The following is a 72,089-nucleotide window of genomic DNA, read 5'->3' on the forward strand; positions in this document are numbered from 1 at the left end:
ATTTTAAAAGGGAGAAATAGTTAATACATCATTTACAATCCACATTGCAATAAAAATAGAAATTTGTTCAGGGACTACAAACTAAAAATATAAGCCCAAATGGAACCATAAAAATAAACTCATAGGTAATTATTGGGTCAAACAACAATTCATAGAAACAATAATTATTTGAAAGAAAATGATAATGATATGACAGTATATCAAAATTTCTAGGAGGCAGTAAAAGCATTCTCAGGGGAAAATTATTTCTATAAACACATACATTAACAAAATAGAAAAAAGAGAGAATAATGAATTGTATATGCATAAAAAACCCTAGGAAGCCAACCAGAAAACAAAAATAGCCATAAAGGAAGTATTAAAATTAGAGAAAAAATAGTTGAATGAGAAACAAAAACAAACCATACAAATACTTATTAAAACTAAAAGTTCAGTTCTTGAAAAAATGAATAAAATTGAAAAGTCTCTAGATAATCTGATTTAAAAGGAAGAGGGTAGAAAAACAAATACAAATGGCAAATGAACAAGGTGAAATCACAACAAAACTAGAATGAAAAGAATAATCAGAAAACATTATACACAGTTATATGTTAACAAAACTGAAAAATAAAAGAAATAGAAAAAATCTTCAAAAATATAAAACACCAAAACTATCAGAAGTTCAGAGAAAGGTCTTAAATAACCCAATCTCAAGAGAAGAAATGAATCCAGCTCTAAAATAACTACCCAAGACAAAAACAAACAAACCTTCTGGTACTGATGGATTTACAGGAGAATTCTGTTAACTTTTAAAGAACAATTAATACTAATACTTCATGAATTATTTTCAAAAATTGAGAAATCGTTCTACCAGAATCTTTTTATGAAACAAGTATACTTCTAATACCTAAACCAGGGAAAAACAAAACATAAAAGGAAAACTACAGACCAATATCACTAATGAATATAAACTTTAAAATTTTAAACAAAATCCTCTCAGAGATGGCAATGAGTTATCCAAGAAATCATTCATTATGATCAGGTGAGATTTATGCCAAGGATCCAAAAATGTCTCAACATTAGAAACAATCAGAATGATTAATCATATTTAAAGCAAAACATCTATATGGTCTATACAGTTCAACAAATGCAGGCTGTAACAAAATGCAACTGTATTTTATGTTAAAAATCCTATGAACTATAGATATAGAAGTACCTTTTAAAATATAATTAAAAAACTTCATCTAAAACCAAAAGCAACCATCATATGCAATGGAGAGAAATTAGAACCTTTTCCAATAAATACTAAGGCAAAGCAATGATTGCTACTTATCCATATTGTTGTTAATTATAGTTCTGAAAGGTTATCAATAGCACCGAGAAGAGAAAGGAATTAAAAATATAAAAATGGGTAAAGAGGAGATACAGGGGTGCAGAGCCAAGATGGTGGCTAGAAAGCAGGAACTTGCCTAAAGCTCTACCCCAGGACCCTCCAAATACCTATAAAAATGGCTCTGAACAAATTCTAGAACTGCAGAACCCATGAAATAGCAGAGGGAAGCAGGACTCCAGCCCAGGACAGCCTGGATGGTTCCTGGGTAAAGTCTATCATACTGTGCTGGAAGCAGAGCAGAGCCCAGCGTGGGCCCCAGCATGGACCAACCAGACTTGGAGCTGGGCAGGAACAGGCCTTAGTGCCCTGAATCAGTGAGCTGTGGCAGTTACCACACTTCTCAACCCACAAAACACCAAAGACAACAGAGAAGGTTAGTGGGAAAAAACTTCAGGGACAGAAAGGAGTTCACAGTTGGCCACCACCCAAGGAGGCGGTGGTGGTGCAGCTCTGGGGCTGCTTACAGAGCTACAGCTGCAGTTGCTCCCAGTCCCAGGCCCACCTGGTAGGAGGAATTAAGTGGCAGATCAGAGCAGGAGTGCAGAGCCTACTCAGATCTGAGTTGTGGTCATGGTTGGAGGTTCTTTGTGGAGGAGGAGCGCTGGTGTGGCACAGCTTGTTGTGTAGAAATAGCTCTGAAAACAACAGTGCAGCCCCTCATGCTTGGGACAAAGTAGTCTCTACAAGCGGTCATACCCCAACAAAAAGCTCAAGGGTCAAGTAGTTGGCTGGGAACATGGCCAGGCAGCAAAAATGCTCTCAGATTCAGTCTCAGACTTTGAAATCTTTCCTTGGTGACAAAGAAGACCAAAACATAGTCAGAAGAAATCAACAAAGTCAAAGAGCCTACATCAAAATCCTCCAAGAAAAACATGAACTGGTCTCAGGCCATGGAAGCATTCAAAAAGGATTTGGAAAAGCAAGTAAGAGAAGTAGAGGAACAACTGGGAAGAGAAATGAGAATGATGCAAGAAAACCATGAAAAACAAGTCAATGAATTGCTAAAGGAGACCCAAAAATTACTGAAGAAAACACCTTAAAAAATAGACTAACTCCAATGGCAAAAGAGTTCCAAAAAGCCAATGAGGAGAAGAATGCCTTGAAAGGCAGAATTAGCCAAATGGAAAAGGAGGTCCAAAAGACTGCAGAAGAAAATAATAACTTAAAAATTAAATTGGAGCAAGTGGAAGCTACTGACTTTATGAGGAAATCAAGATATTATAAAACAGAACCAAAGGAATGAAAAAATGGAAGACAATGTGAACTATCTCACTGGAAAAACCACTGACCTGGAAAATAGTTCCAGGAGAGATAATTTAAAAATTATTGAACTACCTGAAAGCCATGATCAAAAAAAGATATCATCTTTCAAGAAATTATCAAGGAGAACTGCCCTGATATTCTAGAGGCAGAGGGTAAAATAGAAATTGAAAGAATCCACCAAATGCCTCCTGACAAAGATCCCAAAAAGAAAACTCCTAGAAATATTGTCGCCAAATTTCAGAGCTCCCAGATCAAGGAGAAAATACTGCAAGCAGCCAGAAAGAAACAATTTGAGTATTGTGGAAATGCAATCAGGATAACACAAGATCTAGCAGCTTCTACATTAAGGGACTGAAGGGCTTGGAATGTGATACTCTGGAGGTCAATTGAGCTAGGATTAAAACCAAGAATCACTTGCTCCAAAGCAAAATATGGATTTTCAATAAAATAGAGGACTTTCTCAGTGAAAAGACCAGAGCTGAATAGAAAATTTGACTTTCAAAAACAATAATCAAGAGAAGCATGAAAAGGTAAACAAGAAAGAGAAATCATAAGGGACTTACTAAAGTTGAACTGTTTTGTTTACATCCCTACATGCAAAGATGATGTATATAATTCATGAGATCTCAGTATTAGGGTAGCTGAAGGGAATACACACACACACACACACACACACACACACACACACACACACATATATATATATATATATACATATATATATATATACACAGAGAGAGAGAGAGAGGACACAGAGTAAGTTGAGTATGAAGGGATGATATCTAAAAAATAAAATCAAATTAAAGGATGAGAGAGGGAGAAAGGGAGAGATAGAATGGGGTAAATTATCTCACATAAAAGTGGCAAGACAGAGCAGTTCTGATGGAAGGGAAGAGGGGGCAGGTGAGGGGGAATGACTGAATCTTGCTCTCATTGGATTTGGCCTGAGGAGGGAATAACATACACACTCAATTGGGTATTTTGCCCCACAGGAAAGAAGGAGGAAGGAGACAAAAAAAGGGGGGGGGGATGATAGAAGGGAGGGCAGATGGGGGAGGAGGTAATCAAAAGCAAACACTTTGAAAAGGGAGAGGGTCAAGGAAGAAAACTGAATAAAGGGGGATAGGATAAGAAGGAGCAAAATATAGTTAGTCTTTCACAACACGAGTATTATGGAAGGGTTTTGCATAATGACACAAATGTGGCCTATGTTGAATTGCTTGCCTTCTTCGGGAGGGTGGGTGGGGAGGGAAGAGGGGAGAGAATTTGGCACTTAAAATTTTAAAAACAGGTGTTCAAAAAAAAACCTTTTACACACAACTAGGAAATAAGATATACAGGCAATGGGGCATAAACATCTATCTTGCCCTACAAGAAAGTAAGGGCAAAGGGGATGGGGAGAAGTGGGGTGACAGAAGGGAGGGCTGACTGGAAAATGGGGTAATCAGAATATATGCCATCTTGGAGTGAGGGGGAGGATAGAAAAGGGGAGAACATTTGTAATTCAAACTTTTGTGGAAATCAATGCTGAAAACTAAAAATATTAAATAAGTAAAAAAAGAAAAGAAGGAAAAAATAAATAAATAAAAAGAGGAGATACAACTTATTTGCTAATTATAATATGATCTGCTTGGAAAATTCCAGTGAATCAGCAGAATGCTAATCAAGGCAATTATTAGTTTCAGCTGCTTTTTGTTACAGCCTGCATTTATTGAAATGTATAGATGATATGGATATTTTGCTTTTAACATGATTAATTATTCTGATGGTTTCTAATGTTGAGACATCTTTGGATACCTTACAGCTGGGCCATGCCAAAATAATAAAAAATTACAATACCTTCAACGTTAGTTTATACTTTTAATGCTATACCAATCAAATTACCAACGACAAATTGTTTATTTTTTAAAATTTTTAATCTTGAAATTTTCTCCCTGAATCTAGGTACTCCTCCACCCATTATGAATGCAAAACATGCGATACTTTTATGTGTGAATTCATACAAAATATATTTCCACATTGGTGATACTGCAAAAAAGAAAAAGCAAGGAAAATAAAGACTGAAAAAAATGCTTCAATCTTCACTTAGAATTCATCAATTCTTTCTCTAGAAATGGGTAGCATTTTCCATTAAGAGTCCTTTGAAACTGTCATGGATCTCTGTATTGATCAGTGTAGCTAAGTCTTTTAGAGTTGATTGTTGAAAAATTGCTGTTGCTGTGTACAGTACTCTCCTGGTTCTGATCACTTTAATTCACATGTAAGTCTTTCAAGGGTTTTCTCAAACTATTCCACTCCTAAGTTCTTATAGCACAATAATATTCCATGAAAATCATCACAACTTAATCAGTCATTCCCCAGTTGATGTGCATCCCCTCAGTTCCAAATTCTTTGCCACCACCAAAAAAAAGATCTGCTGTAAATATTTTTCTACAACTCCATCCTTTTCTTTTTACGTGAATATCTTTGGCACATAGATCCAATAGAGGTAATGCTATGTCAAAGTCAATGCACAGTTTTATAGCACTTTGGGCATAGTACCAAATTGTATTCCAGAATGGTCCAGTTCACAACTCCATCAAAAATGCATTAGTGTCCCCATTTTTGCACATCTGCTCCAGTATTTGTCATTTCCTCTTCTATCATGTCAAATATGATGGGTATGAAGTGGTACCTTAGAGTTATTTTAATTTATGTTTCTGTAATTATTAGTGATTTTGAGCATTTTATTATATCACTATTGATAGCTTTGATTTCTTCTGAAAACTGCCTATTCATATTCTTCCAGCATTTATCAATTGGCGAATGGCTTTATTTTATATGTAAATAAATTTGGCTCAATACTCTCTATATTTGAGAAATGACATCATTGTCTGAAAAACTTTCTAAATGCCCCACACCACCAGTTTCCTGCTTTCCTTCTAATTTTGGCTGCACTGTTATTATCTGTGTAAAACCTTTTTAATTCAATGTAACCAAAATTATCCATTGTTACCTCCTGTGATCCTCTGCATCTCTGGTCATAAATTCTTCCCTTATCCATAGATGTGACATTTAATTTTTTCCATGGTTCCCCATTTGCTTGTGATATCACCGTTTATATTTAAATTGTGTGCCAATTTTGATCTTAACAGCATATGTACTGTTTGAGACACTGGTTTATGCTTTGTTTCTGCAAGATTGCTTTTCAATTTTCTGGGTAGTTTTTGTCAAATAGTAAGTTTTTGCCCCTGAAGCTTGGATCTTTGGATTTATCAAACACTATATTATGTCCCTAATCTATTCCAGTAATCAATCACTCTATTTCTTACTATCTGATTGTTTTTGATGATTACCACTTCATAGTAATGTTAGGCTACCTTCCTTCCCATCTTTTTTTCATTATTTCCCTTGATATTCTTGACTTTTCATTCTTCCAGGTTAATTTTGTTATTATTTTATCTAGTTCCACAGGGGAAAAAAAAATCTTTGGTAATTTGATTGGTTTGGCACAAAATAGGCAATTAAATTTAGGTGATACCATCATTTATACTACATTGGCTCAGCCTACCTTTAAACAATTAATCTTTCTCCAGTTGTTTAGATCTGTCTTTATTTGTGTGAAACTTGTTTTGATATTGTGTTCATAGAAATCCTCTACGTGTCTTGGCAAGTAAGCTCTGAGATATTTGATAATGTACTCAGTTAATTAAAATGGAATTTCTTTTTCTATCTCTTCCCTCTGGGTTTGCTAAAGTTGTTGTTTGTTTCAATTAATTTTTAGTTGATTTTCTGGGGTTCTCTATGAATGACACCATATCATTTGCCAAAAGTAAGAGTTTCATTTCCTCAGCAGCCATTTTTATTCCTTCTTGTTTTTTTTTTCTTGTCTTATTGCTATAGCTACCATTTGTAGTGCAATGTTGAATAATAGTTGTGATAATTAATGGACACTCTTGATCTTATTGGGAAAGTTTCTAGTGTATCCCCCTTGCATACAAGGCTTATTCTTGGTTTAAGATAGACACTACTTATCATTTCAAGAAAAGCTCCTAAATATTGTAAGATGTTCATCTGTGAATGGCTTGGCTATTCTCAGCGATACAATGATCCAAGACAACTCTGAAGGGCTTATGATGAAAAATGCTATCCATCCCCAGAGAAAGAACTGATGGTGTCTGAATTCAAATTGAAGAATACTTTTTTTGCTTTATTTTTCTTGATTTTTTTTGGTCTTTGTTTTCTTTCACAAGATGACTATTATTGAAATGCTTTGCATGACTATACATGTATAACCTATATTGAATTGCTTCACTTCTCAATGAGGTAGGGTGGGAAGGGAGAAAGGGAGAGAATTTGGATCTCAAAGTTTTGAAAATGAATGTTAAAATTGTTTTTACATGTAACTGGGGAAAAGTAATAATAATAATAACCAAAAGAAAAACTCCATTTATTCCTATGCTTTATAGTGCTTTTAGTAGGAATGAGTGTTGTATTTTGTCAAGGGCTTTGTCTACATTTATTGATATTATCATATAATCTTTGTCATTTTGATGTTTTTCTTATTAATATAGCCAATTGTGCTTATAATTTTCTTAATATTGAACCAGCTCTGCATAGGTGGTATAAATTCCACCTGGTCATACTCAAATCTTTTTGATATATTGCTGTAGAACACTTGATAGTATTTCATTTTAAAATTTTCATCAGTATTCATTAGGGAGATTGATGAATAGATTTTGGGGTTTTTTTGGTCTTCCAGGTTTAGGTAGCAAAACATTGCCATTGAAGGAATTTTATAGGCCTCCTTTTTCAAGTAGTTTATATAGTATTGGAATTAATTGTTCTTTAAATGTGTGGTAGAATTTGCTATTAAATACACCTGTCCTGAGATTTTTTCTTAGGGATTTCATGGATGGCTTGTTCATTTACTTTTTCTAAGATACAGTTGTCTAAGTATTCTATTTCCTCTTCTGTTAATCTGAGCAATTTGTAATTTTATAAATATTCATCCCTTTCATTTAGAGCATCAGTTTTAATGGCATTTAATTAGGAAAAGTAACCTAAAAATTGATATTATTTTCATTGGTGATGCATTTGGGTATTTATAATAGTAAAAATGATTTAGTCACTTAAAGCCATTCTTAAAATGATACTGCTGTTCCTGTAAACGATGTTCTCTTGGTTTTGCTAACTTTATTCTTCACCATTTCATGCAAGTCTTTCCGTGCCTTTCCAAGATCATTACAGTCATCATTTCCTTTTTTCATGGTTTTTAATAAAATTTAATATTTTGAAACAAATTAGTACTTTTTTGAATGGTTCAATAGTCTCTCCTTCTCTTCCACTTCCAATTACCAGTCCTCTATCCCATTTCAACCATCAAAAGTTACTTATAGTAAATCTAAATTCAAGTACAGAGGTCAAAGTAGTCGAATATTTTTTAAACAACTGATAGAACTCATAATCCATAAATAGTTATTTGTCTTTTTCTTTGTTTAATATTTACCTCTTTTATTACCATTTTACAGATGAAGAAACAGACTGAGAGGGGCAGTTACAAAGTTAGCAAGTCTGGGAAGTGAAAATTTTTTTAAAGATGTCATTGATATGTATTGTTTTTACACTACAAATATTTCTAGATTACCCTCTTCTCCCTGAGAGCTCTGTTGTGACAAAATAAAGTGGTTTAGCAAAACTAACAATAGAGATTTCATCTCAGAGTTCATGCCATAATCCACATCTGTAGCATCCCCTAACCTTTCTGTTTAAAGCACTTAAAATGAACAAAAAATTATTTTCTCTTGCTCCCACTCTCTATACCATTGGGAAAAAGGAGAAAACTAATTCTTTGTAAAAACAATTCATAAAAAGAAAACAGATTCTCTCATTAACTGTATATGAATAAATGTGTGTAAATATGTATGTATATGTGTATATGCACGTATAGTTTTATATAGCCATTTGTATATATCTCATTTTGTACCCTAAATCTATAAACATTACTAAATGCCTATTAAGTGCTAAGCACTGGGGATACAATTAATACAAAAAAGACTACCCTCAAGGAATTTACAGTTTAAAAAGGGGGAGACAATGATAAAAGGTGGCAGGAAAAGAGGTAGACACCAGGGGGCACTCAGTAGGGGGCATCTTGTTCCATAGAAATGAAACCATGAAGAGTAGCAGATGCAAAGTGGAGGGAGCTGAGAGTCCAATTTCTTCCCTCTATAAAAGAAGGCATTGGAAAGGAATTTGTTAATACCATGGGGAAGAGGGATGAGTCTTACTTTGCCTTGCCCCAGAGGAAAGAACTAGAAGTATTAGGGAAAAGAAGCTAGACAAAGCAGATTTCAGTTCCATGTAATATAATTAGAATTAGATATTAGGTTTATTAGAATTATAATTAGAATTGACTAAAAATGTAAAGGATGTCTCTTGAAGATAGTGAGTTTCTCATATCTAGGGGCTCACATACTGGGATGACCATTTGTTGCGTAAGAGATTCCTCTTCAGGTATGGCCTCTGAAGTCCCTTCTAGCTTTGAAGTCTTTGTGATGTGGAACACTTTGTCACCCTGCAGTGATATAGCCATATGATGAATTTTATGACCTTCACTCTGGGAACATCCTGTTTCAGTTCCAAGTTCACATTTCACTTATCCTGGGACAATCCTACTCCTTACTACACAGTACAGAGCATCTTTTCTGTATCTATGCTGGAAGACCCAGATTTCCCTGATGTGGTCACTGAAGAAGCTGATAGTTTGGGGTCCATGAATGGAGGTAGAATACACAAGGGAAGAAGGTGAGAGTCCTGCTATGCTTCTCCAGGACTGGTCTACTTCTGGGACTGTTGTGTTCAGCCTTGGATACCATCATACAGGGAGGACATTGATCAGCTTCATCCAGATGAAAGTGACCAAGATTACTCATTGGACATTTATTAGGTACCTAATATGTAAAGTACCTCATGATTGGCACTGAGAGAAGGGCAAAGTTTAGAAAAAATGTAATCCCTTCCTTTATGGATATTATAGTCTCCAGGGGAAATACTACAAAACCTTTACATAAGGACTATTTGAGAAAATGGGTGAAGGTTAATCTGGAGAAGAGAAGACTTAGGAGGGAGACATATATGATATCTGCTTTATATTATGTCAAGAGGGATTAAATTTCTTCAACTTAACTCCGTTTGGTGGGCAGCACCAAGATGGGGAAAAGCTATAAGGAAAGAGATTACAGCTTCATATAATGGAGAACTTCTTAATCATGAGACCTGTCCAGCAATGGAAAGAGCTGCTTTTGGAGGCAGTGGGTTCTTTCCAGCTAAAAGGATCCAAACAGATGCTGGAACTATTGAGAGATAGTACTGTACAATGACAATCTTCATCAGCCAGAGGGTAGGAGGAGATGACCTCTGAGGTCCCTTCTAGCTCAGAGATTTGATGTTCAGTGAGATAATAAGGAAGCCTCCATTTAGAAGTACAGCAGGATGCACAGCTGGGAAATTTTGACAGTTTTAGTTCTCTTTCATGCTTGCCTTTCTATCTTTGTCTCTTTCTCTATTGCAAATGTATGGGAGTAATAAGCCAGTATTCTCTGTGAAGCACAGCAAATGCTTCATATAGAGGACGCATTTAAACATTGTGTGAGAGTAATTGGTGCATAAATGTAACTAATCACAATATTATTCTGCCTACAGAAGTGTGAAAAGTTTGGAATTATTTTTAAAAAAATATTTTAGTTCCATGTCATTTTAATTCAGCGTCTCAGAAGCAAACGAGTCAATCCGTTAAATGTTAGGAGCAGTTTCAGAGCTGAAAGCTTTAACCCAAACTCTGTGGGTTCCTTTTCCCATTAACCTGATGGAAGTTTGAAAACTTCACAAGAACCACTCATCTTTTCCTGTCTCCCTCAGTGCCCAGCCCAGATGGCCAATGCCAAGACATTTTCTTAGCTTCCAACAGTCATGTGTCCTGGAGCATAGAAAGGAGGATGGGTTGGCTTGTTGAAGAGGAAGGATGGCAGGGTGGATAGGTAGGGTAGTGGACCTAGAGTCAGGAAGACCCCAGCTCAAATCCCAACTCACCTACTATTTCCATAAGCCTGGGTAAGTCACTTACCCTCAATGGACTTCAGTTACCTCATCCATAAAATTGGTGCAGTTAGATTTGATGGCTGACAAGGTGACAGACATAGGATCTGTGTTCCTATGCATGTTTTCATGCTTCTCTTGATTCTTGTGTCTGAAAGTCAAATTTTCTGTTCAGCTCTGGTCTTTTCACTGAGAAAGCTTGAAAGTCCTCTATTTTGTTGAAAATCCATATTTTGCCTTGGAGCATGATACTCAGTTTTGCTGGGCAGGTGATTCTTGGTTTTAATCCTAGCTCCGTTGACCTCTGGTATATCTTATTCCAAGCCCTTTGGTCCCTTAATGTGGAAGTTGCTAGATCTTGTATTATCCTGATTATTTTTCCACAATACACAAATTGTTTCTTTCTGGCGGCTTGTAGTATTTTCTCCTTGATCTGGGAGCTCTGGAATTTGGTGACAATATTCCTAGGAGTTTTCTTTTTGGGATCTTTTTGAGGAGGCAATCTATGGATTCTTTCAATTTCTATTTTACTCTCTGGCTCTAGAATATCAGGGAAGCTCTCCTTGATAATTTCTTGAAAGATGATATCTAGGATCTTTTTTTGATCATGGCTTTCAGGTAGTCCAATAATTTTTAAATTATCTCTCCTGGATCTATTTTCCAGGTCAGTGGTTTTTCCAATGAGATATTTCATATTGTCTTCCATTTTTTCATTCCTTTGGTTCTGTATGATAGCATCTTGATTTCTCATAAAGTCACTAGCTTCCACTTGCTCCAATCTCATTTTTAAGGTAGTATTTTCTTCAGCAGTCTTTTGGACCTCCTTTTCCATTTGGCTAACTCTGCCTTTCAAGGCATTCTTCTCCTCATTGGCTTTTTGGAGCTCTTTTGCCATTGGAGTTAGTCTATTTTTTAAGGTGTTGTTTTCTTCAATATTTTTTTCGGTATTTTTTTGGGTCTCCTTTAGCAATTCATTGACTTGTTTTTCATGGTTTTCTTGCATCATTCTCGTTTCTCATCCCAATTTTTCCTCTACTTCTCTAACTTGCTTTTTCAAATCCTTTTTGAGCTCTTCTATGGCCTGAGACCAGTTCATGTTTTTCTTGGAGGCTTTTGATGTAGGGTATTTGACTTTGTTGACTTCTTCTGGTTGTATGTTTTGGTCTTCTTTGTTACCAAAGAAAGATTCCAAAGTCTAAGACTAAATTTGAGTGCATTTTCGCTGCCCGGCCATGTTCCCAGCCAACTTACTTGACCCTTGAGTTTTTCAGCAGGGTGTGACTGCTTGTAGAGTAAAGAGTACTTTGTTCCAAGCTTGAGGGGATGCGCCGTTGATTTCAGAGCTATTTCTATGCAGCCAGCTCTGTCACACCAGCACTCCTCTTTCCTCAAGAACTGCCAACCCAGACCTGATGCAAATCTTAAGTAGGCTCTGCACTCCTGCTCTGATCCACCACTTAATTCCTCCCACCAGGTGGGCCTGGAGCCAGAAGCAACTGCAGGTGTAGGTCTGTAGCTGCACCACCCCCGCTTCCCCTGGAGTGGTGGCTGAACCATGAACTCTTTTCACTCTGTCCCCTGCAGCTTTTCCCACTAACCTTCTCTGTTGTCTTTGGTGTTTGTGGGTTGAGAAGTCTGGTAACTGCCACAGCTCACTGATTTAGGGTGCTAGAGCCTGTTCCACTCAGCTCCTGGTCTGTTTGGTCCTGCTGCCGGCCACGCTGGGCTCCGCTACCCTCTGGTCTGTGCATGATAGACCTCATCCAGTGACCATCCAGGCTGTCCTGGGCTGGATCTCTGCTTCCCTCCACCATTTTGTGTGTTCTGCATTTCTAGAATTTGTTCAGAGCCATTTTTTATAGGTTTTTGGAGGGACCTGGAGGGGTCCGTGCTTTTCAGCTGCCATCTTGGCTCTGCCCCTTATTTATCTTTTTCTAAAATGATTTCCTTAGTAGTTGAAATTATCTTCTATTAATCAAATACAGTCAACAATTAAGAAGCTTTTTAAAAAGCATAGTTCTTTCCTGGCGTACTTAGACTAAGGTTTTATGAGATTGTTTTTGTCCATGGCTGTGAAAAATGTACAAATGGTAGCTGTGAGTAACAGACGTATTCCTTCGTAGAGAAGCTTTGGAGAAAACACACTTGATATAAACAAATAGTAGCCTAGGGACGTCACCAGGATTATGTACACAGACACAGAGATGGAAACATATCAACACATAGCAAAAGCAGGTGTGGCTTATTGCTGAGTTCCTGCTGTTGTTTTCTGAACTCAAAACACTCAGTAAGTGAATGGCCCAAAGGGCAGTTCCTATATATGTTGCAAAGACTGTGAGGAACATAAATGGTATTTCTATACAGTAGTCTAGGCCAAGAAACCCTGCTGAAATACCCAGTGTGGCAAAGTTATTGGAATAACCCTGAAAATAAAAGAATGCTTGGCCAAACCAATAATGCATTATGGTAATCTAAGCTATTTCATGTTTTAAGGGCTCCCAAATGTGTTTTGTCATCATAGCCTAAGTCAACTGACTAAATGCCAAAATAGGAAGATTGTGAAGTTGGAGCAACAAGGCTACTAGAAGAAATAATCTGCTATGTATTTCCCCACAAACCTCAACTGTTAAAAAAAATTTTATTTATTTTTAATTTTCAACATTCATCCTTGTAAGATTTTGAGTTCTAAATTTTCCCCCTTCCCTTGTCTACCCCTTTCCCAACGCAGAATGTGATCTGATAAAGGCCATACATGTATAATCATATTAAACATATTTCCACATTAGTCATGTTGTGAAAGAAGAATCAAAACAAAAGGGAAAAAACACAAGAAAGGAAAAACAAAAAAACAACAACAAAAGAGAAAATAGTATGCTTTGATCTACATGCAGACTCCATAGTTCTTTCTTTAGATATGAATAGCACTTTCCTTCATGAGTCTTTTGGAATTGTCTTAGGTCATTGCACTGCTTAGAAGACCTAAATCTTACAAAGTTGATCATCACACATTGTTGCTGTCACTGTGCACAGTATACTCCTGATTCTACTCACTTCACTTGTCATTACTTCATGCAAGTCCTTACAGATTTTTCTGAAGTCAGCCTGCTTACCATTTCTTATAGTACAATAGTATTCCATTATATTCATGTACCACAACTTGTTCAGCAGTACCTCAATTGATGGGCATCTACCCAATTTCCAACTTTTGACCACCACCAAAAAAGCTGCTATAAATATTTTTGTATATGTAAAACCTTTTCCATTTTTATGATCTCTTTGGGATACAGACCTAGTAGAGATTACTGGATCAAAGGGTATGCACAATCTTTTTTTTTTAATTTATTTATTTAACATATTTAGTTTTCAGCATTGGTTTTCACAAGAGTTTGAATTACAAATTTTCTCCCCATTTCTACCCTCCCACCCACTCCAAGATGGCATATATTCTGGTTGCCCTATTCCCCAGTCAGCCCTCCCTTCTGTCACCCCACCCCCCCATCCCCTTTTCCCTTCCTTTCTTGTAGGGCAAGATAAATTTCTATGCCCCATTGCCTGTGTATCTTATTTTCTAGTTGCATGCAAAAATCTTTTTTGTTTTTGAACATCTGTTTTTAAAACTTTGAGTTCCAAATTCTCCTCCCTCCTCCCTTCCCACCCACCCTTCCTAAGAAGTCAAGCAATTCAACACAGGCCACATGTGTATCATTGTGTATAACCCTTCCACAATACTCATGTTGTGAAAGACTCACTGTATTTTGCTCCTTCCCAACCCATCCCCCTTTACTGAATTTTCTCCCTTGACCCTGTCCCCTTTCAAAAGTGTTTGTTTTTGATTACCTCCACCCCCATCTGCCCTCCCCTCCATCATCCCCTCCCCCTTTTTTTATCTTCTTCCCTCTTTCCTGTGGGGTAAGATACTCAATTGAGTATGTATGGTATGCCCTCCTCAGGTCAAATGTGATGAGAGCAAGATTCACTCATTCCCCCCTCACCTGCCCTCTCCCCTCCTCCCCCAGAACTGCTTCCTCTTGCCACCTTTATGCGAGATAATCCACCCCATTCTATCTCTCCCTATCTCTGTCTCTCAATATATTCCTCTCTCATCCCTTAATTTGATTTTGTTTCTTTTAGGTATCTTCCCTTTATCTTCAACTCACCCTGTGTCCGCTCTCTCTCTCTCTCTCTCTCTCTCTCTCTCTCTCTGCATACATATATATATATATATATATATATATATATATATATATATATATATATATACCCATACATATACATACATACATACACATTCACTTATATATATATACACATAAACATATACATATATATATATATATATATGTATGTATGTATATTCCCTTCAGCTACCCTAATATTGAGGTCTCATGAATCATACACGTCATCTTTCCATGTAGGAATGTAAACAAAACAGTTCAACTTTAGTAAGTCCCTTGCAATTTCCGTTTCTTGATTACCTTTTCATGCTTCTCTTGATTCTTGTGTTTGAAAGTCAAATTTTCTATTCAGCTCTGGTCTTTTCACTGAGAAAGCTTGAAAGTCCTCTATTTTAATGAAAATCCATATTTTGCCTTGGAGCATGACACTCAGTTTTGCTGGGTAGGTGATTCTAGGTTTTAATCCTAGCTCCATTGACCTCTGGAATATCATATTCCAAGCCCTTCGATCTCTTAATGTAGAAGCTGCCAGATCTCTGGTTATTCTGATTGTGTTTCCACAATACTCAAATTGTCTCTTTCTGGCTGCTTGTAGTATTTTCTCCTTGATCTGAGAGCTCTGGAATTTGGCGACAGTATTCCTAGGAGATTTCTTTTTGGGATCTATTTGAGGAGGTGATCGATAGATTCTTTCAATTTCTATTTTGCCATGTTGCTCTAGAATATCAGGGCAGTTCTCCTTGATTATTTATTGAAAGATGATATCGAGGCTCTTTTTCTGATCATGGCTTTCAGGTAGTCCAATAATTTTTAAATTATCTCTCCTGGATCTATTTTCCAGGTCAGTGGTTTTTCCAATGAGATATTTCATATTGTCTTCCATTTTTTCATTCCTTTGGTTCTGTTTTATAATATCCTCATTTCTCATAAAGTCACTAGCTTCCACTTGCTCCAATCTCATTTTTAAGGTAATATTTTCTTCAGCAGTCTTTTGGACCTCCTTTTCCATTTGGCTAACTCTGCCTTTCAAGGCATTCTTCTCCTCATTGGCTTTTTGGAGCAATTTTGCCATTTGAGTTAGTCTATTTTTTAAGGTGTTGTTTCCTTCAGTGTATTTTTCAGTATTTTTTGGGTCTCCTTTAGCAATTCATTGACTTGTTTTTCATGGTTTTCTCACATCCATCTCATTTCTCTTCCCAATTTTTCCTCTACTTCTCTAACTTGCTTTTTCAAATACTTTTTGAGCTCTTCCATGGCCTGGGATCAGTTCATGTTTTTCTTGGAGGCTTCTGTTGTAAGCTCTTTGACTTTGTTGACTTCTTCTGGCTGTATGTTTTGGTCTTCTTTGTCACTAAAGAAAGAATCCAAAGTCTGAGACTGAATCTGGGTGCGTTTTCACTGCCTGGCCATATTTCCAACCAACTAACTTGACCCTTGAGTTTTTCAGCAGGGTATGACTGCTTGTAGACTAGAGAGTTCTATGTTCCACATTTGGTGGGGAGGTGCCAGCTTTGTCACACCAGCACTACTCCTTCCCCAAGAACCCCCAACTCGGACTGGGCTTAAATCTTCAGCAGGCTGTGCACTCCTGTTCTGATCTGCCACTTAATTCCTCCCACCAGATGGGCCTGGGGCCGGAAGCAACTGCAGCTGTACTTCTGTAGCTGCCCCCACCTCCGCTGCCCCCCGGGGTCGTAGCCGAACCGCAAACCCCTTCCACTCCCGCAGCTTTTCCCGCTAACCTTCTCTGTTGTCTTTGGTGTTTGTGGGTTGAGAAGTCTGGTAACTGCTGCAGCTCACTGATTCAGGGCGCTAGGGCCTGCTCAGCCCAGCTCCTGGTGTGGTTGTTCCGCACTGCTCACGCTGGGCTCTGCTCTGCTCTGCTCCCAGCTCCCAGCATCCCAGCTCTGTGTGAGATAGACCTCACCCAGAGACCATCCAGGCTGTCCTCGGCTGGAGACCTGCTTCCTTCTTCTGTTTTTGTGGGTTCTGCTGTTCTAGAATTGGTTCAGAGCCATTTTTATAGGTTTTTGGAGGGACTCGGCAGAGAGCTCATGCTAATCTCTGGTTTCCTGCTGCCATCTTGGTTCCCCCCCCCCATGGTCCGGGTATGCACAATCTTATAGCCCTTTGGGCATAGCTCCAAATTGTTCTCCAGAATGGTTGGATCAGTTCACAACTCCACCAACAATGCATTAGAGTTCCAATTTTTCCCATGTCTTCTCCAACATTTAACATTTTCCTGTTTTGTCATGTTAGTCAATGTGTGCTATGGTACCTCAGAGATATTTTGATTTGCATTTCTCTAATCAATAGCAATTCAGAGTATTTTTACATGACTATAGATAGCTTTAATTTCTTCCTCTGAAAACTGCCTGTTCATATCCCTTGACCATTTATCAATTGGGGAATGGCTTATATTCATATAGATTCAATTCAGTTCTCTATATAGTTTAGAAATGAGGCCTTTATCAGAGATACTGGCTATAAAAGTTGTTTCCTAGCTTTCTGTTTCCTTTCTAATCTTGGTTGCATTGGCTTTGTTTGTGCAAAAAACTTTAAATTGAATGTAATCAAAATTATCCATTTTGCATTTCATAATGTTCTCTATCTCTTGTTTGGCCATAAATTCTTCCCTTCTCCTTTGGTATGACAGGTAAACTATTTCTTGCTCTCCGAATTTGCTTATATTTTCACTCTTTATGTCTGAATCTTGTATGCATTTTGACCTTATCTTGCTATGTGGTGTAAGATGTTGCTCTGTACCTAGTTTCTGCCAAACTGTTTTCCAGTTTTCCCTGCAGTTTTTGTCAAATAGTGAGTCCTTATCCCAGAAACCGGAGTCTTTGGGTTTACCAAATAGTACATTACTATACTCATTGACTACTGTGTCTTGTATACCTAACCTATTCCACTGATCAACCACTCTATTTCTTAGCTAGTACCAAGTAGTTTTGATGATTTCTTGCTTTGTAATAGAGTATTAGATCTGGTATGGCTAGGCCACCTTCTCTTTCATTTCTTTTCATTAATTCTTTTGACATTCTGGATCTTTTCTTCTTCCAGATGAATTATGTTATAATTTTTTTCTAGGTCTATTAAATAAATTTTTGGTGGTGTGACTGGTATGGCACTGAATAAATTAATTTAGGTAGAATTGTCACTTTTATTATATTAGTTCATCCTATCCATGAGCAACTAAATTTTTCCCAATTACTTAGATATGACTTTGTATGAAAAGTGTTTTGTAATCGTGTTCATATAGTTCCTGGGCTTATCTTGGCAGAGAGACTCCCAAATATTTTATGTTGTCTATAGTTACTTTAAGTGGATTCTTTTTCTGTCTCTTGCTGTTGGGATTTGTTAGTAATATATAGAAATGCTGATGATTTATGTGATGTTTTTTTGTATCCTGCAACTTTACTAAAGTTGTTAATTATTTCAAACAGTTCTTTGTTGATTCTCTAGGACTCTAAGTATAACAAGATATCATCTTCAAAGAGTGATAGTTTTGTTTCCTCATTGCCTATTCTAATTCCTTAAATTTCTTTTTCTTCTGTTATAGCTAAAGCTAACATTTCTAGTAATATATTGAATAACAATGGTGATAATGGACATCCTTGTTTCACCCCTGATTTTATTGAAAATGCTTCTAGCTTATCCCTATTACATATAATGCTTGCTGATGGTTTTAGGTAGATGCTACTTATCATTATAAGGAAAGCTCCATTGATTCCTATGCTCTCCAGTGTTTTTTAATAGGAATGGGTATTGTATTTTGTCAAAAGCTTTTTCTTCATCTATTGTGATCAATCATATGGTTTCTGTTAATTTTGTTATTGTTATGGTCAATTATACTGATAGTTTTCCTAATATTGAACCAGTCCTATATTCCTGGTATAATATCACTTGGTCATATTGTATTATCTTCATGATAAGTTGCCGTAATCTCTTTGCTAATATTGTATCTTAAAAATTTGCATATATATAATTAAGGCAAAGTTCATGACCTCAAAGAGGACCATGACCATGCCTGAATTATTCAGAATCACAGGATATAAGTTATTCTCTAAGTAGAAGACAGAGGAATTAAAGCATTTATTTAAATTCCAGAGGACCAGACCCAAGAACCAATGCCCCCAATTCAATATTGTGGCAAGAACCTTTCAAAACCAATGCTCCCATCTCACAGTAGTGACCAGAAAGTTACAGAAAAAATATTATGACAGCAAGCCAAGCCATAGTTGTTCTTCCCCCAATGCTAGGGCCCTCCTGTAAGAAGATTACCCATGAGTCCAAAGCCCTTGTTCATCACCCTCAGCAGTCCTCAGTTTCTCCACCCTCGGCTGCTCCTTCAACTTCTCTACTTCTTCAGGGTCTGCTGCTTCAGCTTTTTCTGCTGCTCAACTTCTGCGCCTCCAGCTTCTACTGCTCCACCTTCTGCTAGTTCTGTTTCCTCTGCTCCTCCTTCTCCTGCTTCCACCATGTCTGTTTCTCCAAGCTCTGTTCTCTCTTTTTACACAGTCCTTAGACCTCATCTGATTCACTAGAATGTCATCTGATTGACTAGAATGTCATCTGATTGACCAGAACTTAGGCACATACCATTGGCTCTGGTCTTAGCAACTCCCTTTAGGGCCCTCAGTACTTCACACCCACATTGGTTTAGCACCTAGTAAGTAGGGTTTTGGGGCCTACTTAGGAGTAAAGATCTAATCAGACCTCCCTTTGTTGGCCCAACCAGGAACCCCACCTGAAGCCTATTCAATGACTGGGAAAGATCTTTTCACTTACTGATTGGCTTTACAATATATTAGAGAAATTGTTCTATAATTTTCTTTCTCTGTTTTGGCTTTTCTTGGTTTAGGTATCAGTACTATATTTGCATCATAAAAAGAATTTGGTATGACTCCTTCTTTGACTATTTTCCCAAATAGTTTATATTAGTATTTAAATTAAACATTCTTTAAAAGTTTTGTAAAATTCACTTGTAAATCCCTCTAGCCCTAAAGATTTTTTTCTTAATGAGTTCATTGGTGGCTTGTTCAATTTTTTCTTCTGAGATGGGGGTATTTAAGTGTTTTATTTCCTCTTCTGTTAATCTGGGCAATTTACATTTTTGTAAATATTCATCCATTTCCCAAAGATTGTCAAATTTATTGGCATACACTTGGGCACAATAGTTCCTAATTATTGTTTTAATTTCCTCTTCATTGGTGGTAAATTCATCCTTTATATTTTGGATACTGGTAATTTGGTTTTCTTCTTTCTTTTTTTTAATCAATTTAACCAAAGGTTTAGCTATTTTATTGTTTTTTTTTTCTGTAAAACCAGCTCTTAGTTTTATATATTAGTTTGATACTTTTTCTTAATTACAATTTTGTTAATCACTCCTTTAGTTTTCTGTATTTCTAATTTTATATTTTATTGGGGATTTTCAATTTGTTCTTTTTCTAGCCTTTTTGCTTGCATGCCCAATTCATTAATCTTTTCATTTTATCCATATAAGAATTTAGAGATACAAGGTTTCCCCTAAGAACCACTTTGGCTGCATTTCATAAGTTTTGATATATTATCTCATTATTGTCATTCTCTTGGATGAAATTATTGATTATTTCTATGATTTGTTGTTTGACTCACTCATTATTTGGGATTAGATCATTTAGTTTCCAATAAATTTTCATTCTATCTTCCCACGGTCATTTATTACATGTAATTTTTATCTGAAAAGGGTACATTTATTGTTTCTGCCTTTCTGCATTAGATTGTGAGGTTTTTATGGCCAGCAATTTTTGTGTAGGTGCCATGTACTGCTATCCATGTACTTTATATCTCCATTCAATTTTCTCCAGAGGTCTACCATATCTAACTATTCTAAAATTCTATTCACCTCCTTAACTTCTTTCCTATTTATTTTGAGATTTGATGTATCTGGTTCTGAGGTTGAGGTCCTCTACTAGTATAGTTTTACTATTTCTTCCTGTAACTCACTTAACTTCTCCTCTAATTATTTGGATACTATACCACTTGGTGCATGTATGATTAGTACTAATATTATTTCATTGTCTATGGTACCTTTTAGCAAGACATAGTTTCCATCTTTATCTCTTTTAATTAACTGTATTTTTGCTTTTACTTTGTCTGAGAGCAGGACTAGTGCTCCTGCTTTTTTTGTTTTTACTTCAGCTGATGCATAATATATTCTGTTCCAGTCTTTTGCTGTTACTCTGTGTGTATCTCTGGTTCAAAAGTGTTTGTTGTAATCAACATATTGTAGGATTCTGGTTTTTAATCCACTCTACTATCTGCTTCTGTTTTATGGGAGAGTTTGTCCCATTCACATTCACAGTTATGATTACTAACTGTGTCTTTCTCTCTTTTCTATTTTGCCCCCAGTTTGTTCCTTTCTTTCTCATTTCACCCTCTCCTTCCTCACCAATGTTTTGCTTCTGACACTGCCTCTCTTAATGTCCCTTGCCTTTTATCAGCCCCCTTTCCTTTTCTTTCTTACTTTTCCTCCTACTTCAACATAGAGTGTGATAGGTTTCTATAACCAACTGAATGTGCATGTTATTCCCTCTTTGAGCCAGATCCAATGAGAGTAAGGTTCAAACAATGATCGCCACCCCCCCCTTATTACCTCTACTGTACTAGATCTTTGTGCTTCTTCCTGTCATGTAATTTAACCTATTTTGCCTCATCCTTTCCTTTTCTCCTAGCACAATCCTTTTTATAACTCCTTAATTAATTAATTTTATCATCACATAAAATTCAACTTATTCTCCTACTCTACATGTATATATATATATGTATATATACATATATATACACCTTCTAAATGCCATAATAAACATACAATTCTCAAGAATTATAAGTATCATTTTCCCCTATAGGGATATAAAAAGTTTAACCTTATTAAATAACATCTTTTTCTTTTCTTTCCTATTTACCTTTTTGTTCTTCTCTTGAGTCTTTTATTTAGAGATCAAATTTTCTGTTCAGTTCTGGGTTTTTTATCAGAAATGATTGAGAGTCCCCATACATCATTGAATATCCATCTTTTCCCCCGAAGGATGATGCTCAGTTTTGCTGGGTAGCTGATTCTTGGTTGTAATCCAATCTTTGTTTTCTAGAATATCGTATTCTAGTCCCTGTGATTTTTTAATGTAGAAGCTGCTAAATCCTGCATAATCCTGACTGTGGTTCCATGATACTAAAATTGTTTCTTTCTTGCTGCTTGCAGTATTTTCTCCTTTACCTGATAATTCTGGGATTTGGCTACAATATTTCTTTGGGTTTTCCTTTTGGGGTCTCTTTCAGGTGGTGATTGGTGAATTATTTCAATGACTATTTTATCCTCTGGTTCTAGAATGTCAGGGGAGTTTTCCTTGATAATTTCTTGAATGATGCTGTCTAGGCTCTTTTATTCATCATGGCTTTCAGGTAGACCAATAATTCTTAAATTATCTCTCCTTGATCTATTTTCCAAGTCAGTTGTTTTTCCAGTGAGGTATTTTATAGTTTCTTCTATTTTTATGCTTTTGATGTGGTTTGATTGATTCTTGATGTCTCATAGAGTCATTAGCTTCCACTTACCCAATTCTAATATGTAACAAATTATTTTCTTCAATTAACTTTTGTACCTCCTTTTTCATTTGGCCAATTCTACTTTTCAAGGAGTTGTTTCCTTTGATGGATTTTGTTTTCCATTTGGGTAATTGTATTTTTTTAAGAAATTGTTTTCTACATTCAATTTTTGTCCATCCTTTTCCACGCTGTTGACTCTTTCTTACATACTTTTTATTGCTTCTCCCAATTTTTCTTCTACCTCTCTTATTTGACTGTTAAAATCCTAATTGAGCTCTTCCAAGAAGGCTTTTTAGGCTTGAGGCCAGTTCATATTTCCCTTCAAGGTTTTGGATTTCAGAATATTGACAATTCTGTCCTCTTCTGAGTTTGTGTTTTGATTTTCTCTGTCACCATAATAATTCTCTATTGTGCTTTTTGCTCATTTTGTTTGCCTTTTTCATGGCTTTTAAAGTTGAGCTCTTCTGCTGAAGCACAGAAGACATTGGGCCTGGTAACTAGCTTCATGCCCTGAGGCCTCAGGTGCCAGCTACTGGAAACTGTAGGTGTCTGGCAGTTTACTTGGTGCAGAGCTGGGGTCCTAGTAGTAATGTCTGGCATGTGCTGAGGCTAAGCGGAGTTTTCTGCATTTTCCCAGGGCTGCACCGAAGCACAGGGAGGTCTGCTGCTGGAGGATACCTGTCTGCCTGGGGCTGTGCCAGCACATGTTGTGGTTCTCCTAGCTGGAGTCTGCTGGTTCCCCTGGCTGTGCTAAGTCATATGTGTGTGTGTGGGGAGGGGAGGTGTCCTGGTGTTGGCATTTGCCTGTTTGACCACTCTGGGGCTCAGGATTTCCTGCTGCTTTTTTGAGGTGAAGCCTGCCTCTGACTTGCTGGGACAATTGCTGTCTCGGATTGTGCTCCCCTTTTACTCTACTATTATGGACCTTATTTGTCAATCTTCTAAGTCTCCTGGAAAAAAAAGACTGGTCCACCTCATCTTTCCACTGGCTCCACTGTTCCCAAATCTGTTCTGTGGCACTGTTTGATGGGTATTCAGAGATGAGAATGGGAGAGAGACAATGATCTACTGCTTGCTCTGCCATCTTGGCTCCCAGAAGTGCCTAAACCTCTTGATATTGACATCTGCAGAAATGACTTGAGACTTAAGAAGGTCTTTCATTCTAGTGAAAAGACTACCCAGAGCAAAGATATACAGAAAGCAAGCTTCAATAATTTCCTTAGAAATATCTTTGTTGTCTCTTTTCCATGGCAAAAAGATACTTCCAAATGCTGTTGCATAGCAACCTTAGGGATTCCTTTCCTCCCCTAAGTCATGGTTCAGGCCTCCAGCCATGCTGTCCTGAAAATGTTCTTATTATCTGTGGTGCTGCACTCACCAGATGTTTGCTCAATCCTCCCTGTCCACAACCATAGCCAGGATCACTTCTGTTCAGCACCACTAGGCCTGCCTTCTGAAAATAGTAGGGGTAAGGATGGGGTCCTTCAATCTTCCTCCACTTAGCTGTTAGCTGTTCTTTGTGAGGTGAAAGTTCCTGAGGCTGTGAGGTGAAAGTTCCTGAAGATGTGAGTGAGGTGAAAGCTGAGGTGAAATTTCTTGAGACCTAGTCTGCTTCCCAAAGGAAATGCCCTCAGTGACTATTGGTTGTTAATTCAGTGGAATTAGCCTGAAGTACCTACTTGTTACCCAGGCCAAACCTCAGCCCCTGGAGGTCCTGACTTTTCTGAGGGCTTCTCAGGAGAAGGACAACTGCTTTACCCCTTCATTTTTGCTGCTCTACATTCATTGCATTGAAATTTTCTGTCTGTTCGAGGAGGAAATCTGGAGACTCTAGAAATTTCTGACCTACTCCACCATCTTCCAAGGATTTTCCAGTAGCTTTCCATTTTTGATACTGATAAATTGCTTTTCTTCTTTCTTTTTTTTAAATAAAATTAACTAATTTTCCCCTACAAAAACCAGCTCTTGGTTTTATAAATTTATTCAGTTGAGGCAGAGCCAAGATGGAAGAGTAAAGGTAGAGACTCACCTGAGCTCTCCCTCAAACCCTTCCAAATACCTTTAAGTAATGACTGTAAACAAATTCAGGAATAGCAGAACTCACAAAAAGAAGGAATGAAATGACTTTCTAGCCCTAGACAACTTATAAGGTCATCAGAAAAGGTCTGTTGCACTGGGATGAGAGAGGAGCACAGTCCAGCACAGGCCATGCCAGCACAGATTGGGCACTGGCAAACCCACAGCAGGCCTAGGTGTGATTGAATCAGTAGCAGCAGGGGCTGCTTCTAGAGTTCTCAGCCCAAAGATGGTAAAGTGTTCAAGCAATTGGTCAGAAGGAGATTAGAGAGGTCTCTTTTCTGGCACTGGGGGCAGGATTCTGTTTTGCCCATACTTGGATCCAGGTCATAGTCCTGGGTAGCAGTCCCAGCATCAGGAGGAGCACTGGTACACCAGAGCTTAAAGGCATAGTGGAGTGGGAATCTTTATAAGTTTTGCTTTGGCTGCATCCCACAAATTTTAGTGTGTTTTCTCATTATTATCATTATCCTTAATGAAATTATTGATTTTATTGATATTATTTGTTCTCTAACCCACTTATTTTTTAATATTAGATTATTTAGTTTACTAATTTTAATGTATACTACATGTGTATAAAAATATATGTATGTGTGTATATACATATACCTATCATCTATATACATATATATGCATACATGCATGTACACACATACACATACATGTATATATGTGTGTGTATGTGTGTATATATATATATATATATATATATGCATGTGTGTGTATGTAGCATAAGCAGTGGCCACACCATGGTAAAATGGTCTTGGCAGATAGGTTAAACTAGGTTAAGAGTAACCAACAGGGCCCAAACCAATTGGTGAATTAGGGGAATGTCTCCCTCAACCATGTGAAGACTTCCCCTGGCAGAATGGGTAGATGAAAACAATTTATTCCAAAGACCATGAAGGTGGCTAAGAACAATTTCTTCCAACAGTCATGAAGACAGCTGAAGCAAGTGCTGTGGAGCACTCAGAGCTTGGTCCGATACCAAGTTTGTCCATTGCATCCCAGATCATTGCCAATCATACCGACTTTGCTCTTGCCATCCCTTTTACATGAGATAATTTTCTCCATTCTTCTTCCTTCCCCTTTTTCCCAGTACATCTCTATTTTTCAGTCTTCCTTTAGTGATCATCTCAACATAACAGTTTCACAACCATGTCGTCCAAGTTGATGTCTTCTAACTGCCCTAATGATGATAAAATGTAAAGGTATTAGATGTATCAACTTTCCACTTGAAAAGATAAACAGTTTAAACTTATTAATTTTTTGGTGAGTTCTCTTTTATGTTTGCCTTTTTGTGGCTTTATTGAATCTCGTGTTTAAATGTAATATTTTCTATTTAGTTCTGTGGTTTTCATCTGGAATATCTGGAAGTCCTCTATATTAGTAAATGGCAATTTATGCCTATGGAATTATACTCAGTTTTATTGATTTAGTGTAGTGCCAATGCAATACTCACAAAGGATACAGCTACTATAGATATGCTGGTGTAGTTCTGAATTGCAATATAACAGACTCTCTCCATGGAAGACAGAATAAAAACATTTATTCAAACACTAGAAAGCCAAATCCCTACACCAGAAAGCCAAATCCATCATAGCAACAAAGAAATCTATACACATTATCAATGCTAGGGGCACTACCATCTCCAAGCCTACCCTCTGTTAGGGCCTTCCTACAAACAAGGGCAAAATCACTCCCTCTCTCATTCATGCCAGCTGCTGCTCTGTGTTTCTCTCTCTCCCAGCTCTGATTGCTCTGTCTCACACCCTCTCAGTTCTGCCCCACCCTTCTGGCTCCACCCCTTCCTGCTCCACCCATTCAGCAAGCTCCTCCCACCACAGGCTCATGTGACTCAGGGTTCCATGTGATTCAAACCCATGTGACTCAGACAGGTCACATGGGCCTATGAATGGATAGGAAGATCTTCAAATTGTATTAACATTACAATCCATTATTTTTGGTTGTAATCCTAGCTCCTTTGCCTTCTGGAATATCATATCCAAAGCCCTCTGCTTCTTAATGATGGTAGCTGCTAAATCTTGTGTGATTATGACTTCAGGATTCAACATTGTGTGACTCCATGGTATTTTTATTTCTTTCTGACTGCTTACAATATTTTCTCATTAACTTGGGAGCTCTGGAATTTGACTATAATACAATTGGGAGTTTTCATTTTAGGATCTCATTCAGGAGGTCATTGGTGAATTCTTTCAGTTTCTATTTTGACATCTAGGCAATTTTCTTTTATAATTTTTAGAACTATGATGTCTAAGCTCTTCCATTTGACCAATTCTAATGTTTAAAGAGGTTTTCTCTTCATTGAGTTGTTGTATCTCTTTTACCATTAGCAAAGAATTGGGAACAATGTAGCTTCCCATCAATTAGTGAATGGTTAAACACATTCTTGGACATAAATATAATGAAACATTACTGTGCTGTAAGTAATGATACATATGATGAATATAGAGAAGCATGGAAAGATTTTCATTAACTGATACAGAATGAAGTATGCACAGCCAAGAAAACAATATACATGATAACTATAACAATGTAAAAGGAAGAAACTACCACATACCAACAAATCAAAAGTGAATATAACAAAATTATAAAAATCAAGTATGACTTGAATGAAGATATAAAAGAAGACAACTTCCACCCACCCCTTAGTAGATGTGGTGTTTTACAGGTGTTACATCTTTCACATGTTTTTGGACCTGTTCAATCTGTTCATCTGTTGTGCTGATTTTTTTCCTTTTAAAAAACGCTATTAGGTAAATGGGATAGCTCTTCAGGAGAGAGGAGGATAAGGATACTGGGAATAACTATGGTGATGTTAGAAACCTAAGACATTAATAAAAACTTATTTTTAAAGTAGATATTAGTTAAAAAGGAGAGACTGATCAGTGTAATACATTAGATACACAACATATGAAAGCAAGAGACACAATAACATAATGTCTGATAAGCCCAAAACCTAGGGGAATGATTCACATTTGAGGAAAAAACTCTTGAGTAAACTGGACAGCAGTCTGGCAGAAATTAGGCTTAGACTAATATTTCACACTATACAGCATATAAGCTGCATGACCTTGAGAAAAGGTCATATTGTAAATTAGATGAGCAAGGAAGAAAATGCCTTTAATATCTATGGATATGGCAAGAATTCATAACTAAGTAAGCAAAAGAGATGATTATACAAGATGATATAAAATTTAAAAACATTTTTTGTGCTAACAAATCTAATATAATAAAAATAAGTGATACAGATTACCAGGTTTCATAGTTTAACATCTTATTTCCAAGATAAGTAACTGATTAAAATTCAGGAGATAAAGAGTCATTTTGAGATATATGAGATATATCTTAGAAGATATCTTATTTTTATCATTTATCTCTCTATATAATATATAAGGAATGGATTATATATGTATGTTATATATATATGTAGATATATACATATCTACATATATATTAACAGGCAGTTTCAAAAGGAAGACATCTAAGCTATCAAAAATCATGTGAAAAAATGTTCCAAATACTTGATAGAAAAAAGCAAATTAAAGCAACTTTGAGGTTCTACCTCAGACTTATCAGATTGCGAAAAAATGGCAAAAGAGGAAAATGGCAAATACTGGTAGGTATTTTGGAAATAAATACATTAGTGTACTACTGGTGGAATTTTGAACTGATCCAGCTATTCTGGAAAGCAATTTGGAACTTTGCTCAAAAAGTTTTGAAGTTGTGCATGCCATTTGATCCAGCTATACCACTATGTGACTTATACTTCAAAGAAATCAAAAAAGAGGAAAAGCATCTACTTGTACAATAATATTTAAAGTAGCTTTTTGTGGTAGCCAAAAACCAGAAACTAGGGGGGGGCTGTCCTCCTATTGGGAAATGGCTAAATGAATTGTCGTATGCAAAAGTAATGGAATATTATTGCATCACAAGAAATGATGAAATGGACAATTTCATAGGAAATTGGCAAGACTTTTATGAATTGATGAAATGTGAAGTGAACAGAGCTAAAATAATTTATGATATTAATAACAATATAGAGAAAAACAATTTTGAACTAATTTAGAACTCTGATCAACACAATCATAAACATGAGTCTAAAAGAATGACGATGATAAACTGCATACACCTCCTGCCAGAGTGAAAATAAACCTATTTTCCACAAATAAATGAATAAATATTTGAAAATAAATAAATGTTTCAAATTCAGAAAGTAACATACATTTTCATACATGGCCAGTGGGAACATTTATTTTGCTGGACTCTGTGACTATGTCTTAAAACATTTGTTTTTCTTGCTTTAAAAAAAAATTCAGTGTGAAGGGATGCAATGGGAGAAACAATTCAATTTAAAAATATTTTTACTAGAAAAATTTTAAATACAAGCCAACAAAAATAAAATTTCCCACCAATCTCCTTCCCTTTTCCTGTCCTGGTTTCTTCTGTCTGCTCTTGATGTTCCCTAATATTCAAAGATTATAAGTGCTGAAGAAAAGAATGTAATGGTCTGCCTCTGGAGATATGAAAGTCTCATTCAATGGAGATCTTCAAAAAAAACCTGATTGGCCACTTATTAAGGATAGTGTAGAGTGGATTGCTATCCTACTGAAAGATGAACTAGATGGCTTCTAAGATTTCTTCTAGCTTTGGCATTCTGTAGTTCTATGAAAGTACCAGCTATCACAGAGACATGAACTGATTCCTACTTAAAAATACTGTGCTCTGGAGATTTGGTTTATGTACATACAAGTTGATGAAGAAGCCCTTGCTGTTTGCACATAAGTCTTATAATTAAGCACTACTTCTATAGCCATGCCTTTACAGTAAAGATCATGATCCCTTTTAGGTGTCTTATCTCAGAATACACTTTTTTACACTTTTACATAACATAATGTTATGTTATGTTAACATAAATGTGATACTATCATTTTTGCTCTCTTGTCATGACTATATATATAAAAGTGAAAAGAACGGTATCAAATGCGGATGCCCTAAGTCATCTGTTCTGGCAGAATATTTCTACTTTCCTATCCCAAATAAGTTGTGACTAGGGAGCCAAACTGGTAACATGGTACAACTTGGATCTTTCCCTGACTCAAGGAAGTATAGGAAAAAGTGTTAAAAGCTAGATTTTGGGATTAGTCTGCAGAACTACGTTTAGGATCTAAGATGGAGCAGAAGATAGCTATTAGTAATACATACAGGAAAAGATCAGTTCCCAGAGCACAAAATACTAAGTCTGGAAGAAAGTCTAGAGATGTAGTTCATAACCTGGCATCCTTGAACTTGTTTATAAAATATGTATTTTGATAACTATATTTCAATATGATTGATTTCCTTTGTAAGTCAATATATTTAATATATTTAAAAACTTTATCCTGAGAAGGATTTACCAGACTTCCAAATGGGTCCATGACATTAAAAAAAGATTAAGTACCCTTGGTTTAGTTTAAAAAATAAATTAAGCTAGAGAAGGTTAAGGATGCAGGCAGAATCTAAAACCTCAGGTCATAGAAAAGATTAACAAAGGCTTGATAGCAAGCATATCTAAGAACAGAGTTCAAACTTAAATAGAAATTTCCTCAAAATTTGTCGAATTTGGATTGCTGGAAGATACTAAGGGCTTTGAAGCAGGTGTGTGAAGGTTTAGCTCTATCTCTATTGTCCTTCTTTATGAGCCACAGCCATGAGGAGAACTTCCATTTTTTTTCTGATGCCTCCTAAATGAAATACAGCTGCATTAGAATGGTGATAGATGAATTGAAAATGTTGATGTTGCAAGACCAATTCAGACTAATTGAATTGCATTATTAACTCTTCAGTATCTTATACTACCCTGTGTCAAATTGGGTGTTGAGGGGCAGTTAATAAAGAAACTTTCTGACAAAGTCAATCTATTCATAAGTCTTGAAAAGAATTATCTATCCATAAAGTATGCCTTTTATAGGGAAGTCACATTGTTATTCCAGAAGGCAGTGGTCATGTTCTTTTGGCCACATTACATGTTGCACATCTGGGAATTAATTACGTGAAAGCATTGGATAGAAAGCATGTCTGGTGGCCTGGAATTAATTCTGATATTGAAAGGATTGTAAATGAGTGTACTCTGTGCCAGGCTCCTTGGCATGATTTGCCAAGGGAACTTACTTTTCCATAGTAATGAAGGGTCCAAGAAGCATTTATTTTGATTCTGAAATACCATTCCTAGGAAAGACCTTCATTGAAGTAAAATCCTTCTCCAAATGCCTACAAATGCTCTTAATTCCATTCCAAGCCTCTGCTTTAGTCATCCCTGAAATGTGTTCCTTATTTGGCACACACAGTTTGCCAGATACTCTTTTTTTTCCTTTTAGTAGATCTGTATTTACCTAAGCTGACTTTTAAGGTATTTGTAATTTGGTGTAACTTCAAGCAAAAGGAAAGATTGAAAGGTTGGTGTAAACTACTACGGATGTTATGGACCTAATAGTAGGAGGAGAAAGACAAATATGCCTTGGCAGATCTGTGCTCTTTCAATAGTTATTTTATATTTAACCACAGGAATTACACCTAAGAAATTAATACTGAAGAGATGTCTAAAAATTTGCTTTGATGACTATCTCTATTCAGACAAGGAAAAAGGCATGCAAGATGAATACAGAGAATGTTCTAATTGCTTATTTTTTACCTACTTGTTAATCATTTTATAAGGGTAAAAATTACCTGCTAAAACATTTGAGAAAGACAGAGACAGACAGATAGGAAGACAGAGACAGAGACAGAGAGGGCCATTCTTTAAGAATTGCATCGTTGACTATTCTCTCCTTCTGGATACTCTCTCCTCTCTGGATTTTTATGAAACATTTCTCTTTATTTTCTGATTTCCCTTTTTAGTCTCCTTTGTCAGTGTATCATCCATATAATATACTGTCATTCTTGGTATACCCCAAGACTCTGTCCTGGGATCTCTTCTCTAAATTCCTTGACTTTGGTGCCCTCATCAGCTCCCACAGTTTCAATTATGTTCATAAGCAGATAATTCTTAGATCTATATCTTCAGACTAATTTTTCCTCTTGACCTTTAGTACCATATCACTAACTTTCTACTAGACATTTCAAATAGCATATTCATAGTCATCTTAACTCCAACTCATCTAAAGCATAATTCATTATTTTTTCCCATCCCTCAAATACCTCTTCCAAATTTCCCTATTTTGTAACATTTTACAAATGGCAAAAAACTGAGGGTTGAGGTTAACACAAGTTTATGCCTTTGGTTTTATCCTCACCTTTTCACTCTCATCTCATTTATCCTCACTTTACCAGTCTTGATTCTAGCTCCACATCTCCTCTTTCCATCTTCCTCTCACTACTCCCAAATCTCTCCCCACCACCATTTCAGGCCCTCATCATATTTCACTTACCCTCTTTCCATAGCCTTCCAATTGGTCTTCCTGCCTCAACTCTCCTCCAGTACAGCTAGTGATTTTCCTTATGTGCTGGTCTCACCATGTCACTTCCCTATCAAATACATTTCCTATGAACTCTACTGTCTGGCATTTAATGACCCTTACGGCCAGACTCCAATTCACTTTTCCAACCTTACTACTCAGTATTTCTCCTATCCAAACTAGTTGTCTTGCTGTGCTTTACACATGCCTGTCACTCTAACTCCCATTTCTGTGCCTTTGCACAGTCTATCTCCAGTGTCTGGAATGCACCCTCTCTTCTCATTTCTACCTCTTAGAATGCCTGGGCATTGTAAAGACTCAGCTCACACACATTCACTAAGCCCTTCTGCATGCCTTCCTCCTAGCTGCTAGCATCTTCTGTGTAGAAAATTTATCTTGTTTCCATTTTGAATATATTTTGCATATCCTAATATAGACACCCTTCTCTCATAATAGGATATGTTCCTTAAAGGGGAGCACTGCTCAATTTTAGTCTTTATATCCTCAGTGCCTTTATAATCACCATATTTTAAAAAATGCTTGTTCAATTGATTTGTTCTCTTATCTAAGTTAATATCTCCAGTTCCTTTAATTAATACTATCATACTATTTTCTCTAGGCCCTTCACTATAAATAATGTTGTCTCCTGCATGCTTTCCAGCTTCTCAATATATTTCCTAAAGTGTGGTGCTGATAATTGAACATCATAGTCCAGATGTGGTGATGAGAGCAGAATAAATTGGGACTATCATTGCCTGTGCTCTGGACATCAAATTTCTTTAGTGAGGCCTAAGATCATATTTGCTTTTTTGGCCATAATATTGTGCTAATGAGCTTGCAGTCAACTAAAGAATCTTTAAATGGTTTTCAAACTGCTTTCTAATCATGCCTCCCCTGTATTGTATTTGTAGTATTTGATATATTGATCCAAAGTGTAAGATTTTTACATTTATCACAATTAAATATCATCACATTAGTTTTGCAGTCTTGGATTTCTATGAAGTAAGCTCTGGACCCAGTCAATCATCAATCTGTTTATTAAATACTCACGCTTAATTTTTAAATGTACCAAGACAAGATCAAAGAGTGACCAGGTGTAATTGCCAAGCTGTGTCTGATTCTCAGATAGATAAGTGCCTCTCTTGCCTTACTTTTGCCCCATTTATGCATGGTGATATATCTTGTCTCATTTGAGGAGTTTATATAGCTTTATCCAATCAGATTTTTTGTGGTCCAGCCCATTCTACTAGAAAAAAAACTCCTTCCACTTGTTGTATTCCCCTATTATGTATGATATAACATATTAATAATCTATTAAATCAAAGGTATAATGAAGTTGAGGCATTAACTAGTATATAATATATTCAGACTATATTGTTGTTGTTTGTTTTTCATTTTCAAAGAGGACCCATGATGTCATAGGATGATGTCTTGGCTTGTTTATGAATTGGGTTTAAATAAGTCAGAGTTGCACAAAGTTATCAACTCCACTGTCTTCCAGAGTCATTGAAGTTCAGTGGGAAGACAAAGTCAGAATGACTGGAGATAGCCTGGGATGCAGTAAATGATCTTGGTATCTTTGCTGTCTGACCAAGCTCTAAGTACTACATATCACCTGCTTCAGCAACCTTCATGGATGTTGGAAAAATTGTGCTCATCTCTTCATTCTACTGGTTTTATTGTTCAAAGATCTTACCAACAAATTCAGCAGGCGTAATCCTATATAACTCAGACCTTGCTAATACTCTCTGCTTTTGTCTGTCTCCATCTTTCTTTTTCTCTCCCTACTCTCTCCTACCAGCTCCCTTCCAGTTTCTTCCCTCCCTTCCTTTGCTATCTCCATTTCCAATATCCCCTTCATATCTTTGGGTTTCAGTTGTTTCTTCCATAAAATGAGTAGGACCTATTGGAAATTCTGGTCAATTTTCCCATGGGTCTTAGTTGAAAAACTAGAGATCAGATCCTATGTTTTTTCCTCCTTAGCAAGAGGCTCCCTATATCAATGGCTCTCTGAGTTTGCTCCCATCCCCTTACCAGCCCTTTCTGACCTACTGGACATAAGTCATGGTACTCTATTTTAGAAAAAAATTGCAGTGGAATTGGCCCAAGGGGTCCCTTAATTACTAATACATTGATTTGAATTTAGTTTGGATTCTGCTTGCAAATGGGAAATATATTAAGTATCAGAACTGGCATATGTCAACCTCCTGGAGAAGTAGAATACTCTGTAAGGTACCAAGAAATAAATCACTAGGTAGTTGTATTCAGTTTTCTCCTTGAGCCTTTTCAAAAATCATTTTCAACTACACCGTAGAAAGGTGATAACCCAAGTCAAGTAGTAACTTGAGATTGGAGACAATGGAATTGATGACCTATAAAGTCTCTTCTAGCTCTAAAATTCTGGGTGCTTAAAGTGCAGATTATATACAACCTACCTTTTAAATGTGTCCTGATTAATTCAAAGCAGTCACCAGTCTGGAATTAGAATTTAGTCAAATTCCTTCTTTCTATTGATGAATACACTGAAGCTCTAGAGGGGTCGATTGTCATGGAGAAACACAAATACAATTATTTAGAGACATAAGTGAGACTGGAATCTGGCATTGTGACTTCTAGCCTGGTACTCATTCCACTATATTGTTTCATGTCTTGTTTAGGGAATGATGAGAATTCAGCTTGACTTCTCTCTATAATTAAAGATGAGAGGTTGCTTGGTATAGTTTACACCTGACCTCTAAAACAACCTGTAAACAAGTGGGAACATATAGCAAGACAAAGAGGAGAGTGGCGTAACCTTCCATTGCCCCTGCTGTATGTCTTACCTTACTCTCTACATTTACTTGCTTTTTGTCTCTGTTACTGCTTCTTTTGAATTGTCTCTTTTCTGATTCTCCATATTTTCTCCAATTTCCATTTCCTGTCACCTTTCTGCCTCATTTCAATGGTACAACCTCAGCACTCCTTCCTCACTTTCTCCATCCCCCTCCCCACTATTCATTCATCCTTAGACAAAGAAAGGAGGGCTTACATCACCTCCATGTGAGAATGCCCTAAAGCAATTTATGGAAGCATGTTTTCAATTGTGCCTGACAAAGTCAATCAAGCCAGTTCACCAATGCATGTGGTTTTTTTTGGCAAATAAATGTCACCTTTGGCTCAGTTGAACTCTGAGTGAGAAATATTTAGAAGTTATGAAAACTAAAATTTTATATATATTTGCATTTATTTTTATTTATGTAGAAAAACAATTTTTAGCCAAAAAACCCAATCTAAATTAAGTTTTGTCTCTAATTTTTTGTTAGGTAGAGAAACCAAGACAAAAAGTTCAGCCACACATGTCAGTCCACAAGCTTACTGCAAATTAAACTCCAATTTCATGTACTCCCAGTGCAATTTCCAAATCACTGGATCCTTACCCCAACCCCCACCTCCACCCTACCCCCCAAACCCACTTCCACTGGGACTGAGCTATTATAAAACAGCTGTAGAAAGATGTCTTTGAAGCTGTGTCATCACTCAGTAGAAGGATTCCTTTGCAACAAATACTGGCCCAAGAGCAAGCCCAAGTGCAGAGATCCAAAAGGGTTTCAGTGTGGCTGAGGAGAGAGGACCTTGCCAGAACACTTCATCCTCTCTAATGCCTGATGCCCTGTCCAAGCTCCTCAGGTTCCATCAGTGAATCTTGTGTGTGGGTGGGGGACACAAGGGGGGTGTATGCTAGTGCAAATTTTTCAATAGGCAAGTAGCTTGTATGCTGCTTGTCACAGAGATCTTCCTGGACCTCTAATTTCCCCAATACAACTACCCCACCATCTCACCCAAGCTTACTTTTCAGATATCCATTAAATTTTGACAACAAAATCATAGGAACCCTGGGAGCTCTCTGTAAATCTTCTATCAATTTAGTTCTTCAAGGGGACAATACCTTAGCAATCTGGGTCCTGTTACATTGGTCCGTATCTTTGGCCATCCAGGCCCCCAAGATGTAAGGGTCATTCTTATACCACTTTTCTAAACCTGTACTTCTAAACCTGTATAAATGCCCTTGCTTCATTGTAGTCCCATCCTACCATGCCTTTTGAAACTCCCACTTTATTATCCATGAATTCCTTTTTAGTCTTGAACATTCCAACCAAAATGCCTACTACTCCCTTGTTTTAACAAAAATTTAGATCTTCCTTGGAAAAGTATATTCATTGAGATGGTCTTCATTGCTGACCACTCCTCCCATTCTTTGCCTCCTGCTCCCACAAACTCACAGGTTCAGAAAGAGGAGCAGGACTATTTCTTTCTCCCAACTGTAACTTCCTACTATCACCATCTTATAGTGATCGTTCCTTTAGATATCCAGTTTAATTTGAACCACTTTTTTCCCATTCTTGTTGTCTTCTAGCAAGATCATTGCCTACTTTTTCAGTAATTTTAGAAGGTAGATATGAACCAAGACCTTCCTCTCTGTTCTGCTCTCCTATCACCTCTTTCTCCAATCCACTTTATCAACACACCAGTATGGTCACCTTTTAGATTTCATTTTTCTTTGATCTGCACTATCTGTAAGATTAAGAACTTGGAAATTTCACTCTTTGACAGCATTTTTCTGTCTTGATAACTTTCCCACTGTTTCACTCAATAAATCTTTTCTTTGCCCTTATTGTAATCTTTGGGTCCTTGACTTATCTTTGTTTTTTTCACCTCTTGGTTTTGCTTGCTTTAATATACAGCCTTGAGCCTTATGGTTTGCCACCTTAGTGTTTCATTAGCTACTATCTTAGAACATTTTGCTGTCCTGACCTTCTGTTCTCTACTTGTGAATCTTTATCCTCAGGGATGTAATCTACATGCAATGCTAGATTTTTCCACTCTTTCTCTAGGGCTTCTGACTATTACTAGAGAAAGTAAAATTAAACTTATTTCACCTGCTGTGAATTCATGATACATAAAATCAATTTTTATCTCATTTCTCATAGAGACTCTTTCAAACTTAATGGTCTCCTCTCCTCCATCTCCAGATTCTATCCTCTCACAATAGGTGACTCTTCACAAAAAAAGATGGAAGCCATCCAATATCATCTCCCTCAGCCCCTATCCTCTATTCCTCAAATCTTTTTATTATCACTGCCCACTCTCACCTTCTTTCCTCTCAACACGTTAAAAACAATCTGTTCTTTAATTATTTGTAGATGGCATACCTGTGACATTGATCCCATTCCTTCTCCCTAACATTTTTTGCTAGATGCCTTCTCTCTCCTACATCTTCTTTCTTACATTGTCTCCTCTTATCCTACAAATATGCTTAGGTCTCCCCAAATTAAAAAAATACCTTCCTGTTTCCTTCCTGGACCATTCAGTTACTAACTCATCTCTCTCTCTTCCTCTTTAATATTAATCATTTTGAAAAAAAATAGTTTTCTATATCTGATATCTTCGTTTCATCCCATACTCACAAAAAAGTGGTATAGTGGAAAGGCTGATGGATTGGGAATCGAAGGACCTGAGTTTGGATCCTGGTACTGTTACTTTACTGGTTAGACCTTGGGCAAGTCAGTTATCCTCTCAATGCTATAGTTCACTCATTTGTAAAATGAAGGTTTTGGATTAGATGCCCTCTAATGACCTCCTTCCATCACTAAATCTATACTCTTTTAATCACTATCTTTTTAACCACTTACATGGTGGGCTTCTGCCTTTACTACTCAACAACTATTACAATGAATCCTCCATTGCTAAATCCAATATTCCCTTTGCATTACTCATATTTCTTTAGTTCTGTTTACCATCCATTCCTACTGGATATGCTTTCCTCCTTTGGCTTCGGATATAGCACAATCTTTTAGTTCTACACTTGCCTCTGAAATTGAAGCAATGTGATTCAGGGGAAAGAATAATGGACTTGGAGCATGAGGCTCTGATTTTGAATCCTGACTCTGTACTTACTATATTTTTTGGCCTCAGGTAAGTAATTTCACCTCTTTGTGAATCAGTTTTCTCATTTGCAAAATGATGGGATTGAACTAGATCACCTCTGAGGTATCTTTCAGTTTTGAACCTGTGCACTGCTTATTTACTTTTTCCTTTATTGACTATTCATCATTTTTTCTTGACCTTTTAATGTCGGTACTCCCCAAGGGTCTATGTTTTTTTTACTTTTCTCCTTTCCATATAATGTCTTCCTTGTTGATTAAGTCCCATCCCAGCTCAACAATCACTTTTACTTATAAAACTTCAAAATCTATGTATCTAGCCCTGACCTCTCTTTGTAATTCCAGACCTACATCTCTTTCTTCAGCACATTTTCTGCTTACTAGCCCACTACCAGGTCAAATTCCACATGCTCTGAAATGAGCTCATTTTTTCCCAAGAACCTACTCCATGCTCCGGTATCAGAAATGTCTTTAATTATTCACTTAAAATGCCACTATTTTATTTATATAATTCCAACTCAGTTTCCAGAATGGTGTTATCAATTCACAGTCCCACCAATAATGCATTTATATGCCTATCTTTCCATAATTCCTCCAACTTTAACTGTTTCCATCTGTTGTCATATTTCACTATTTTCTGAAGGTAGTTTTGATTTGCATTTCTCTTATTAGTAATTTGGAACCTTCTTCCATATGACTATTAATAATTAAAAATTTTTCTCTTGAAAACTATTGGTTTGTATCTTTGGCCATATTTCTACTGGAGATAAGCATTTGGCCTAATATATTTCTCTTCGGTGTCAATATATCTTGGATATAAAACTCTTATCGGAGACATTTGATACAAAGACTTTTTTCCAGTTAACTTTTCCCATTTTCTCTTACATATCCCACTTCTGTCTCCTCTTCTATATTTCTAATTGCACTATTTTGGTCAAGAAATTTATTTTAGCATACTTGGACCACTTTAATGACCTCTTTACAGGTCTCTATCTCCCTTTTTCCCTTCTGCAACTTATTTTTCACATTCCTATTTTATTTCATATCCCATTTCACATAGATCACATCACATATTCTTCTTTTCCAAAATACTTTGTGGCTCTATTTCCTTCTGCATAAATTTCAAACTTCTTTATTTAATATTCAGGTTTCTCCACTACCTCAGCCTACTCTTATTTTCCCTGCCTTATATTAATACCATTCACGCATACTATGACTCAGTCAAAGTTGACACCCCTTTGATCCACTGAAAGTCATCTCATAGCTGTATCTTATTGTTCCCTATAACTTGAGTACCTCCAGTCCTTGTAGTTTCCCTTTGATCTTCAGTGATCATTTTAAAACCCAACTGAAGCACCGCCCTCTTCAGGATGCTTTCCTTATTGATATAGGTCACTTGTTTCAGATCCCACATAGGTCTTTATCTTGAAATTTTCTAAGTTGATCATGTAACAATGAGAATTATAACTATCTCTTTTGATGTTTTTTGTCCCTATTATACTACAGCCTCCAAGAGTCATGGGTTATTTAAACACTGTCTCTCCCCAAGTACCACAGTATCTTGTACAAATTTTTTAGGTCAATGATTTGTAGTACTTAGGTCAATTTTGATATACATTTGTAGATACATGCTTGTACTTTATTTTACAATTGATCTCTCTTTTATGTATATTTTTGAATTTCCAATTCTGAGCACAAATTTACCTAGCCCAGTACATCTTTCAAACCACAGACCTAACCATGATTCACATACCATTTAGTCATCTGCCTAGGCCATCTTGCCATCTACCCAACATAGTGCACAACCAACCACAGCCTCCACTTTCCACTTCTTCTTTTAGGCATAGATATCTAGTCAATAGTGTAATTGCCTCTGGAGAGGGCATCCTAATTGACTGCCCTAGAGATCAATTCACCATTTCTATGAAGTCTCAGACAAAAACTTCCTTCCCTGGCCATCACTCTCCATATGTATTTTCTCTTACATTAAAATATAAGTTCCCTCAGGATAGAGACTATTTCATTTTTTATGTGTCACAACTTAGCACTAAGTAGACATAAAGTCCTTTTATTAGTAATGTCAATAAATACCATTTCATTCTTTGCTTCCATGCTTCTTTCCTTACTCCATTCATACATTCATTCAATAAGATTCCGAACTTTAATCCAAGAACCATCTTCAATTTCTTTTGTTTTAGTTTAATAAAACATGTTTTATTGAGTCATGTAATGAATGAGTGTATGAATAAGTAAATGAAGGAGTTAAAGAATGAATGACTAAATGAATGGATGGTTTTGGTCAATTCACAGCAACATCTCATTCTTCTGGCACTTTTGAGGAATAAATTATTCCAAGTAAGTGATTTCAAAAAGTAACACAGCTTAATTCCTTTCAGCTTCAATAATAAATTTTATTTTAGCCATGTTTGATCAAAAGCGTACTAAAATGGTATGAAAGCCTCAGAATCTTGTTGTATTGGTATATTATTTTGGTGTATTATTGTATTACCTATTGTGCAAGACAAAAATTCTCTCCTCTTGTCAGAACTCTGCATATATGTTGTCTCTACCATTAGGATGTAAGCTCCTTGAGGAGAGAGAATATTTCACTTTTTGTATTCATATTCCCCATAATTTAGCACCAAATACATAGTAGCCCATTTATTAGTAATGTTAATAAATACTGTTTCTTGACTGCTTTCCTTTATTGCTTCCTTCTTTCTTTCCTCCCTTTTTTCCTTCTTTCCTTCCATTCCCCTTTCTTCCTTCCTTCTATCCAATACAGCTAAGCTTTTGAACTTCAGTCAAAAACTGTATTTCTTTGTTTAGTTTAGCAAAACACATTTTCATTTAATCAGTAAATGAATGAATGAGTGAATGAATAAGTAAATGAATAAATGAATAAGAGAATACCTAAATGAATGGATGGTTTTGGCCATCTACACAGTAACAACTCATTCTTCCAGTACTTCTGAGGGAAAAACATGTTCTAAGTTATTGATATTTTTTCTTAATGACACATAATTTAATCCCTTCAATCACCAACAACAATTTTTATTTTAGCCATTTTTGATGGAAAATATCTTAAAATGGTATAATAGTCTCAACATTTTAGTTTCTTTTTAGAGGCTGCAATTATTCTTACCTAAGTGTTTCTAACCCTTGTTTAAAAAACATTATCACATGCTCAGTTTCATATCAAATTGTGCCCCCAGGCATCAGTTGCTTAGAGATCTGTAACTGGGCCATCTGCCCATTTCAAAATCTGTTTAACATGAAAATTATAGCCTCATACTTCAATTTCATAAACAAACATCAAACACTTTGTTTATAAACCAGTAACATTAATTAGAGAGGTAGGATATGGCATCAGGGGTACAGGGGGGCAAACCTAGGAGTCAAAATTACCTGAGTCCTAGTACTGCCTCTGACATATAATGGCTGTGTGACATTGAACCTATAAGGGCCTCAGTCAACTTGTCAAGGCTCTAACATAGAGAGAAGTTGCAAATCTGAGACAAGAATTTAGAGACATTTCTTGATCTGCAAAAGAGATATTTTCAGATCAGGTGAAAAATTCTTTAAAATATTGATAAATATGGAGTGGGAGGCAGAGCCAAAATGGTGGAGAAAAAGCAGGAATTCTCCTGAGTTCTCCCAAATTCTTATCCAAACAACTTTAAAATGAAGCCTTAAAATAAATTTAAGAGCAGCAGAATCAACAAAGGGAAGGGGTAAAACAATTTTCTGGCCCAATACAACTTACAGAGTTAAAAGTAAAGATCTGTCATACTGTGATGAGAGTGGAGTACAATCTAGCACAGGTAACACCTCACAATCTAGCAGAAGACCTTGAAGGTGACTGAATTTGTAGCGAAGGCTTCTGGAGCTCTCAACTCATAGATAGTAAGGAGTTGTACAACTACTCAGAAGGGGATTGCAGGAATCCCTTAGTTGGCACTGGCTACAGGACTCTGTTGCATTGCCCATATGAGGATCCAGAACACTGTCCTGGTTTACAAGCCAGGGCAAGGAGGAGCACTAGCAATCAGAGCTTGTAGTCAAAGGGAAATAGGAACTGTGGTTGAAGTTCCAGGGCAGAAAAGAGTTTGGGTGGTTATTCACAAAACAGAGCACAGGCCAGGAGAGTAATAAACATACCACTCCTTAAATTATACCACCTTGAAGGATCCAGAGAACTCTCTCTGAAAGTAGGTGTGCAAAAGTGCTAAAGCTTGGGAAAGTGCCCCCTCCTCTTTTGGAGCAAAGCACAAATTTAACATAAAGTTAAAAGTAAAGAAATTGGATAAAAAAATGATCAAACCACAATACCAAAAGAACCTGAACATAAAAAGTTGCTATAGTGACAGAGAAGATTAAAAACACAAGTGCAGAAGAAGACAACAATGTCAAAACTACTTCATCTTCAAGGAAAAATATAAATCAGCATCAGATCCAAAAAGAATTCCTGGAAAAACTCAAAAGAAGGCTTTAAAAATAAATATAAGAAGTAGAAGAAAATTGAGAAAAGAAATGAGAAAGTCACAAGAAAATCATGAGAAAAGAGTCAATAGCTTGGTAGAGGAGGCACAAAAAATACTGGAAAAAAAACCTTTCTTTAAAAAAAGAATAGGCCTAAAAGTAAAAAGGAGACAGAAAAAGCCACTGAAGAGAACTTCTCAAAAAAGCAGAACTGATAAAATGCAAAAAGATATACAATAATTCAATGAAGAAAATAACTCCTTAAAAAGCAAAATTATCCAAATGGGAAAGGGAGTACAAAAGCTACCGAAGAAAATAATTCCTTGAAAATCAGAATTGGGAAAGTGGAAGCTAATGATTCCATGAGAAATCAAGAAACAATCAAAAAGATTAAAAGTAGAAAATATGAAAATTCTCATTGGAAAAAAACTGACCTGAAAAAATAGATGCAGAGGAGATAACTTAAGAATTGCTGGATTACCTGAAAGCCATGATCCAAAAAGATCCTAGATATCATCTTTCAAGACATTAAAAAAGAAAACTGTCCTGGTATTCTAGAACCAGAAGGTAAAATAGAAGTTGAAAGAATCCCCCAATCACCTTTGGAAAGAGATCCCAAAATGAAAACTCCTAGAAAAATCTAGCCAAATGCTAGAACTCCTAGGTCAAGGAGAAAATATTACAAGCAGCCAAAAAAAATTCAAATATCATGGAGCAACAGGCAGGATAAATAAGATTTAGCATCTTCCACATTAAAAGATCAGAGGGCTTGGAATATGATATTTTGGAGGGCAAAGGAGCTAGACTCACAACCATGAATCACTTACCCCACAAAACTGAGTATAATGCTCAAAGATAAAAAATATGGATATTTAACGAACTAGAGGACTTTCAAGCATTCCTGATGAAAAGACTAAAGCTTAATAAAAAGTTTGACTTTCAAATACAAGAGAAGCATAAAAAAATAAATAAGAAAGAGAAATCATAAGGAATCCAACAAGGTTATACTGATTACATTCCTACATGAGAAGGGAGTATTTGTAACTCAAGAACTTTATCACTATTAGTGTAGTTTAAAGGAGTATACATAGACAGAGGGCATGGCACTGTAATGGGAAGATATCTAAAAATACAAGGAGTAAGAAATAACAATGCACTGGAAGAAGAGGGAAGGGACAGATAGAATGAAATAAACTGTCTTACATAAAAAGGGTTGAAAAAGAGCTTTTAAAGTGGAGGGGTAGATTGGGGAACTGGGATGGGAGCATGCTTGAACCTTACTCTCATCAGAATTGGCTCAAATTTGTGCATAGAAATGTATCTTATGCTACAGGAATGTAGAAGGAGGAGATAAGAGAGGGGGGAAGCTGATAGAAAGGAGGGCAGATTGGGGGAAGTGATAGTCAGAAGCAAAACACTTTTGAGGAGTGACAGTATGAAAGTAGAGAGAGGGTAGGATAAAAGGGTGAATAGGATGGAGAGAAATACACAGTAAATAATTGTGTGTGAAAAAATATACAGCAATTTTCTCTGATAAAGGCCTCATCTCTCAAATATATAGAAAACTGAATTAAATTTGTAAGAATACAAGTCATTCCCCAATTGATATATTATCAAATGATAAGAACTGGAAGTTTTCATATACAGTAATCAAAGCTATCTATAGTGATATAAAAGTTGTTCTAAATCATTATTCATTAGAGAAATGCAAATTAAAATAACTCTGAGGTTCTACCCCATACCTATCAGTTTGGCTAATAGGAAAGAAAAAGAAAATGACAAATGCTGTAGGGAGTGTAAGAAAATTGAGGCATAATGCACTGTTGGTGATTCAACAATTCTAGAGAACAATTTAGAACTGTGCCAAAAAGCTACAAAATTGTACATACCCTTAGATTCAGCAATACAGCTACTAGGTCTGTATCGCAAAGAGATTTTAAAAAAAAGAAAAAGGATCTATAGTACAAAAATATTTATACCAGCTCTTTTGTGGTGGCAAAGGACTGGAAATTGAGGACATGCCCGTTGGGGAATGGCTAAACAAGTTGTGGTACATTATTGTGAGGGAATACTTTTGTGCTATAAGAAACAAGAATCAGGATACTCTCAGAAAAACCTAGAAAACTTAAATGCACTGATGTAAGGTGAAGTGAGCAGAACCAAGAGAACATTGTACATAGTAACAGCAATAGCATATGATGATCAAATGTGAATCATTTATCTATTCTCAGCAATACAATGAACCAAGACAATGTCAAAAGACTTACGATGAAAAATGTTATCTACTACCAGAGAAGGAACTAATGGAGTCTGAATGCAGATTGAAGCATACTTCTTTTTACTTTATCTTTATATTTTTGGTTGGTGTTTTCTTTTAAACTTAATTAATATGAAAATAGGTTTTGCATGACTGCAAATAGGTAACATCAAATTAGTTGCTTTCTCAAGGAGCAGGGAAGAAAGGGATGTAGGGAAAGAGTTTGGAACTTCAAAAAACTAATGTTAAAATGGTTTTTACATGTAATTGGGGAAAAAATAAAATATGAAATTATGAAAAACATTAATAAATAAAATACTGTGACACAGTTATTAAGGCAAATTGAACAAAATAGTATAACTTTGATCTATTAACTTTATGTTGTTTTATTTTTGTCAGTTACTTTTATTTGTGTCTTTTATGCAACTAAGTCTTCATAGTTTGTAACTTTTTTTTCATCACCAGGTCAGCATCAGGGATAAATGACAAAAAGATTTTTCCCCTAATGGTCAGTCTCCCTTCTTATTCTAGTTACATTGTTTTTATTCATGCAAAAACGTTTTCAATTTCATGTAATCAAAAATATCATTTTTTTTCTTTTTCATCACTTTTGTCCCTTGTTTGTTCAAGAACTCAACCACTAACCCTAGCTGTCAAAGATACATGATCTGGTTTTCTTCTAATTTATTTTTTTATAATGGGAACCATTAATATTCGGGCTGCTTATTTTGAGTTTACTATAATATATGATGTAAGATATTGGTCTAAATCTAATTTCTAGCAAACTTATTTTTATTTTTCCAGGAGATCTTGTCAAATAGAAAGTCCTTTCCCACATATTTTAATATCTTGGGTTAATTGAATGCAGGCTTAATGAGTCTGATTGTTTTTGCTTCTTCCTTATCCAATCTGTCTTACTAAGTTTTACAGTAGAAAGAACATAGGATTTTAAGTCAGAGGACCTACGTTTAAATCCTGGCTTTGCCATTTACAATGTGATTTTGATTAAGTTACTTAACTTCTCTGGGCCTCAGTTACCTAATCTGTTGTATGAGGGGGTTAGACGAAATGATTTCTAAGGTCTCTTCTAGTTTTAAATTTATGATTTTATGATCTCAGTTGTTTTTAATTTGTACAAAAAAGTTTTGATATTTATTGCCTTATAGTATAGTTTGAGGTCTGATAGTATTATTCCATTTTCATTCCTAATCTAAATAAGTATTTTCTTTAAAATCTAGAACATTTTTCCTTTGAAAAAATTTTGGGTTTTTTATCTAGTTATTTAAAGTATCCATCCCTTTGCAGATTGGTGCAAATTAATATTTTAATATATGGCCAAATCCCCCAAATTAGTAATGATTAGTCCTCTAGTTATGCCATTTAAAATTATTCAGTAATTATGTTCATATAATCCAGGCCTTTATAGCCAGGGTTCCAGATATTATAAGTACTTTGTAGTTATTTAAAATGAGACTTCCTTTTCTATTATTTCCTCCTCTATTTTTTATTGCTTTGTAAAAATCCCATCAATTTTATTGATGTATTTTGTATCCTGCTACTTTATTGAAGCTATTGTCTCAATTAGCTTCTTTACTGATTCCATGCCATTTTTTAAGTAATCCATCAGATTATCAGCAAATAGAGATAATTTTGTTCCTTTGCCTATATTTGTCTTTGATTAATTTCTCTTTTTATCCTATATATTATTTCTTATTCTAATGCTAGAATTAGTGTTTTCTAATACTACTATTATTACTTCTGGAACTATATCTGGATTAAAGAGGCTGCCTTGTTTGCTTCTATTTCCTTGATGCAAATAAAGTTAGCCTTTGATTTTAGTTATATAATTTTATCCTACTAAAATTACCTGGTATGCCTATTCTTTTAAAGCATTTTTTAAAGTAAGTAAGTTTTTTATTTCATCAAAGGCCATTCTGTACCTGTAAATATAATCATGGGCTTTGCTTTGGGAGGTTTTTTTTAGTTTGTTTTAAATATGATTAATAATGTTAATTATTTTTTTCTTATTTTGAGTCATTATTGGTGTAAATCCAAATTGGTTAGAGTAAGTAATTTTAATTTCTATGTTGCTATTGTATTTTTGCCAAGGTTTTATTTAAAATATTTCACACCAATATTTATTTAGTTCTCTTTCTTTGCTTTATCCTTCCTTTATTTAGATATGAGGACTATATTTGTTAACCAATAAGAGCATTTATTAAGTTCTTACTAGGTTCTAGTCTCTGAGCTTGGGGCTGGCACGAAACAAGACAAAAGTGAAACAGTCTATGGCCTCAAGAAGCATATATTCTAATGGAAGAGACAATATTCCCATATGGAGGTGTAGGCAAAATAGATACAAACCAAGTACAAAGTCACTTTGGGATAGGGGAAAGGTGCCATTAGCTAGAAGGTGGGAAGCATAGGCCTCATACATGAGTACTTGAACTGTCTCTAAGCAAACAAGTGATGGAAAGGTAAAGAGGTGAGGAGTAGGAGAGCATTCTAGATATGGGGGACGGATGGGACATGGAGTTTCATGTATGAGAAATAACAAGAAGGCAAAATTGATATATACTATAGAGTATGTGGAAGCTAGTTATTGTGATAAAGAGAGAGATGTACGATGTTGCCAGAGATACAAACGTCAGAGAGTTTATATTTGACTCAATAAGTAATAAGTAATCCTTGGAGTTTAGTGAGTAAAGGCTGACATACTCAGACCTATGCTTTAGAAAAAATCACTTTGGTAGCTGTGGGGAGGATTGGTTAGAATAGGAGAAAGACTTGAGGCTGCGATTGAATCAGTTAAGAGATTATTGCAGTTATGCAGTTGAGAGAGCGATGTGGGCTTGAACAATTTACTCTAGGATGTTGACTGTGGGAGAGAAACAATATCTACAAGAAACATTGTGGCATTGAAAATGGAAATATTTGACAATTGATTGGATACGTGGGGTGATTAAGCTCAGTTTGAGAGTCTGTCATGTACTTCTGGGATTGTGATCCTCACATTATTTCTTTGCATACAGTTTTCAAGGTCAGTCAATTTAGCTTGTGTAGAACTCATGTTTTCTTCTATTTTTTTTCTTTTGCTTCTTTTCAGCCAAATTTCCTTCCTCTTCAATATCTTTGTGTTCCAAATCTGTCATTCTCTCATATGTTTTCTTCTTATTTAGACCAATTCTTCATCATGTATTCAATTTTCTTTACTCTGTTGTTTGTCCTTTATAATTATCTGTTGATAGCCCTACTTTCCTTCTTAATTCCTAAATTTTGAAAAGGAGTTTTATTTGTCTTTTGAACCATTTTGGGATTTTTCTGTTGTCCCACAATCTCTGGAGAGTCCATAGGATTGCTCTTTGACTTGTTTCATTTTCCTTCATAGTATAATTACTTGGAATGATGTTTTCTTTTTGAGGTTTTATACATAATTCTTTTTGTCTTTTATCTCCTTATGGGCTGGATATTAATTTAGGTAATCACTGTTGATCTCCTTTTGGTCTTTATACTTTCGTATTCTCTTCTTTGGGAATCCTTCTCATTTTGTTGCTTTATTTTTTCTTTTTCCATGGTACACAGACTTATTCCACCTCCCACCTCCCCATTCCCAGCCTCAGGGTCCTGGCATTAGAAGGTATAGATATTGTATGTATGGGTCACGGTCCTACCCTGAAATTGGCCCAGTCGGTTTTTCTATTTCTCTTGCCATCAGGGCCAACATTCAGTCATCTCCTAGTTATATTAAATTAATTTTTTGAAATAAAATTGATGCAAAATTTGGTACGCATGTTTTTATATATCCTTATTTCCTTGAAGAGAATATAATTTGATCTTTTCTTGATGACTCAATACAGTCATTTTTGTACTGCACAATAATATAGATCTATATTAAATTCCTAGTTTTCCTTCTTTTCCTACCAACAATCACTTCTATAAACAGCAGGCTATCAATAGTCCCTTCTCATCCTATGTCTAAAAGCCCTTTCCTTCAGTTGTTGCTTCTGATCTTGTGTTGACTAGGAAATTGAAAATAATGCACAATAGCAATTGTATATTCATTCAAAGTCAGTACATCTGAGGACTTATAAGTAAATATAGGGCCTATTTTAGATCTTGAGTCTTTTTTTTCTTACTCTTAGTTTGGAATAATGTTCCAGAAAGTAGAAGTTTGCCAGAAGACTGATTTTCATCTAGTCAAGTGGGTTGTCACTGTCCTACTTTTTGCCGTTACCAATAAACTCTATGGTTTTACCTAGTCAAATAGACCAGAATTCATGCATTATATGCCAGTATTTCATGTTTCTTCTCTTCCAGTAAGCAACTAGGCCTTTGGCTATTTACAAGATGGTATCAAGCCAAAAATGTCTAGCCTTTTCTTTAAAATCTCCAGAAAAGGAAGGTTCCACAGATTTCCTCACCCATTTTCTTTTGCTTTGCAGAAATGGAGAACAGCTGGTCATTATCCTCTGTATTATAACCCTTCAAATACTTGAGGATAACAATTGAATTATTTCTAAGTCTCTTTTTTCTTTCCCTAGGCTAAACACATTGAAACACTAGTGAGCTATTTGTTCATTCAAGATATAATGAAGTTTAAGAGACCACCTGTATTCAAAGACCACCTGTCACACCCACCACTTTTTCTATGACATTTCAAATAGAATCCTTTAACATACAGCCTACACAGAAGTCACTAGTGTTCCTGTATGGTGAGATTGAGTTTCATCTGATTTGTAATATGGACATCCCACTCTGTAATTTAAAATCCCTTGAGCCATCAACTCATAGGAATTTGTTTATTTCAGTGTGAGGCAATGATCTGTGTCAGACTCTGGTTACTTGTCAACAGGAGAGAGGAAAGGAGGAAGTTTGTAAACAAAGTGATGTTCATCTTTTCGCTCTCCTTTCCTTCTTCGTAAATAATCAGTTATCTGTGGAGTAGGTGTCTATATGCAGTCTTGTATGTATGTATGTATATATGTATATATGTACATATACACACACAAATACACATGTGCATGTGTATAAATGCATATACACATACACATATATAACCTTTTATTTCTTTTTAGAGTATTTAAATTTTTAAAATTAATATATTTGGGGTTTTATATAACTTTTTTTCCAAGTATATCCCTCTTTTCTTCTCTACCCAGAAAGCCATCCCTTATAACAAAGAATGAAAAAAAAGAAAAAGAGTAGTACAATGAAACCAATCAAAACATTAACCAAGTATGAATATTTATGCAATGTCCCTTACCCATAGTCCCCTCTCTTTGAAAAGGGAGGAGAATATTTTTTTCATTTTAATAAAATAATATTCCATTTCAATATTAGGGTGTTATTCTTTCCATTTGTATTGTAACTATTGTTCTCCTGGTTCTGCTTATTTCTCTTTCCATTAATTCATATAATAATTAAAAGCATTGATTAAGAACTTGAATTGAACCTAGAAATCATTGATTTCAAACTCCTATTACCAATGAGGAAACTGAGGCCCAGAGAGAGTAAATTGCCTAGAGTCATAAAACTAGTATCTGAGGTAGTTTGAATCCAAGTCTTCTTGACTCTTACTATTGCACTTCATCTACTACATCATACTTCCTCTTGTGATTCTTGATTCCTATTTCATTTTTTATGTTCATTGTTTCTTACAATGCAGTATATTGGAGCTATACTCACATGCAAAATGATAGACAACATTCCCCCAAACGTTATTAGTTTGAGTAGTTCAAAAGTTTTTTGTTGAATAACTTACTCTTACATAATATTTAACTATGATGTAAAAAGAAGGAAAGTCATTTTGGAAGAGGATGATAAAAATGCACAAAATTCAGTTTTGGATAACTGGTTGTATCAGGAGGGCAGAGTTTATAATCTCAAAGAAGATCATAAACATGTCTGAAAGGTTCGGAATCGCCGGATAGAAGAAACTCTCAAAGTAGAAGGCAGAAGAATCAAAACATTTATTTAGGCTCAACAGTAACCAACCCATGAACCAGCAACCCCATTTTGATATGTTGGTCATAATCTTCCAGGCCCAATAGGTACGCCTTGAAAGAGTAACCAGGAGGCTACAGAGAAACATGATTGCGTAAAGCAAAATCATGTTTCCCCCTTGATGGTAATAAGATTACCCACTGGACTGAAGTCTTTATTCAGCTTCCTCCCGTAGATCAGCTCTGCTGCTGGCAGCTCCTGCCTCAGCTGTGTCTGTTTCTGAAACTGAAGCTGCAACTGAAACTGACGATGTAACGGTCGTAACTGCCTCTGTAACGGTCGTTGTAACTACCTCTGGCTCCAACCGGAAAAGGAAAGAGAGGAAGAACTCTCCGAGCTGTCCTCTCCCCTCTTATAGGGTCTCTGACATCATCAAGCTCCGCCCAAATGACCAGAGCTGATTGGTTCTTGAGTTGGCCCCTCCCCCTAGGGTAGACCAGGTTCTGGAGCTAACACCTCCCCTCAGCCAGCCCCATGACTCCCCACACAGGAAGCCGTCTGCCTCCCGGCATGCTCCCCGGGCCTCCTGCCCCGGAAGAGCAAGCCACAGTGTCCAGAGGCTCAATGAGGCAAGCTGAGCCATTCAAAGAAAACAAAAGCCATTATGGCTACACTCCACCCTTTGTTATAGGATACATAATCTAATCAGCCATGTATCCTAGAACATACATTGTGATCCAATTACAAAGGAAACTAAAACATATCATTCATTATAAAGCAAAACATATCATTTGGTGACATTCCTAAACATTGGTTTAACGATTCAAATGCGATCCACCCCTAGGTCCCAGCAAGATAATCTCTTCAATCAATCATCCCCAAAATAATTATTAATAATTCAAATGTCCACCCCTAAATCCTTGTATCCATTACATAGGATCAATAATATCATAACAATAAAACAACACAGCAAGGATAACACAAAATAAGTAAACAGAACACTATCATCATTTCCACCCCCCTTGAACGATTGGGGCTCAAAATCTTGGGGTGAGGGGTGAAGGTCTCATTTTCCATAGCTTCTTCATGCTGAAATTGGATGTAGAGATGGCCCTGCCCCCAAAAAGTCCCATTCCAGAGGTCATTTCTTTAACGAGTTGGCAGGAATTCCAAGAATACTACATGCTTAGGCAGTCACCGGAAAGTGCAGGGTGCTTAAGCCTGAAGGAAACAAAACTAGCAACAAGGTTAGCCAAAACAAAGGACAAAAAGAATAGACAAGTATGGACTATAATTCTTCAAATAAAATCATTTCAAGTTTGGTTGAGATTTCAGTTATGCAAAGATCCAACATCAGAGCCAAACTCAGGTGGGAAATGTTTCTTTTCAAAAGGAACATAATGAGGAAGCCAAGAGGATCCCACCCTAGATATAGACTAAGATTGTCCTCCCAGCCTTTCCCAAATGTACAAGTTTTCGTCCGTTAATCACACAAGGTCACCTTCAGTCTGAGTGGCTTGTAGGCTTGCAGGAGCAGTTCTTATTTCCCTATCTCTCCTGTTATCAAGGCCTTTATCTCTGTACATTCTATATAATTCATTGGTTGGAATTCCATCTATCATTTCAAAACCTACCCCTGCTCTCAATAAAGCAGTAAACATTTCTTTCCTTGTTACTCTCCTTTGGCGCCAAGTTTGCTGGTTATTCACCCTTCTCTCTTGAGGAGATCTATCCCTTCCCCAGTCACCTAAGTCATATAACTGTAAAATCTTATTTATCACTGTTGTAAGACGGCTCCCTACTTCTCCAAGCAATAAATTCAAAATTAGTTGTTTATAAGCAGGGGGAGCTGTCCTAATTATTAAATTCCTATGAGACAGTCCCATTGGATCATTGTAATATTTGTCTGCAGTTCCTATCATAATGGCAGTCTTCATTACCTCCTCCTTTAGTCTCATGATACAATCTCTAAGTGAATACCAGGGTCTGTGCTCAGTGGGCCACATAGAATCAGTATCATATCTCTTATTGCATCCCACAGCGGCTAATGCCAACAGAGTAGTCTTGCTATCACCATCTCCTTGCTGATGATGTTCCCTAAAAGCTTGTTGAACTAGAGGATCATGGCTGATACCTATGAATCTCATGCAGTCTGTCCCATCTACTGATATTCCACCGGCCCCTTGATCACTGAGTCTTACCATCCAAGATATCAATGGTTCTCCTATTCTTTGGCTGAATCTACTCAAAATATCTGTGACCTCTTGCGGTGAGAAATCTTCCTGAATTTCCCTTGTAACTGAATCTTCACCTCGGGTTTCTGTCTTCCTCCTTTGTATGGGTCGAGCCCTTGTCTGATCATTTAACCATCTCCTATTCTCTGTGTGAGGCACATCCTGAACCCCAGTAGTGTTTTGTGCCTCAGCCGGCTCTTTCTGGGCTGGGTTGAAATGCACTCTGGGCTTTTTTGGTCTCCTGTTGCTCTTAGCCACATTAATAGAAAAGTTCTCATTTGAGTCAGTTTGGTCTTCTGCTATCTGAGATTTCCCTTCTTCCTGTGGGGTAGGAGTGCCCCCATGTCTTTCACTTAATCTCAATCTTTCGTATACTAGCCGGTAGGCTGATAACACTATCCAGCTTTGCCTAGATAGTGATGCCCCTGACTGAATCCCAACTTCTCGTAAACACTTTTCTAAATCCCTAGGATCTCCTCTCCGTAGCCTTGGTTCCCAGTTTTCACAGGGTCCAGCTTTTTTAGCCAATTCTTTTGCTAGGGAGGAATAAAATGGATCCTCCCATCCTGGGATATTTATCTCTTCCTCTGAAATTGTTCTGCTTCTAAATAGAGATCTTATACCTAGCGATCCTGTTCGTGACGCCAAATGTATCAGGAGGGCAGAGTTTATAATCTCAAAGAAGATCATAAACATGTCTGAAAGGTTCGGAATCGCCGGATAGAAGAAACTCTCAAAGTAGAAGGCAGAAGAATCAAAACATTTATTTAGGCTCAACAGTAACCAACCCATGAACCAGCAACCCCATTTTGATATGTTGGTCATAATCTTCCAGGCCCAATAGGTACGCCTTGAAAGAGTAACCAGGAGGCTACAGAGAAACATGATTGCGTAAAGCAAAATCATGTTTCCCCCTTGATGGTAATAAGATTACCCACTGGACTGAAGTCTTTATTCAGCTTCCTCCCGTAGATCAGCTCTGCTGCTGGCAGCTCCTGCCTCAGCTGTGTCTGTTTCTGAAACTGAAGCTGCAACTGAAACTGACGATGTAACGGTCGTAACTGCCTCTGTAACGGTCGTTGTAACTACCTCTGGCTCCAACCGGAAAAGGAAAGAGAGGAAGAACTCTCCGAGCTGTCCTCTCCCCTCTTATAGGGTCTCTGACATCATCAAGCTCCGCCCAAATGACCAGAGCTGATTGGTTCTTGAGTTGGCCCCTCCCCCTAGGGTAGACCAGGTTCTGGAGCTAACACCTCCCCTCAGCCAGCCCCATGACTCCCCACACAGGAAGCCGTCTGCCTCCCGGCATGCTCCCCGGGCCTCCTGCCCCGGAAGAGCAAGCCACAGTGTCCAGAGGCTCAATGAGGCAAGCTGAGCCATTCAAAGAAAACAAAAGCCATTATGGCTACACTGGTTTCTTCTGAAATCCTGAGTTCTCTCTATTAAGTTTTTTTGTGAATTGTGGAAATGAAAATTATTAGGGGAAAAGTAGATAACTTCTTTACTGAAATGAACAAAATATGTGAGAATCAAGTGGTATATAGAACACTGAATTTGGAGTCAGAAATCTTTGGATTAAAAATCTTTTCTAGATTTTCAATAGCTGTTTGGTTATGATCAAATCACAGAACTTGTCTGAGTCTCAAGTTCCTCCTCAGGAAAAAAATGGGAGTAATAAAATTCATACCTTCCAGGTTGTGGCGATTGAGTGGGATCATGTTTGAAGAGTACTTCATAGAGTCTCAAGTTTTTTTTTAATATATAAATTGCTATTGTTGTTATTATTGTTAATCCTTTACCGTATTCCAGTAGGCAAGAGCTTCCTCTTTGGGGTTATATGGATTCAGTCCTAGTAGCAGCACCATAGACTTTATAGGAAAGAATGGAATTCACTTTGTGGGTAATAGAAGCATAGAATAAAAGCCTAAAGCACAAGTGTTTTGGAAGCTAGGCAAGGAACTATACCTTCACTAAAGAATCACTTTCATATCCAAGTAGAGTATGGGGGGGAGACTTTTAGGTTCCTCAGGGTTGTTTCAGGGAACTATCAACTCAGGCAGGTAACAAGCTGGAGCAGTGACAGATTATTTATATGTCTTCTGAGTACCAGGTTAGAGACATTTCAGTATAGCTCATCACCAGAGAGTTCACCATTAGGTGTTGATGTTTTTTTCAGCCACAGAAACTCATGAAGATCTCTACTGAGTTAGGGAAAGGGTCAGTATCTGTATCTGTAGAAGGAGCACTAATAATGATGAAATCATGGGTCCTTAAAGCATTAAAGTCAGAAACTCTCAATAATCTATTCCCTTAGGATGAAAATGATAAAAACTTGAAGTTGAGTTATGCACCTCAAATGCAATATGTCTCTGCCTGTCCATTGCTATTACTGCAAAGGATTAGGGATGGATGAACCCAGCCGTGTTTTGGGTTCGTCAAACATCTTGAACTACTTTTCTAATGTTCTGGGTTAGGCAAAACCCCAAATGTGTTTTGCCAAGCACATTTTCTCTTAATTCTTAAACCCAGGAGTATTTTAAGGTAAATTTAATCCATATGCTTCTGATTCATTTACACTAAACTCATCAAAATGTTCTGTCTTAAGTGCTATTTGATGTGCAAGAAGCTCTTTGAATCTTTTTTATAAGCCTTTAAATTCCTTTTCTTTGGAGTTTTACATTCAGCTGGGCCAAAAGCAAATGAACTCGAACCCTAAAGTGTTCAGATTTGGTTCCAAAGTTTGAAATATCAAGGTTTGAGAGGGTTCTAAACTTGACTACATATGTTCTTCCATCCCTAGTAAGAGTATATATTAACATAATTTTTTTTTACAGAATGTAGATTGTGTAACACAATGAATAGTGAGCAAAATGCAAAATAGGGCATGGAAATATAAAGGAGCCAAGTGACAAATAATTCAAAGCAGATTGAATGTCTGTTCTTTAGCAAGAACCATGCACGAGCTAACATAATGGAGGATGACACTGCATCTGTTTTCATTTTTCTTTCTTCTGGGAGAACTTTCTTCTTTTTGGACTCTATTTAGTCTCTCTCTCTCTCTCTCTCTCTCTCTCTCTCTCTCTCTCTGTCTCTCTCTCTCTCTCTGTCTCTCTCTCTCTCTCTGTCTCTCTCTCTCTCTCTCTCTCTCTCCCTTCCTCCCTTTTTCTTTCTCTCTCTCTCTCTCCCACTTTCCCTCTCCCTGTTTTGGGAACCTATGAGATTTAAAGAATAAAAAGTTGACTTAAGTAAAAAAATTATGTTGAACTATTATCTTAGCACTATAAGACAATCTTCAGAATGGAAATGATAGAGTGAAATTTCTTACTCTTATGCCTCACCTCAATGGTTTAAGACTTCAGTCTATGATAGAGTTGTTGTTTTGCTTTTTTGTATCATCCTGGTATATTGAGTAGACAATCAACTAATCAGTCAACAAGCATTTATTAATTACTTGCTATGTTCCAGAAAAAGTGATATACACTTCTGAAGAACGGGAAAACAAAACAAAACATTTGATCAAGTACTTAAGAATACTCACAGAGAATAATCTTTGGTTAGCTTATATATAGGACATTTGAGATATTTCACATTCTAGTTCTTTCTCATTTTATCTTGGTCTATACACTAAACCACATTTGGAATCCTGAGATTTGGTCTTTGTGTATAAGTATGTAACAATTAGGATTGTTGTTGCATAAACTAGAACACAGAGATGTTTTAAGACGTAAAGTGCGTATGGAAGACCAGTAAAAGAAGAAATTGTTTACCTTGGGTAAAATTGTTGAAATGTTCATCTTACTTGTCAATTACAGAATTTTCTGGAAAGCCAGAAAATGAACCAAAGAGAAATAACAATCAATAATAATTTAAGCATAAACTTTGGCAGTTATACACCATGAGAAAATTGTGTTTTTCCTACTGTTATTGGCTTAAAGTAGCATCTTAATGGTCTGAAGAATGTCTCCTTGTAACAAGATACAAATGAAAATAAACCTCTTTATTAACTGTTTCCTCGAAATTCATCTGAAATTCTTTTTAGGCATTTTTCTAGGTACATCAAGGAAAGATGATGATTCACATATAAATGGAAAAAAATGGAATGACCTGTGATCCTATGATCTTCTTGTCATCACCATGACACTACTATATCATCACCAATTTCCATGGCTTTTTCCTTTCTCCCCCAATCTGGACTATAGGATCAAGCCATATTCAGAGGAGACATGACGACTCTAGCAAGTCTGTGAATGAATTTTGCAAAGGTGCTCAATTAATGAAATATATGTCTCTAAATATTTCATCAAATGTCAATTGAAAATAACCTTGGATTATGTTGGCTAAATAGTCCATTTTTTCTGCCACAATTCCTTTACAATGAAAGTCTGTCTTAGTTGCTCACTTTCCTCATGCCACTAATGATTATTCAAAAAGACCTGCAGAATGGCCATGACAACTACATGTTAAAGGAAATATCATCATACCCCAGGAGAATATAATACCTCCCTCAGCCCAGAACTCAAGAGAGTATAGTATCAAGCAAGAGAGATATTTTCTGTAATTGGGAGAAGTACGACCTGCAACTTTAAAATAGAAGTTTCTCCCTGAATGATTTCTTTATATGACCATTTCATTCCGTACAACTGCTGTTTGCTCAAAATTAAAACTCATATTTTAAAAATATTAGTTTTGATCTTCATTATACTTTTTCCCTAGAGATCTTAGATTAAAAAAGGTAGAAAACAAAGCAAATTTCTCACTAGCCTTCTTTCAGTCAGACTTCCTTAGGTGCTTCTTAATGCAGGCATATTTTTCTCTTTAGAATCCCACGTTGTTATGGTATTGCTCAATGATTTTCCTAACCACAGCTTAGTATTTCGTTTTTGTTATGGTCAAAGTAATATAATTAGGGAAGCTAATAATGAGGACTTTCTGGGTTTGAGATTTGAGAGAGCATGTAGACAGACAGACATTTGTATCTCCACAATGTGACTAGATATTTTCAGTACATATAAATTAAGGTAAAAGGATCTCTGTATTTGTAATAATAACACTTTAATGATCTATAATTTCATTAGTGTAGGTACTTTCATCATTGATGCAGTCCACAGCCCCTCACTCTATGACTTTTCTTACTCTTTGGGACTATAAATTTCAATTCTAAGTGGTTCAACTTCTGGTGATAAGCCCACTAAGACTTAGATAATTTATTTTTCTGGCTCAAGACTCAAGACTTGTTTGACCTATTTCTAGGTCTTTTCAGATTGGTAGGACTTTCTAGAGATGGTGCTCTGCTGACCTTCACGAAGCTAGGGTTATCTCCATGCCACAGGGAGGAACCATGGTAGGATTTTGCTGAAGGAAAATAATAAGGCTGAAGGTTTTTTTAAGGAGTTAAGGATTTGTGGATGATTTTTTCATCTATACAAAGTACAGCCCCTGAACAACTTGCGTACACTCATGAAAAATGTAGTTTGCTTGTCGTGATACAAATGTCTTGTATTAGGAAAGGAAACTGTGTCAAACTTGGTGATAAACTTATCAGGACTTAGCTAGATTGATTGTCATACAACAAACATATGACTTATCACTTCACCTATGTGTTTCTCCTAGATAGAACCTATCAGAGTTGGGTATTCCTCTGGCAAAAACTTCATAAGCTCAGGGTCATTATTCCAATAAAATGAGAGTCCAGAACAAAACTTTAGGGGGATGATAGTAATAACTCAAAGTCATATAATACTTTAGAGTTTATAGTTTCCTTGCAACCACACTTTGGGATAGGTAATAAATACAGGCTTATTCAAGACTAGAAGACAGGAATATTTGAGTTCTAAGATAAGATCTGACCCCAAGTCCAGGATTCTATGAATCCCATTTTAGATATAGGGACTGGACTTGTGATTTTATTGATTTGAGGACTTCCACAAAAGTTTATTTCACTTACCCAATACAGGTGAGCACTGTCTCTCTGACCTCATGGTCACAAAATTAGGGAAAAGCCAGAATTCAAAGTCAGTTCTTCTGAATCCAAGTTCATGATTCTTGCCATTACACCACACTATCATTCCTTCCTATTTCTAATGCTTTGATATCAAACAAGTAGCATTATTTCAATAGGTAAGCTTTTTCAAAGGGACTGAATTCTTTTTTTTTAAATTTAATTTATTTATTTAACATATTTAGTTTTCAGCATTGGTTTTCACAAGAGTTTGAATTACAAATTTTCTCCCCATTTCTACCCTCCCCCCACTCCAAGATGGCATATAGTCTGGTTGCCCTGTTCCCCAGTCAGCACTCCCTTCTGTCACCCCACTCCCCTCCCATCCCCTTTTCCCTTCCTTTTTTGTAGGGCAAGTTAAATTTCTACTCCCCATTACCTGTGTATCTTATTTTCTAGTTGCATGCAAAAAACTTTTTTTTTTGTTTTTGAACGTCTGTTATTTAAAAACTTTGAGTTCCAAATTCTCCCCCCTCCTCCCTTCTGACCCACACTCCCCAAGAAGTCAAGCAATTCAACATAGGCCACATGTGTATCATTATGTATAACCCTTCCACAATACTCATGTTGTGAAAGACTAACTATATTTTGCTTCTTCCCAACCCCTCCCCCTTTATTGAATTTTCTCCCTTGACCTTGTCCCCTTTTGAAAGTGTTTGTTTTTGATTACCTCCACCACCATCTGCCCTCCCCTCCATCATCCCCCCCTTTTTTTCTTCTTCCCTCTTCTTTCCTGTGGGGTAAGATACCCAATTGGGTATGTATGGTATTCCCTCCTCAGGCCAAATCTGATGAGTGCAACATTCACTCATTCCCCCCTCACCTGCTCTCTCCCCTCCTCCCACAGAACTGCTTCCTCTTGCCACCTTTATGCGAGATAATCCACCCCATTCTATCTCTCCCTATCTCCCTCTCAATATGTTCCTCTCTCATCCCTTAATTTGATTTTATTTTTTTTAGATATCTTCCCTTCATCTTCTACTCACCCTCTGTCCTCTCTCTCTCTCTCTCTCTCTCTCTCTCTCTCTCTCTCTCTCTATATATATATATATATATATATATATATATATATACACACACACACACACACATAGATATATACATACATACACATTCACTTATATATATACATAAACATATGTACATATATGCATATTCCCTTCAGCTACCCTAATACTGAGGTCTCATGAATCATACATGTTATCTTTCCATGTAGAAATGTAAACAAAACAGTTCAACTTCAGTAAGTCCAAAGGGACTGAATTCAATTCAATAAACATTCATCAAGAGCAAGGCACTGTGCCAAGTACCAGTGAAACAAAGTCGAAAATGGGTAGTGTTTGTCCTCAAGGAGTTTACAATCTTATAGGCATGTTAAGACATACATACAAATAAGTTTGATATAAGGAGAAAAGTGAGGTAAAAAAGAGGCCTAGGCAACAGATTAAGAGAAATTTCAAGATGCAGAGATCACCTTCACTGGGAGGGATTGGGGACAGCTTCATGAAGATAGCAAGTTATAGATCTAGATTTGTTGCATTTTATTTACCAAAATAGATCTTATAACAAGAAAAACATGTATATTGGGGCATCCTTAAACGTAATTATTTGAGATATTTAAGTGGCCCTTCTCAAGATCTGGACACTTGATCCACCTAGCATCACTGATCTAACCTTAAGTATTCTTATGGTGAACATTCTCCTAATTTTTTCCCTAGAAAATAATATATAATTTTTAATTTTAATTTTAAAATGTATTTGGCATACACTGCACATGGAATGTTAATCTATCTAGCATGAAGATCAATACTTCAATTTTCACTGAGTAATATAGGATCCCCTAATGTGCAAGCAAAAAGAGAGACTTTAGACAAACAGAGAGGTAAAAGATGCCAGAAAGTAATCATATTCATGACAGCAGTTTTAATCATTAAAAGCTAAAGAATTTGCACTGTAAAGACTGGTTGAGATTTGGGGCATTTGTTTTTGTATGTGTTTTTCACTGGAACCCAAAAACAAATAAATAATCATACTATCAATAAGCAAAAGCCTACAAGAATCACAACCTTTTCAATTGTAAAGTGTTAGAATTTTTTTCACTTAAAATACCACTTTCATTTTTATCTCTGTGGTTTCACTATTACACTCCAACTGGCCATAGTCAGAAGTATTTGAGTTTGCTAGAGTTTCTCACTCTTTCTCATTTACAATTTCACAGAATTGTCTAGAAATTAGCTATTGATTGAAAAACTCAAACAACTTGTTCCCTCTTTCTTGGAGAGCTTCTTCCAACACCCCAGTCCCCACCAAGGAATCAGGTAGGGGAAGTACATATGAGTTTCCTTGGAATTTAAAGTGACTGGTCCCTCACAACTAAACCCTAGCATGGAATTTAAAATATGGTAAAGAACTGGGATGTTCAAAAATAAAGCATTCCAAATCAGAAATGTATAATGCTTACAAAGTGAATCCTGTCGATGAAGTACTTAAATAAACTTTCCTTTTAAAAATGGTGAAGGATAAAATGTGAGTTAATTATTATTTGGTGATTTAAAAGATCAGAGATATTAAAATGCATTTGTCACAGAGATTTTGAAAATAAAAACAAAATAATATTTAAGCTTGCAAAGAAATAGACATTTTTTATTCAATACTATAATGTATCCATGATCTCATTGGTTTTGGAGTACTTTTCAGTGATGGTGATCTCAATACATGCCTATCAAAGGGACGGAGCCAAGATAATGGCTGGAAAGCAGGGACTTGCATAAGCTCCCTGCCAAGTCCCTCCAAATACCTATAAAAAATGGCTGTGAACAAATTCTAGAACTGCAGAACCCATGAAATAGCAGAGGGAAACAGGACTCCAGCCCAGGACAGCCTGGATGGTTGCTGAGTGAGGTTTATCGTGCACAGAGCTGGGAGGGGAAGGTGAGTGGAGGACAGTGTGGGTGGCAGCAGGACCAACCAGACCAGGAGCCAGGTGGAACAGGCCCGAGAACCCTGAATGAGTGAGTTGTGGCAGTTACAAGACTTCTCAACCCACAAACACCAAAGACAACAGAGAAGGTTAATGGGAAAAGCTGTGGGGGACAGAGTGAAAGGAGTTCCTGGTTCAGCCACCATCCCGGGGGCAGCAGGGGTGGTGCAGCTACAGAACTACACCTGCAGTTGCTTCTGGCCCCAGGCCCACCTGGTGGGAGGAATTAAATGGCTGGTCAGAGCAGGAGTGCAGAGCCTGCTCAAGATCTGAGTTCAGTCCGGGTTGGCAGTTCTTGGGGAAGGATGAGTGCTGGTATGGCAGAGCTGGCTGTATAGAAATAACTCTGAAAGCAACAGCATATCTCCTCAAGCTTGGAACAAAGTACTCTTTACTCTACAAGCAGTCATAACCCGACAGAAAACTCAAGGGTCAAGTAAGTTGGCTGGGAACATAGCCAGGCAGAGAAAATGGACTCAGATTCAGTCTCAGACTTTGGAATCTTTCTTTGGTGACAACGAAGACCAAAACATACAGCCAGAAGAAGTCAACAAAGTCAAAAAGCCTACATCAAAAGCCTCCAAGAAAAACATGAACTGGTCTCAGGCCATAGAAGAGCTCAATAAGGATTTGGAAAAGCAAGTTAGAGAAGTAGAGGAAAAATTGGGAAGAGAAATGAGAATGATGCAAGAAAACCATGAAAAACAAGTCAATGACTTGCTAAAGGAGACCCAAAAAAAATACAGAAAAGAATACTGAAGAAAACAACACCTTAAAAAATAGACTAAATCAAATGGCAAAAGAGCTCCAGAAAGCCAATGAGGAGAAGAATGCCTTGAAAGGCAGAATTAGCCAAATGGAAAAGTAGGTCCAAAAGACCACTGAAGAAAATACTACCTTAAAAATTAGATTGGAGCAAGTGGAACCTAGTGACTTGATGAGAAATCAAGATATTATAAAACAGAACCAAAGGAATGAAAAAGTGGAAGACAATGTGAAATATCTCATTGGAAAAACCACTGACCTGGAAAATAGATCCAGGAGAGATAATTTAAAAATTATTGGACCACCTGAAAGCCATGATCAAAAAAAGAGCCTAGATATCATCTTTCAAGAAATTATCAAGGAGAACTGCCCTAATATTCTAGAGCCAGAGGGTAAAATAGAAATTGAAAGAATCCACAGATCACCTCTTCAAAAAGATCCCAAAAAGAGAACTCCTAGGAATATAGTTGACAAATTTCAGAGCTCCCAGATCAAGGAGAAAATAGTGTAAGCAGCCAAAAAGAAACAATTTGAGTATTGTGTAAACACAATCAGAATGATACAAGATATAGCAGCTTCTATATTAAGGGATCGAAGTACTTGGAATACGATATTCCAGAGGTCAATAGAGCTAGGATTAAAACCAAGAATCACCTACCCAGCAAAACTCAGTATCATGCTCCAAGGCAAAATATGAATTTTCAATAAAATAGAGGACTTTCAAGCTTTCTCAGTGAAAAGACCAGAACTGAATAGAAAATTTGACTTTCAAACACAAGAATCAAAAGAAGCACGAAAAGGTAAACAAGAAAGAGAAATCACAAGGGACTTACTAAAGTTGAACTGTTTTGTTTACATTCCTACATGGAAAGATGATGTGTATGATTCATGAGACCTCAGTATTAGGGTAGCTGAAAGGAATATGCATATATATATATATATATATATATATATATATATATGAATATATATATGTGTGTGTGTGTGTGTGTGCATATGTATGTATATATGTATGTGTGTGTGTATGTGTGTATGTATGTGTATATATATATAGAGAGAGACTGAGGGCACAGGGTGAGTTGAATATGAAGGGATGATATCTAAAACAAATAAAATCAAATTAAGGGATGAGAGGGGAATATATTGAGAGAGGGAGAAAGGGAGAGATAGAATGGGGTAAATTATCTCGCATAAAAATGTCAAGAAAAAGCAGTTCTGTAAGAAGGGAAGAAGAGGCAGGTGAAGGAATAAGTGAATCTTGCTCTCATTAGATTTGACCTGAGGAGGGAATACCATACACTTTCAATTGGGTATCTTACCCCACAGGAAAGAAGGAGGAAGAAGATAAAAAAGGGGGGATGATAGAAGGGAGGGCAGATAGGGGGAGGAGGTAATCAAAAACAAACACTTTGAAAAAGGGACTGGGTCAAGGAAGAAAATTGAATAAAGGGGGATAGGTTAGGAAGCAGCAAAATATAGTTAGTCTTTCACAACGTGAGTATTGTGGAAGGGTTTTACATAACGATACGCATGTGGCCTATGTTGAATTGCTTGCCTTCTTGGGGAATGTGGGTGGGAAGGGAAGAGGGGAGAGAATTTGGAACTCAAAGTTTTAAAATCAGATGTTCAAAAACAAAAACAAAAAAAGTCAATACATGCTTATCCACCTTGTGTGACTATATACATGCTTATCCACCTTGTGTGACTATATACATTGCGTCCCAAAATTTTGCCACATGAAAATACATTCAACATACTGGAGGCCTTTCTTCCTTTCTTCTCATGTCGTGAGGCTACCCACAGTCATCCCCTGCTCTTGTGTCATTACCAACCCACCTTCTCTTCAATTTTTTGATGGCTCCACATACAATACAATCTCAGGACATTCACCCCTCCAGCATAGTACTGAGCCAGGGTAATCCACTCAAGCCCTAGCTCTGGCCATCCACACCTCCCCCAAGCCTCTGCTTGTTTTCCTCCCATAGCCATTGCTCTGGCCTGCCTCTTCTGGAGTGCTAGTGGGGTAGGGAGAGGGAAGGAGAGGTTGTCTCCCAAGGGCCTGTTTCAACAATCCAGCTAGCAGCTTCTTCGGGGGCATAAGATCCACCAACAACCAGCACCCACAAAGCTGCCAACACAGGTCCTTTTGATCTGCTTTACTTGAGGAAAGCAACGTTAAGGGGTTAACAATCTTACTTTAATCCAGCATACAAATATCATTCACTTAGTTCAGGGGTAAAAGCCAGCACCCTGAATTACAGACCAAAACCAATTCGACATCTGGGTGTACAGCGGGGGAGCTCATTATAACGGCTGGTCCAGAGTCACGCTCCACTCCTGCTGTGGCTCAGAGCTCCTAGCGAGAATGCTAACATCTGTGCTTATCCTGTTCAGGGCCCCTACCTCACCCAGGCTGGGTGTGGAAATGTTCCCCACCCCCAATATCACATCAGATACAAATCAATGGCTCCCAATTGTCTCAGTGTTGACAAAAACAACCTGCTTTATCTGCCCCATTCAAACAAAGGCCAGAATCATTAAAGGTCAACAGCAAAAGTCCCACCTTAATTACTATTACAGCTACTCTCCCAACCCATGCCTCACAGATCAGGTCCCCAGAAGGTAGCTACTACATCTTCTGTTTGTGGTCCTATGGCATAATCTTAAGGGATTTAGGAATATCTTTCTAATATATCTCTAGGGAAAGTAGCTCATGACACCCCATCAGTGTGTTCCCCCTGATAATTATCAATTAATATAAATTACTTTGGCAGATTAAGCTTTTAGGACAGGGGACAATAAACTACAGCTGTAGGCCAAGCTAGAGATCAAACCCAGCCTGCCACTTGCTTTTATATAACACATAAGCTAAAAAGATTTTTTAAAACATTTTAAAAGTTTTTTTATTATATCTAAAAATATTAAAAAAAAAACCCAAACATCTTAGCTTTCAAGCCATACAAAAAAGGGGGTGTTTGGCCAAATATGGTCCTTTGACCGTAGTTAGCTAACCCTTAGTTTTGAAAAAGGTGATATAATTTGTACAAAATGTACAAAGTTTATAGAACAGTACATAGAGTCAAGCAGAAAATGATCTCAAGTTTAAAAAGTACATGTGACAAAGAGTTAACACAGTGCCTGAAAGTCTTTTTGCTGAAATTTTCAAGATATTCTCCTAGAGCATAGCATAGCTTTTCTGTGGCTCTTTACATTCTTAAATCTAACTTTGCTTATTGTGTTCTATCTATTTTGTTGCTGTTCTTTAGTTGTTTCAGTCATGTCCTACTCTTTGTGACTCCATTTGGGGTTTTCTTGGCAAAGATATTGGAATGGTTTGCCATCATTTCCTTTTCCAGATAATTTTATGGATGAGGAAACTGAGACAAATAGAACCCTAGTGACTCGCTCAGGAGCACATAGCTAATAGTTGTCTGAGACTGGATTTGAACTCAGGTCTTCCTGACTCCAGGTCCAGTGCTCTATCCACTGCACCACCTAGCTGCCCAATCTATCCTTGGCTCCAAATGCAGTTGCTGATAGCAACCATTGCTATGCCGTGGACATTGCTAGGATTGAAAGGAAAAGTTCATTTGAAGTTTGTGATGCTATCTCCAAACCAGAGGAAGAGTTGGAAGAGACTGAACCTAAGGCTTGGTTTAGAGTGCTCCTTCCTCAAGATTCACAAAGTCAGTCAGTCAATAAACATTTATTAAGTGCGTACTGTTCTGTGTACTGGGGATTAGAAAAAAAAGAAGCAAAAATATGCTCCTTACCCTCAAGGAGCTCACAAGCTAATGGGGAGACAATATGGAAATGGATATATAAAAACAACCTATATAAAGGATAAATATGAAATAATTGAGAAAATAAGGAACTAGAATTAAGAGTTGGGAAAGGTTTCCTATAGAAGATGGGATCTTAGTTGGAACTTAAAGGTAGTAAGGAAGGTCAGTAGGCAGAGATGAGGAAGAATATTCCAGGCATGGGAAACAGACAGAGAAAATGCCCGAAGCTGAGAGATGGAAGGTCTTATTTCAGAAACAGCCAGGAGGCTAGTGTCACTGAATCAAAGAATATGTGGCAGGAAGTAAGTTCAACAATACTGGAAATGTATGTGTGTGTGGAGGGAGGTGGGTGTACGGGAGGTTGTTATGAAGGGTTTTCAATGGCAAACAGAACATTTTCTATTTGACCCTGGAGGTGTAAAGTGCTGAGAAAGGGGTGAAGAAGGAGATAGTGGCAGAATGCCTATGAATGATGTGAGATGAGGAGGAGGGGAGAAGAAGGATTCATTTTTTTTTCTGTAAAGTATGAAGAAAGATTCTCAACTAAGAGGCTGGGGACAAGAGGTATCATCGAAAAATTAAGGATGGATGAAAAGGTTTGAAAGCTCTGATGTGGAGAGTGGGATAGTGAATTGATAAGGAAAGTATAGTAGGATTGCCTAGCAGAAGTAAGGCCCCAATTGAGGTTGTATGACATAAATTTGTCGTGGACTCAGTCAGAATGGTTGCCTGATTTTCTCCACCTTTATTCAGAACTTGTGTGTAGGAGTGAAAGTAGTAAATGGTTGGAGTGATCCTAGGCTGAGGCTTACCAGGGCACTATCAGCAAAGTGATAAGGGGGCTGGAGATTCAAGAGAGGAGGATAGTGTAGAGTTGTATTGGTTCACCAAGGGCTCAAGATGGGGAAAAGAGGACAGAGTTACTAGTGTAAGGGTCTATGAGAAAATTAAGGAATCAAGGGATTAGAGATCCTGGTGAAGATGAAGAGTAGGGTATGGTAAAGGTAGGTGGATAGAGGTGAAGAGTCAATATATTATGGTCCAATAAGGGGATTTTTGAAATTCTTGAATATGGAGGTGGTATATTGTGGGAGATGTTAAGATAAAGAGTATTAGCATCTTTGTATGTGACTGAGGTAAGGTAGAGAAATAGCCCATGCGGAGTGAGTAGATTGAGGAACTGAGTAGTTAGAGTGTTTGAGGGAGAGTCAATATGTATGTTGGATACCCCTAGTTTGAAGGCAAGAGTTGAAAAGGAAGAAAAAATTTTGAGCCATCTACCACATTGTTAAGGCAATCAGACCTTTCCCTGTTCTTCCCTTTTGGGATGCTAAGAATATCATCTCCCTTTTCTTTGAATGAGTGGGAAACCTTTTTGCTGTCTTTGTCTTGGAATATTTCTTAGCTATTTTTCAGCATTAAGACAATGAAGAGTCATCGAACTGTATATGATGTGATACTAGGGATGGGGAACTTTCATGCACTTAGCCTGGGTAAGGTCAGAACCCTTAGGGCTCTGAACAGGATATAATTGAGGGGAGCTTCATGTTGGACTTTTGGGGCACACTCATGGAAGGAGTGTTGAGACTCTGGGCAAGCCGTAACTCCCCCCTGGCTTTGTAACTCAGATAGATAAGGTGTTGGTGCTTCTCTGGTAACTATGAATTGTGGCTTGAATCAAACAAGGTCTCTCTGTTGATGTTTGTAATTTCTGTTTGCATTTGCCTTGAAGTTCAGGGAGCTGATCTTTTTCCCCTGATCTAAGTTAATGATATATGCATGTTTGCTTAAACTGAGATTGTTAACCCTTAAAGTTACTTTCCTTAGTAAAGAATATCAAAGAACCTATGTTGGCAGCTTTCTGCATGCTAGATGTTGGTGGGTCTTACACCCCTACAGTAGATGCTAGCAGACTGTTGCTACACACATTCATTGAGGGAGGAAGCAGAGCAATCTGTAGGTCTGTAGACAACAGCTACTAGGATTTTGATTGGGTGGTAAATATAACTAGCATAACTTTCAAAGGAGAAGAGCTTACTGAGTGATGGGGAAAGAGAGAAGCTAGAAGTAGCAATAGGGAGGAATAATTGAATTCCCTTGACTCATCCAGTGACAGAGGAATTAGTGAAGATGCAGCCAGTACTGGAAAGGATGGTCCAGGGGGCTGTGTAATTGAAAGGAGCCAGTCTTAAGCAATAGCTAGTAGATTGGAGTGGGAGAGGAAAAGATTTAGGAAAAGGGGGATTTTATTGCCCATGGAATAGGCATTCCAGAGGGCACAATGGAAGGGGTGAGTGACATTTGTTTGGAACTTTGGCATAGGAGCATTGAGAGAGATGAATATAAGGAATTAAATAGAGGAGCTGGGAAATGGGTTTTGGATTGTGATACACAGGTTTTCAGATTCACTGGGCTATGCAGGGTGTGAAATTTTTTATAATTGATTGGAGAGTGACCCTCCTTTTCCCAAGAAAATTGGAAATTGGGCTGAAGGCAAGTTCAAGATAAGAAGAGAGGCACATCATCAGATGGGAGGTCTTGCTTTAAAACTCCTCTTGCCTTTGAAGGCTAGAGATCAGGTAGAAAAAGGAACAGCAGGAAATAGAAGCTGAACCTGCCCAACAGGAGAATGATTTCCTGTTCTCTGCCAACTTTACTCTTCTTTCCTCAAAGGATAGGAACAACAACAGGAGATAGAAGGCTTGAGGTCAAAGGGAAGGTTGCTCTTCTTTCCACTAAAGGTTTTCCACATCTCAATTGAGATATCAGGCTGGCAGTAGGAGGCACTTATGCTATCAAAAAATGGAAGTCATTGCTTTGTAGCAGATGAAAGGCATCTGGCCTGGCCCTGTCTACCTTCCCTCAGTGGACACAGTGAACATCAAGGCGATGGAACTGACTAGGAGCCTGGTGAGTGGAAGGTGTGACATCTCTTCTCTCCTGAGACTGAAGATACAGATACCAGCATGTGGTAGATTCCCAGTTCAGGGACAATTCACTCTGGAGCACATGGAAGATGCCTGGCCTGGCTCCTTGCCACCTTCCCTCAGGGAATATGGTTTCTTTAAAGAGATAGAAAGTGCAATACACCTGGTCAGAGGAAAGTTTTGTACCTCTTCTTACCTGAAGCTGGAGATCAGATGGTTGCAAGTAGTGTAGACTTCTGGCACAGGGGAAATTTTTCTAGGGTAGATGGAAGATCACCTGCCAGGACCCTCAAGGCCTTCCCTCAGGAGACATACTGCCCAGCAGGAGATGGAGGATTCAAGGCACCCAGTCAGAGAAAGGTGATTTCTTTTCAGGGGCTTGTCTGGAAGCTTCCTATATGCTGGCAGGTGCTTGAACTCCTGAGATCCAAACTGGTTTGCTATTTTACAGACAACCACCAAGGAGTCACCCAGTTTCCTCAAACAATCCAAATATATTTTCAGTGCAAAAATAGTATAGTTTCAAATGCATCTAAACTGGTCACAGGATTTTTTCCCCCACACTTAAAGCCTGTAACTGAATGATTCAATAAAGAAGCATTCTCACCTGCTTGAGGTACAAGGGTTTAGAATCCAGTTAATCTTGTCAGTTACTTTAAGTGGAGTGAGATGATTGAAAAACATTAGAAGTATCAACAATTAATGTTGCTGATGATCTAAGAACCCGTGACCCTTAGTACCTTCCTTCCTAGTTTCTGCTTCCCCCAGCCTCCCATTCTTCAATCACTACTGAAGAATTAGGAAGGCGATACACATATATGAATGCCATTTAATATTCATGTCTGTCCCAGGATATCCAAAGGAAAAAAGATCATGAAGTGATGTCTCAAAATAGGCCTCAAGCAGCAATCATGAGTCCATGCTTAAAGCCTTTCTAGCTTGGAAGATGCTCCCAGACTTTCAATTATACTAGAATAACCAGGTTAACCTCTGTGGCAAGAGGAGGCTTCAAGACTTTTGTAGATGACATTTTTATCATTTGAAAAACTTGTAAAATGCCAAACAAATGGGTTAAGAAAAATTAAACGCAAGAGGAAGTATTTGCTTGCTGAAAGGAACACAGTTTTCAGCACTTTCGATTTATCTGTATATGGGGACTTTAAACATGAACCTGGAATATTAGTCTGAAAGTTTCATTCATTTAAATGAGGTCTCAATGAAGAAATACTTTAAAGTAATAAAATTTTATCTCTTTAACAACATTCTATAACTGAACTAGTCTTTTCCTCATTTATAGGCATCATAGAGTAGTGGATAGAGCACTGAATTTTGAGTAAGAAAGACCTATATTTAAATCCTTACTCTATAATATACTATGTGTTTAACCCTAGGTAATTCACTTCATTCCTGTGCCTCAATTTTCTCATTAGTTAAATGAGGGTGTTGGATTCAATGACTTATAAGGTCCTTTCCATCTAAATCTAGGAGACTATAAATTAATCTGATAATAATGAGCATCAACACATAATATACAAGGGGAATTCATTGACAGGCTTACCAATTGTTGCAGTTATTTTAATCAAAAATCTTAAAGGACTGATAGAAAGATAAAATATCCTCCAAATAGTATTATCTAAATAAATACAACATTCGTATTTCACAAAGGAAGAGAAAGAAGAGAAGCGATTTCAGAAATCACTTCCCTTCAAGTTTACTTCATTTCCTTCTTTAGTAAACATGAACAATATCAAATAAACATTGTATTTACACACAAATATATCAATGCAGAATTCAATAACAGGACCAATATTGAGAAACAATCTGCAAACATTTAGAAAACAATGGAATCTTGAGTCATAAGCAACATGGGTTCTTAATGAGCAAATCAGGTCAAACTAACATCACAATTTTTTTGATAGAATTACAAAATTAGTAGATGAAGGGGATATAACAGACGTCATTTATTTGGACGCCAATGAAGCATTTGAAACAGTGTGTCATGAACTTTTACTTGCAAAATTAGTTCTAATTGTCTTGGATACAAACAGAATCACAAGGATTAGGAACAGGCTGAGAGAGAGTAAACAAACAAAAAAAAAGATGGCAAGCAATCTTGGAAGAGTCTTATAGCAGGTAGCCACAAAGGTCAAGAATTGGTCTAGTCTTATTTAATGATGTGCAGGATATGAAAAAGGAGTTTTTGATAATACTAGAATGGAAGTGGTTCAGAAACTAAATAGGATGGAAAATGAATATAAATCAACCTACAACAATAGTCTACTAAAACCTCATCAATTTGCATGCATTAATTTGAAATAGCAGTTTATGTGGTGCATTTTAGTTGGCAAATCACTCACCCAATTTGAGTCATGCTTTGAGATAACTTACATATGCTATACTGCAAAAACTTTAGGAGGCAAATATGACAGAAACCATTATCCTGATTTTACAGATTAAAAAACTGAGACTGAGAGCCTCAGAGTCACACAGCTAATAAACAGCTAATCTGGAATTTGAACCCAGATCTTCCTGAGATCAAAAGTAGCCCACTGTCCATAACAGCACATTGCCTCTAATCAGCCTCGAGTAGAATGATGCTTATTTTCATAATAGCCATAAAAAATCAATAATAATGAGGAAAAAACCAACAACTGCTAAGCAACTTCACACTGTGAATATTACAGGAGAATTTTTTACTTCTTTAAGAGTTGAAGAATTTTTGGTTACTATTTGTATGGAAACAATTGCTTATACATTAACTTACATATTATAACAATTACTACTCTATAATATC

The 72,089-nt window shown here is 36.9% G+C and overlaps 1 pseudogene; it reads right to left on the minus strand.

Moving 5' to 3' along the window:
- Positions 1-12,749: 12,749 nt before the first annotated feature.
- On the minus strand, positions 12,750-36,057 carry LOC118839175 (annotated as a pseudogene).
- Between the last annotated feature and the right edge of the window lie 36,032 nt (positions 36,058-72,089).

Source organism: Trichosurus vulpecula, chromosome 1, assembly GCF_011100635.1.
Source record: "Trichosurus vulpecula isolate mTriVul1 chromosome 1, mTriVul1.pri, whole genome shotgun sequence".
Taxonomy (NCBI): Eukaryota; Metazoa; Chordata; class Mammalia; order Diprotodontia; family Phalangeridae; genus Trichosurus; species Trichosurus vulpecula.